The sequence below is a fragment of the Gossypium arboreum genome, chromosome 13, assembly GCF_025698485.1.
Source record: "Gossypium arboreum isolate Shixiya-1 chromosome 13, ASM2569848v2, whole genome shotgun sequence".
Taxonomy (NCBI): Eukaryota; Viridiplantae; Streptophyta; class Magnoliopsida; order Malvales; family Malvaceae; genus Gossypium; species Gossypium arboreum.
In genome coordinates this window covers 116,680,994-116,753,082 of record NC_069082.1, presented here as the reverse complement: position 1 = coordinate 116,753,082, position 72,089 = coordinate 116,680,994, and the positions used below count along the sequence as shown (strand labels likewise).

Sequence of the window (72,089 nt, the reverse complement as noted above, 5' to 3'; positions counted from 1 at the left end):
GTTGTACATCAAGTACACATGGACAGCTACACCTTTGCCAAGGCTAACCTAGATATCTATTTATACTAAATATAAAAGTTATAGCTTGGGATCATAACCTAATCAAACATTAATTTATTTATTGAAATTATTAAAAAGTTTACATATTAATATATTTTAACAACAATTTCAATTTAAAAGCTGTAGCGACGTAAAAAAAAATTTTGATAAGTCAGTCGCTAATTGTGGCGATTTATTGAAAACTTGAAAACCGAAGTTTGATTTTGAAATAAAGAGGGGAGTTGCCACCGATCTTTTTTCGAGGTGGGATCGGACACCTAATAAATCGTCCTTTTTTGAAAAGAAAATTGATTCTTGAACAAAAAACAAGGCCGGGTTTAGGTCTACGTCAAAATTCAGAGAAAATGGGGGTCCGGGAGTCGGTTACGCACGAGGAAGGTATTAGCACCCTCGTGACGCCCAAAATTGGTATCTTATTAAACAAGTGTTGTCTTAATTTTCAAAATTGCAAGTTCAAAGTAACATTGAATTGTGATCTAATCAAAATACAAGAAATTTCAAGTTTCGTTTTCTTTTGAGAAGGACATACCGTTTTAACACGAGTCAATTGATATTCACCCAACATAGCGATGAAATCGATGACTTAATGTTAAATTGGCATGTTGCCTTATTTATTGAAATTAAAAATTATGAGTAAAACATTATTTAAAATAAGAATTTGTAAATAATACAAAACAACGATGCAATTAATAATGAAATATTAAAACCGAGAATATTAAAACAACAATATTAATATTTACAAAAATAGAAATGATGTACTACCAATATAATAAGAAAAATAATATATTCATAATGACAATAAAAATAACAATATATACATAAAATATACATATACATATACATATATATATATACATGACATATAAAATGAACATATACAACATATATTAGAAATATTAATAATGAGAAAATATTATATATATATATATATATATACTAACGACACTACATGAATATGTACTTGTATGTATTAAAATATCTACATATATAATGGACATGTACTAATAATGATAATAAGAGTAATAATAAAAGACATATATACCAAATAATACATAATAATATTAAAACAAAATAGTAAGTAACAATAGAGAAAATGATAAATATAATAATAAATATAACGATATATGAAAATAATACTATATAATATATATATATATACTCCTATAAAATATGTGTACTAATATTAATAATAAATATAATAGGGATAAAATAAATATAATAATATATACATGGAATAGTGAAAGAAATACATAACAAATAACCTTAAAATATATGTAATATTTGTGAAATATATACATAATATAGTATTAAAATATTCACATGATATATGCATAAAATAACAATAACATAAAAAACAACTATTAACAATACTTCATGAATATATATGTACTAAAATGCACATAATAATAATATATGTATATATAATAGTAAAATATGATATATAAAGTTAACATAATATAGAAATACATAAAACAATAACGATAGTAATAAAACATGGAAGCTAATAAAACAATAACGATAGTAATAAAACATGGAAGCTAATAATATATATATATATATATATATATATATATATATATAATAAAAGGTTAAACAAAGATAACTTAATACTATACCAAAACATATATATATATATATATGAATGTTAATTAAAATAAATACTAGGGCTAATAATAGTGATGACATTAATAATTGATACTAAAATAATAATACTAAAATAATTAGCTCAAATGGTAAAATAACTAAAAGGATTAAATTGAGCTAAAAAGAAAATATTTGGGGCAAAATTAAAATAAATGTAAAGAAAAAGGACTATTTTGAACACGCGTTAAACAGTGGGGGCCAAAAATGTAATTTTCCTAACTATTTTAAAACCCACAACAGTAAAGGGACTAAATCGAATCAAGAAACAACTTTCAGGGCCAAATTAAAATAAATTAAAACTTAATTGTAAATTAATAAAAAAGCGGAAGGGCTAAATGCGCAATTAGCCCTTCCGTTCAAAAACACGCGGACCCTATGCCGGACTGGTCGGGTCGGATCGGGTAAGGGCTTAAACGACGTCATTTTGGGGCTTAAGTACAGCCCCCAAAACGACGCCGTTTCGGAGGGCTATAAATAGGCCCATTTTCAGAAAAAAAATCATTTGTGAAGGGAGAAAAGAAAAAAAAAAGGGAGAATAAGGGAGAGGAAAAGAGAGGAGGGAGAGGGGAAGGAAATCCGGCCGGGGGCCATCGTCGATCATGAGGCCGTCATTGGCCGTGGCGCCCACCGTACACCTGGTGAAAAGGTAAAATTCTTCTTTTTTTTTACTTTTATTTTTTAAATATATATTTATTAAATATGTGTTTATAAATTAAAAATAGGCTAAAAAATGAGAAATAAATAAAAAGAAATCACCTTAGTTCTTCGGTTTATGTCTTGAGTATTTGATTCTCCGATTTGTGATTGTCTTTCTGTTTTTTGATCTCTTGAATCACTGCTTACATATATGTTTTAATCTATTCTTTGTATTGATGGTAAAAAGTCAAAACGTTCTCCGTTTTGCCAATTTCATTCGGGTTTTATAACCCTTTACATCCATTATTATATCATTTATGTCTTTTCCTATTTATTGCTTGCAGGCACCATTTGAGGCGCGAGGGCGGTGGGGCGGTGCTGAGCAGTGGCCGGTGCTGCAGGCTTTGGTGATAGTGTCGGCACAAGTGGGTGATTAGGGTTTCAGCTTTTTTGAAACCCTAACTTTGGCTAGTTGGGTCATTTGGGCTCCGGGTAATTTGGGGTGGTGGGCTGATGGGTAAGTTTTGTAAGGTTTGTAGGTAAGGATTGTAATTGGGTTTTGGGTTAGCTTGGTAGGTTGTTTTGGGATTAATGGGTTAATGTTGTAAATGTAAGTGGGTTTGATATAAGTGGGTAATGGTTAGTGGGCTTCAGGTATCTTGAAAAGGGCCCAAAATTGGCCTGTAACAGCTGCCCCTCTTTGCTCATTGTCGTGTAACAGAAATAGAGCAAAGACATAATGAAAGGCCAATTTTGCCCCATCTTGCCAAGTCTTGACTTCATTGGTGTTCTTCTTGTTCAGATAGTCTCCTTCCAGTCCACTGTATCTTGTAGCTTTGGTTCAATCCACTGCATCTTCTGACATATGCCTCGTAGCTTCAATCCACTCCAATATGAATTCGAGGATATGAAATTTGTGGCTTCGATCTGCTTCACCGTAACTTCAGAAGGATAAGATCTACAGCTTCAATCTTCTCTTCTATTACTTCAGTGAGATAAGGTTTAGGTCTTCTCTTCTGCAACTTTAGAAAGGCAAGATTTGATATCCTCGATCAGCTCTGCTGCAACTTCAGGGAGACAACATCTGCTACTTTGACCTGCTCTACTGCAATTTTAGGGAGGGCAAATCTGGTGTCTTCCATCAGCTCCAATCTTTATTCTTTATTTGGTATGTGATCCTGAGCTCAACTCATTTCTCGCAATATGAGTTGACTCTTTTAAAAACGGATATTTAAATTGAAAATAGCTCGGCACGCGAGCCAAGGCTCAACTCACCCCTCCCAATACGAGTTGGTTTATTTGGAAAACAGGAATTAAAAGGCTTAACTCCTCTCGCAATATGAGTTGATCTTTTTGAAAAATAGAATTTAAACACAGAGATTGAAAAAGCTCAACTCACTTCTCGCAATATGAGTTGATTTTTGGAAAACAAGAATTGCAAACAGAAATTGAAAATACCTCATCATGACCTGAGGCTCAACTCACCTCTCGCAATATGAGTTGATTTTGAAAAACGGAAATTAAAAAACAGAAATTGAAAAAGCTCAACTCACCTCTCGCAATATGAATTGATTTTTGAAAAATAAAATTGAAAACAGAAATTGAAAATACCTCACCGTGTCCTGAGGCTCAACTCACCTCTCACAATATAAGTTGATTTTGAAAAACAGAAATTAAAAAACAGAAATTGAAAAAGCTCAACTCACCTCTCGCAATATGAGTTGATTTTTGAAAAACGGAAATTAAAAAACAGAAATTGGAAAAGCTCAACTCACCTCTCGCAATATGAGTTGATTTTTGAAAAACAGAATTGAAAACAGAAATTGAAAATACCTCATCGTGTCCTGAGGCTCAACTCACCTCTCGCAATATGAGTTGATTTTTGGAAAACAGAATTGAAAACAGAAATTGAAAATACCTCATCGTGTCCTGAGGCTCAACTCACCTCTCGCAATATGAGTTGATTTTGAAAAACGGAAATTAAAAAACAGAAATTGAAAAAGCTCAGAGTACCAAAACATACCATCTGGTGGAACTCAGGTGTCTTTTCCTTAATGTTTTGTTTCGGTACAGTTGTCATTGAAACCACTTGTTCTGTCAAAATTTCTGCATATGTCATGCATGGTGTTATTATGATGTGCATAGGTTGGTCCTAGATGTTTTTATGCCTACATGATCATGCTATGCGCCCTAGGCATGTTTGTCATATGTTCCTTTTCGTCACAATTTTTGAAGATTTGTGCTCGTTATTTCGACTTTTGGTTCTCTTCAGGCTTTGTACCCATCCTTAAACTTTTACGAGTACTCTGTGTTTCTTAAATATCACTCTTTTACCCCTGGTTGAACTTTTATCATTGCTCTGAGGCTCTTGTACTTGTAAAATTTTCATCCAAGTGATGCTCAACATTTCTTTTGTTCAAAGCATGTCATTTCGCCATTTATAATTTAAATAAACCACACAATGAGATGCATGAAAAATGGTCAGGTAGGGGCAAAATGAATACTTCACTTTTATCTATTTCAAAGATAGCAAACAGGGGAAGTTAGTCAATGATAGCACAAAGAAATGTCATAATGAGAAAGGGGATGGCATTCAACAGATACAAATGCTCTAGATATTCAACACATGAACTCTTCCACGTTTCTTAATCGAGAATCTTTCTGAACATGGCTTCTTGCGTAAAAGATTTCGAACTTTCAAAAATGCTTCAAATACTGTAGCCCTGTTGTTTGACTTTCTGTTCAAATCATCTTGCTCCCCTGAGTTTGAATCTACTTCATTAGGATGCCCTTTCGGGTTTTCATCCTAATTTCCTTTTATTTACCAAGACACCCTTTTCAGGTTTTCGTCTTGATCCCTTTTTTTTTCTTTTAGGCATAATACTTCTTCACAACATCAGAGTTTATTAGATGCGATAGCTCTTTCCCATCCATCTCGGTGAGAATCAAAGCTCCTCCTGAGAAAGCCTTCTTTACAACATATGGTCCTTCCCAATTTGGTGCCCATTTTCCTCAAAAGTCTTTCTGTATTGGGAGAATCTTTCTCAGCAAGAGTTCCCCTTCGTGGAATTCCCTTGGTCGTACTTTCTTGTCATGGGCTGAGATCATCCTCTTTTGGTACATCTGACCATGGCAGATTGCCTTCAAGCGTTTTTCCTCGATAAGATTAAGCTGGTCATATCGAGTCCGAATCCATTCTGCTTCCTCTAGTTTTGACTCCATTAAGACTCGTAAGGAGGGAATCTTTACTTCGATTGGTAGCACAGCTTCCATTCCATAGACTAGAGAGAAAGGAGTCGCTCTTGTAGACGTTCGCACAGATGTACGATATGCATACAAGGCGAATGGTAGCTTCTCATGCCAGTCTTTATAAGTCTCATTCATTTTCCTGATAATCTTCTTGATATTCTTGTTGGCCGCTTCAACAACCCCGTTCATTTTCGGGCGATAAGGTGAGGAATTATGATGCTTTATTTGAAATTGTTCACATACTTCTTTCATCATCTTATTGTTCAAATTCAAGGCATTATCTGAAATGATCCTCTCAGGCAAACCATATCGGCAAATAATTTCCCTTTTCAAGAACCTACAAACTACGGTCTTCGTCACATTAGCAAATGAGGCAGCTTCTATCCATTTCGTGAAGTAGTCTATAACCACAAAAATGAATCGATGACCGTTAGAAGCTTTTGGGGAAATTAGCCCTATAACATCCATGCCCCACATAGAAAAAGGCCACGGAGAAGCCATGACATGAAAAGGCAAAGGGGCTGCATGAATCTTATCACCATAAATTTGACACTTGTGGCACTTCCTTGCGTAGCTAATGCAATCGCTTTCCATCATCGACCAGTAATAGCCAAGTTTCATGATCTTTCTGGCCATAGTGAAACCATTGGAATGGGTGCCACAAATTCCTTCATGGACCTCGTCAAGTATTTTCTTGGCTTTTACGGTATCCACGCATCTTAAAAGCACTTAATCTTTACCTCTTTTGTAAAAGATATCCCCATTAAGAACAAACCCCACTGACATTCTTCTGATTGTTCTTTTATCATTCTCATTTGCTTGTTCGGGATACTTTTGATTCTTGATATATTCTAAGATGTCATAGTCCCATGGTCGTCTGTCTGCCTCTTTCTCAATGCTACAACAGTGTGCAGGGACCTCGTATATGCTCATTTTGAGGGGCATTATTTCTGCTTCTCTACTTGCTTTGAACATTGAAGCCAATGTGGCTAGGGCATCAGCCAATTGGTTTTTTTCTCGTGGGAAGTAGTTAAAGGTTATTTCCTTGAATTCTTTAATCAATTCAGCCACTAGATAGCTGTATTTAATCAACTTCAGATCCCTTACTTCCCAATCACCGCGGGTCTGGTAAATTACTAGGGCCGAGTCCCCATATACCTCCAGAATCTCTATGTTTCATTCAATGGCTACGCGAAGTCCCATGATACAAGCCTCATATTCCGCTATGTTATTGGTGCAGAAGAAGTTCAATCTGGCAGTGAACGGATAATGGCTCCCTTCTGAGGATATCAAGACTGCTCCGATCCCGCGCCCCAATGCATTCGATACACCATCAAAGCATATCTTCCATGACTTTGCTTTTGATGACTCACATTTCCATGACTTTGCTTTTGATGACTCACATTCTTATTTGGTAATGCACATCAAGTCTTCATCCGGGAAGTCAAATCTCAATGGCTCGTATTCTTCCGTTGTTCGAGCTGTTAAGAAGTCAGCTATTGCACTCCCTTTTATCGACTTTTGGTTCACATAGACAATGTCGTATTCCGATAATAGGATCTGCCACCGTGCCATTCTTCCTGAGAGTGCAGGCGATTCTATCATGTACTTTATTGGGTCCAGCTTTGAAATTAACCATGTCGTATGATACAACATATATTGTCTGAGTCTTCGAGCTACTCAAACTAAAGCACAACATAACTTTTCAATTGACGAATACCTTGACTCACATTCTGTGAATTTCTTGCTAAGGTAGTAAATCGCCTTTTCTCTTTTACCAGACTCATCATGTTGCCCCAGTACGCAACCCATCGATCTTTCGGACACAATCAGATACAATATTAACGGCTTTCCTGGAGTTGGTGGCACTAACATTGGAGGACTGGACAAATACTGTTTTATTTTGTCAAAATCCTCTTGGCACTCCTCGTTCCATTCTCCCGGGTTATATTTTCGAAGAAGTCGAAAAATTGGGTCACACTGGTTGGTAAGTTGAGCAATGAATCTGGCGATGTAGTTTAACCTTCCCAAAAATCCTCTGACTTCTTTTTGTGTGTGCGGGGGCGGCAGCTCTTGTATGGCTTTTATCTTATCTGGATCAACTTCAATGCCTCTTTTGCTGACAATGAAGCCCAGCAATTTTCCTGAAGTAGCCCCAAATGTAAACTTAGCTGGATTAAGCTTCAGCTGGAACTTTCTTACTCTTTCGAACAATTTTTTGAGATTCTCAATATGTTCACTTTCCCCTCGGGATTTAGCAATCATATCATCAACATATACTTCTATTTCTTTATGCATCATGTCATGAAACAATGTCACTATGGCCCTCTGATATGTTGCCCCGGCATTCTTTAATCTGAATGGCATCACTTTGTAGTAGAAAGTCCCCCACATTGTTACAAAAGTGGTCTTTTCCATATCCTCAAGGGCCATCTTGATCTGATTATACCCTGAGAATCCATCCATGAAGGAAAATAATGAATGTTTCGCCGTGTTATCCACTAACGTATCAATGTGCGGTAGGGGAAAATTATCTTTAGGACTTGCTCGATTCAAGTCCCGATAATCCACACATATTCGTACTTTGCCGTCTTTCTTTGGTACCGGGACTATGTTGGCCACCCATTCTGGATATTTGGAGGCCTGTAGGAATCCAGCATCGAATTGCCTCTTGACTTCTTCTTTTATTTTCAACAACATTTCAGGTCTCATTCGTCTTAGTTTTTACTGAATGGGTTTGCATTCTGGCTTTAATGGGAGCTTATGGACCACTACATCTTCATCCAATCCTGGCATATCCTGATATGACCATACGAATACACCTTTGTACTCATGGAGCAGAGCAATCAAATCACGCCTAGTCTCATCTGAAATAGAGGTCCCAATCTTCACTTCTTGTTTCCTTTCTCCAGTTCCCAAATTTATTGTTTCAACAGGTTCTTGATGAGGCAAAATATGTTTATCCTCTTGTTCCACCATTCTTAACAATTCAGGAGGCGAGACACAGTCTTCAGCATTTTTTTCGGCTTCAAATTCTCCTAAACAAACAGCCTTTTCGAAATCGATTTCAAGACTCGTAACGGGTTTGTTCATGTTATTGGTACCTGAGCACCTGAAAGTTGAATGGAAAAGGAAACTATAAAGGGGTATCTAAGTATTGGGACCGACAAACAAAATGTTATGACATGGTATGAGGCAAATGTAAAGATAGGCTGTAGAATGAGAAAATAAATATGGAGTTAGTGGAAAAGATTATGACAAAGTGCATCTTCATTGGTATTCATTTAAACGATAAAGAGCGAATAGACGCTCCTACAAAAGAAACCCCATTTTATTAGGGATGCAACAGAGGGTTAATATCCAGCATTACTCTGAAGAAGATTTATAAACTACAAGAAGGTCCTCGACAGTCCAATTATTCAACACGAAATCGGGAGGACAGGAGCGTATTATTGAAACATTTTTGCTTGCATCAGCTCCTTATTCAATAACGTTTATACTGATGTTCTGAAAACCCTTTTCGATCAATAACATCTTGCTTGGTGCCTTATCCTGCCCTGGGCATATCATTCCCACAGGCATAAATGTTTTTGACAAAGGAGGGTACTCAATGGGCTCTCATTCTGGTTCTCGGCCTAGGGTTCTTGCGATTCTTCTTTCCTGATCTTTCTTCCACTGTTTTCTTCTTTGAAGTGCGTCTGGCTGGAAACCTAAACCGTATCGAGCCTTATGATGCGCTGGCTTTAAGGCCCTGACTATTACTTGGTGATGTCTTCCTAAGCCTTTCCTTGCTCGGGCTCCTCTCCCCACGTCAGCTTGATACACATCCTTGTATTTCTCGATAGTTTTGGCACGGGAGTTCTGCCTCCCTCAGCGATGAAGGTGGCATTGAAAAATTCAAGGGATCGAAAGGAACATTCTATAGCATCCTTGCTTACTTCAATGTATGGTGCGTCGGTGGAAATAGATGCTACGTCTTCTTCTCCTTCGACAGTGACCAAGCAACAATCCATGATAAATTTCACCTTTTGATGGAGGGATGATGGGACCGCTCCAACGGAATGGATCCAGGGTCTTCCCAAAAGGCAGTTATATGAGGGTGTAATGTCCATGACTTGGAATTCAACATCATATATGTAGGGACCCACTTCTAAAGGGATCTCGATTTTTCCCATGACTTCTCGTCTCGTTCCATCAAATGCTCTCACTGTGGAATGGCAAGGCCTTAGATAGGACAAATCCATCGAAATCTTGGAAAGTGTGGCTAATGGTATAACGTTGAGTGCCGACCCATTGTCAATGAGCACGTTCCGTATTATGTAACCCTTGCAGTGGGTTGTGATATGCAACGCTTTCACAGAGCCTCTACCGTTGGGTGGTATTTCATCATCACTAAAACAAATGAAATTATCCGCATTTAGATTATTCACCCATCTGTCAAGCTTCTCAACGGATATATTGTTTGCTACGTAAGCTTGATTCAACACCTTTAACAAGGCGTTTCGGTGTGGCTCTGAGTTTAACAGTAGAGACAATACCGAGACTCGTACCGGCTGCTTGCTCAATTGTTCCACCATGTTATATTCACTGTGTTTGATGAACTTTAAGAATTCCTGCGCTTCTTCCTCATCCATAGGCTTGTTAGTTTTTTGTAGCTCGGGCGGAGTTCCATGCTCAGTTTCAGCTTCGTACATTGGTACCTTTCCTTTTTGTTTCAAATCATTACTCTTTTTTACTGGCTCGACCTCTTTAGAATAACATCTTCCACTACGAGTGAAATGACCTACTTCCCCAATGCTTCTAGTTGCAGCTTTGGATTCTTTGTCTTCAGGTGTGATGATATTGACGTCATACTTCCAAGGTACCGCTTTATCGTCCCTGTATGGGAAAGGAGACGGTACTTCAATTACAATTTTTGGTTTCACCGGTTCCTTCTTCGCATCATAATAAATTATCAATGGTCGGTCAACGCTATACGAGAAGCCTGATGGCTGGTTATTAGAGGCACATACTTCTTTCTCATTGGCGTCTCCCCCTCCATTAATGATCTCAATCTCCTTATTATTCATCCGGTCTTGAAGTAATCTTTTAAAATCCTTACACGATTGAATATCGTGCCCTACAATTCCATAAAAATCGCAAAAATCTTAACCCTCTTCCTCGAGAATTCTGTCGGAGCTACAAAGCAATCCTTTTTTAACCAGTACCTCCCAAATTTTCTGCAAAGGCGTCCTTATTTCTGAAACACATTTTCTAACTTTTTATTCTTCCTCTTTCCCCACTGCGTTCACATTCCCTTCGGTATGGTTAGGGAAAGGGTCTCCAGCCATATTACCGGTACCATCAAACCGCAGAATACCGGTATCAATGAGTCCTTGAACTCTCCTTTTGAAGGCTAGGCAATTCTCCGTAGAATGCCCCTGGTTCCCAGCATGGTATATGCAGAAAGCATTTGGATCATACCATTTTGGGTAAGAGGGCTTAAGGGGCGCCATGTAATGGGGTGATATTAATTGCTTCTCTAAGAGTTTTGGGTACAGTTCCCCATACGACACAGGAATGGGGGTGAATTGGAGTCTTTCAAAATTAGACATTACTGGCCTTTGTTCGTTTTTTGGTTGGCCTTGGACAGGGGTTGTGTTTTGTGGGAGTGTGGCGGGTGGTCTCGGGTTATTGGTGGCGTAAACGGGGTAAGAAGGGTAAGAAGGTGGTGTTTGATAGTAAGGGGTTTGGGGAGGATAATAGAAATTCGGAGGTGGGTAATTTCAAGGTCGAGGCTGATTTGGGTATGAATTGGGAGTATAACGGTTTTCAGTTCCCAGCATGTGGGCTTCTGGCTCTTTCTTCTTCATGGGTGCTGCCCTTCTTGAACTTTCTGAACCTTCCATTCTTCCATTTTTAATGGCGTTCTCAATGAGTTCTCCGAATATTACAATATCTGAGAAATCCTTCGTAGCACTTCCTACCAGCTTATCATAGAATGATGCTCTCAGAGTATTGATGAAAAGGACTATTATCTCCGTCTTAGTCAGTGGTGGTTCCACTTGAGCCGATATGTCTCTCCACCTTTGGGCATATTGTCTAAAGGTTTCTAATGGTTTCTTTTCCATCATTTGTAGAGTCATTCGATCGGGCACCATATCCGATACGTGCTTGTACTGCTCACAGAATGCTAATGCTAAGTCCTTCCAAGATCGGATCCTTTCCCTACTAAGCTGGTTGTACTACCGAAGAGTCGATCCTATTAGACTGTCCTGAAAACAGTGTATGAGTAGCTTATCTTCGTTCACATAACCGGTCATCTTCCGGCAAAACATGACAAGATGCGCTTTTAGACATCTTGTCCCATCGTACTTTTCAAAATCAGGTACTTTGAACTTCAGAGGCAAAATTAGATCGGGTACCAAACTGAGATCTTTAGCACTCAGTGTAGAGAAGACTTCAGTGCCTTCTATAGCTTTGAGCCTTTCCTCTAGGCTCCTATATTTCTCCTTTACATCGTGATCATCCAATTTCAGCCTGGCTATCTCTGCTGGATCGTCCAAATCTGGAACGAGTGGATCAGCAGGACTAGCCCCCGGATTTGGAATAAACATTCCTTGCCCTAGATTGGCAGGTGGCGCAGGTCGCTGCTCCAGGCCTATAGGTTCCCATTGGGCATTCCCTCTTTATGTTGTGTGGGCGTGCGGTGGAGTAAATCCTGGATGATGAGGCTGATCCTGATCAAGGTTAACCTGTAACTGCGGTTCCACAACGTCAGGGTTCATAGGCCCCTTTCCTTTTACCAGAGCTGATATCATTTCTATCATCCTGGCCATTTGGTCCCTTTGTTCAAGTGATTCTTCTCGAGACCTCACCATCAGATCTCTGGTTTCTTGTTGTGATTTTACCAACTATTCCTGTAATTCCCTTTGGACTCTTTCCATTCTTTCAATCCTTTCATTAAATTCAGCCTCCATTACTCTCGTTTGTCGGCGTGTCCTATACAAATAACGCGGTTCCAGTCTTGTGGTATTGCAACTGCGAATTGTATATTTTAACCTCAGCGAACGGTTATGGGATATGTAATGAATGAATGAATGAATGCATAAATGTCAAATGGATGTCAGTCATGAATGAGTATGCAAGGATTTAGTGTTGATTTCAAGACGGCCCCTATTTAGGCATTTCATTTATCAAAAGAGTTCATTACAAAACATCTTGCCATTTTGATTCAGTCATTACACAAACTTCCTAGCTATATTGCCATATTTCTTTTTTCGTTCTAAGAACTCCGATATATTCGATTTTCGGCTTGGGGGGACTGACAAATGAGAGTTTTAGCTTCTTCTGATAGTTGTACCATATGCATGGCTACCCCACGAATTTCATTGATCAAGTAGTTAAGTTGCATGTCTTTTTCTTGAAGACCCTCTTCGTAAATACGACTATCTCTATCATACTGATTATTCTTTTCTTACAATGTTTCTAAGAGAATACCTAGCTGTTGTTGACGAGCTCGTAGTATATCTTCTAATTCCCACATTCTCTCTTTTAACTCTCGGTGTTCAGATTGACTAGTTATTACCTCGGCAGACACAGTTTCATATTCGGTGTTCTTCCTTCCTAGCTCTATCATAGCCCGTGCAGCCTTTTCTTCTTCTTTCTTCGCTTTGCCTTTCCAAAATTCCATCCCGCCTTTGAGGTTACTTACTTCTTCTTTCCATTCTGCCGATGACTTGCCCAGCCCACTATTCTTTATTGTGCCCCTTAATTTCTTATTTTCCAGAAGGAGGTCCCTCAAGCCACTCCTTACGACCTCAGCTTCTTTTTGCACTTTCTCGGGTCTGGATCTTTCAATCTGAATGTTGATCTTCAGTTGATAGTTTTCTTCTCGAAGAGCACTAAGGTCTCGGAACGTCTTGGCCTTTTCTTGTTCAAATTCTTGTCTTGCCATTTCTAACTCAGATGACATTTCCTCCGAGAACGGATTCTGGACAGTGTAGTTTGTTGACGAGATTTGCTGACTATTCACCCATTGCTTCTTCCAGATGTCGTAATCTTGGGTGAGGGTATCAGCATATAGAGCCAATTCCATCAGATGAATTTTCTTCCAAGACTTATTAGTGTCTCGGACCCTCTTCATATACCCTTCACCCGCGAAAACGAACTCGGACTGTGCTAATCCTCCAGTGGAGGGTATGAATTATCGCGAAGAAAATTACCTTTGGACTAATAGCGGGGTATATCCAACTCCTCCTCATAGCCCGAGTAGTGGTACCCAATCTTGATTTCCAACCTTGTATAACAGAACCGAATGGCGGATCCATGGTACTCTCCAGGTTACATCTTCAGCTCGAAGGTTCTAAAAAACTGAAACCCAATGTTCTTCAGTGATATCCTTTGGCCATTCTCTCTCAATATAGGCTTCCAACGGGGCGAAAGTTTTTGAAAACATGTGGTACGATGTACGCTCTACTTTCCAGAAGTGGCTCAAAATCCAAACATTGAGTAGCTACGCACACCCGATAAAATGACCTTCACCTTTCCTCCTACAACTGCTTAGTGATCGGAAGGTTTCGGCCAAAATAGTTGGGACCGGATTGATTCCTTGTTTTAACCTTTCAAGGAAATCTACTACTGCAACTTCTATGTGTCCGAGAACTTTCGGGAAGATAACCAAATCGTAAATAGCTAGAGAGAACAAATTTACCCTCTTCAACATGTCGAGGTGGTTTAGAACCAAATCTCGTAGGGAAAACCATGGAATACAGCTATTTTCATTCTTCTTCTTTATCTGTTTTTCAGCCCACGCATCGGTCATGTCTGTCAATCTCATAAGCTTTTTCTTAAAGGTCATCAGCTTGGGTTCTTTCACATATATCTTGTAGAATTGCGCATTATCAATATGAAATAAAGCAATGTATTCTTCTATAGTCGGGGTCATGTCTTCCTGATTAAAGGTGAAACACTGATATGCTGGATCTCAAAATCTGACCATGGCTTGAATCAACCGTTCGTCAACATTGATGGCAATCAGGTTGGCTATATCCCCGTATCTTTCAGCAAAGATTCCTCTAGTGTCCGAGTCCCGCTGATTCCAAATTTGAACCAGGTCTTCTAGGTTGTTCTGACGAACATTCACAGTTACGTGCTCGGGTAGATTGGAAGCACATCCTCCCACTAGACTATCCCCTTTTTCTGTCTGGGTTTTCAGAGACCAATCCCAAACTGCGGCATTTTTCTCGGTTGTTTGTATAATCAACTCTTCTATTAGAAACCTGTTTTTTTGGCAACCGATCTTTAGTCAACACTTTTCTTAGTATAATGTCTATAATGCATGATGAAAAATGAAGCAAAAACAAACAACACTGGTTAGTAGTCAAATGTTAGCAAAAAAAAAAATCACGAAAAATTTAACAAATTAAGCTACCCAATCCAGTTTATTAAACCAACCCGATCCCCTTGCATAAAAGCGAAAATGCAAAAAGTAAGAGGCATTTCTCCCGTGTACTTATTTTGGTAACTACTAAACGAGCGGAGGTTCGGCATGGCTCTAGTTAAAGGGTTCGTACGGTTCACTATATGCGGTTTTGGTTCTAGGTGGGTACTCGAATTGTCTGTACTGTCATCTATTAAGATTAGTACAGAGCCTCGGTCATGGCCCATCATAGGCTTACGAGATCAATTCGAGGGATTACATTTACTTATGCCTATGCGGAGAGACAAGTTAACTCACGAAAGCATAAGTCATATGTAACCCGAAAGTATTCACTAGCCTGTGCGGAGGAACGAGTTAACTCACGAAGGCGTAGCGTTTACTTTCACTTAACAAGGACGGAGCCCGAGTATAGAGCTCATGTTATGCAACAATACACGTGCACGGTGTGTGGGGAGAAACTCACAAGCCTTTCATTTTATTTAAAAACTAAACCAAAACTAAAACCATAAAAATTTAAAGATGAAAAACAACCAGATAAAAAAAGTTAGAAGAATATATACAACACGATGCAAATGCATGATTTTTTTTGAAAACAAAAATTTGAGGATCACGACTAAATGTTAATTTGAACAAAGAACTTTGAAAATTTTGACAACGCGAGTTTAATTCTAGACACGACTCTCAAAAAGGGGTCCCCAGTGGAGTCGCCAGCTATAGCGACGTAAAATTTTTTTTTGATATCTCGGTCGCTAATTGTGGCGATTTATTGAAAACTTGAAAATCGAAGTTTAATTTTGATATAAAGAGGGGAGTCGCCATCGATCTTTTTTCTAGGTGGGATCGGACACCTAATAAATCGTCCTTTTTTGAAAAGAAAATTGATTCTTGAACAAAAAAGAAGGCCGGGTTTAGGTTTACGTCAAAATTCAGAGAAAATGGGGGTACGGGAGTCGGTTACGCATGAGGAAGGTATTAGCACCCTCGTGACGCCCAAAATTGGTATCTTATTAAACAAGTGTTGTCTTAATTTTCAAAATTGCAAGTTCAAAGTAACATTGAATCGTGATCCGATCAAAACAACAGAAATTTCAAGTTTCGTTTTCTTTTGAGAAGGACATACCGTTTTAACACGAGTCAATTGATATTCACCCAACATAGCGATGAAATCGATGACTTAATGTTAAATCGACATGTTGCCTTATTTATTTAAATCAAAATTATGAGTAAAACATTATTTAAAATAAGAATTTGTAAATAATACAAAACAACGATGCAATTAATAATGAAATATTAAAACGAGAATATTAAAACAACAATATTAATATTTACAAAAATAGAAATGATGTACTACCAATATAATAAGAAAAATAATATATTCATAATGACAATAAAAATAACAATATATACATAAAATATACATATACATATATATATATATATATATATATATATATATATACATGACATATAAAATGAACATATACAACATATATTAGAAATATTAATAACAGAAAAATATTATATATATATATACTAACGACACTACATGAATATGTACTTGTATGTATTAAAATATCTACATATATAATGGACATGTACTAATAATGATAATAAGAGTAATAATAAAAGACACATATATACCAAATAATACATAATAATATTAAAACAAAATAGTAAGTAACAATAGAGAAAATGATAAATATAATAATAAATATAACGATATATGAAAATAATACTATATAATATATATATATACTCCTATAAAATATGTGTACTAATATTAATAATAAATATAATAGGGATAAAATAAATATAATAATATATACATGGAATAGTGAAAGAAATACATAACAAATAACCTTAAAATATATGTAATGTTTGTGAAATATATACATGATATAGTATTGAAATATTCACATGATATATGCATAAAATAACAATAACATAAAAAACAACTATTAACAATACTTCATGAATATATATGTACTAAAATGCACATAATAATAATATATGTATATATAATAGTAAAATATGATATATAAAGTTAACATAATATAGAAATACATAAAACAATAACGATAGTAATAAAACATGGAAGCTAATAATATATATATATATATATATATAATAAAAGGTTAAACAAAGATAACTTAATACTATACCAAAACATATATATATATATATATATATATATATATATGAATGTTAATTAAAATAAATACTAGGGCTAATAATAGTGATGACATAATAATTGATACTAAAATAATAATACTAAAATAATTAGCTCAAATGGTAAAATAAATAAAAAGGATTAAATTGAGCTAAAAACAAAATATTTGGGGCGAAATTGAAATAAATGTAAAGAAAAAGGACTATTTTGAACACGCGTGAAACAATGGGGGGCCAAAAATGTAATTTTTCGAACTATTTTAAAACGCACAACAGCAAAGGGACTAAATCGAATCACGAAACAACTTTCAGGGCCAAATTAAAATAAATTAAAACTTGATTGTAAATTAATAAAAAAGCGGAAGGGCTAAATGTGCAATTAGCCCTTCCGTTCAAAAACACGCGGACCCTAGGCCGGACGGGTCGGGTCATGTCGGATCGGGTAAGGGCTTAAACGACGTCGTTTTGGGGCTTAAATACAGCCCCCAAAACGACGCCATTCCGGAGGACTATAAATAGGCCCATTTTCAGAAAAAAATCATTTGTTAAGGGAGAAAAGAAAAAAAAAAGAGAGAAGAAGGGAGAGGAGGAAAGAGGAAGGAGAGGGGAAGGAAATCCGACCAGGGGAGTCACCGGCCGATCGCCGGGCCGTCGCTGGCGCCGACGCCGGCCACCGTACACGGTGGCTGGAAAAGGTAAAATTCTTCTTCTTCTTCTTTTTTACTTTTATTTTTTAAATATATATTTATTAAATATGTGTTTATAGATTAAAAATAGGCTAAAAAATGAGAAATAAATAAAAATAAATCACCTTAGTTCTTCGGTTTATGTCTTGAGTATTTGATTCTCCGATTTGTGATTGTCTTTCTGTTTTTTGATCTCTTGAATCACTGCTTACATATATGTTTTAATCTATTCTTTGTATTGATGGTAAAAAGTCGAAACGTTCTCCGTTTTTCCAATTTCATTCGGGTTTTATAACCCTTTACATCCATTATTATATCATTTCTATCTTTTCCTATTTATTGCTTGCAGGCACCACTTGAGGCTCGAGTGCGGTGGGGCAGTGCTGAGTAATGGCCCGTGCTGCAGGCTTTGGTGACAATGTCGGCACAAGTGGGTGATTAGGGTTTCAGCTTTTTTAAAACCCTAACTTTGGCTAGTTGGGTCATTTGGGCTCCGGGTAATTTGGGGTGGAGGGCTGATGGGTAAGTTTTGAAAGGTTAGTAGGTAAGGGTTGTAATTGGGTTTTGGGTTAGCTTGGTAGGTTGTTTTGGGATTAATGGGTTAATGTTGTAAATGTAAGTGGGTTTGGTGGAAGTGGGTAATGGTTAGTGGGCTTCGGGTATCTTGAAAAGGGCCTAAAATTGGCCTGTAACAAAAACTTTTCAATGTTAAGAAATTACATTCATTCATTTAAAAACTACACACTATCACTAGTATAATATATAGCTCCCCTCCTCTCTTTTTTCCACCTTTTTACTTATTTGTTTTTCAACCCACAGCATGGATACTGTTTCCTTTATTAACTAAGGCTTTTGCTCTTTTTTTTTACACATTATTTCATTAAAAAACAAATGCAAGTTACTATATATAAATACATATACTGAAAACAATGTATAGCAGTGTTTGTAATACCATGCTTAACATCGCGTTCCTCAATATCAGAATGCGACGGCATCATCTCAGGCGAGGCGCTTCTTCTCATCTATTTCAATTGTCAACTAATTTATATAATAATTTTTTTAAAAAAGTAATTCAAATTAAATATAAGACTCCGTTTATTTCACTGAAAATAATTTATTTTCTAGAAAAATAATATTTTCTAGTGTTTAGATGAACTGTGTAAAATATTTTTATTATTTGATAGATTTCTAAAAATATTTCATAAAAGTTGTTTTCAATTAAATAAACATACATTTGAGATTTTCTTATTTTTTATTGTTTAATTAAATTTTTTTATCTATAATTTTATATTTTACATTATTTTTGCATATATTAAAAATGTTATATTAAATTCAGATTCATTACAATGTCATTTTTAATTACATGACTACTAAGTGGTATTTTTATTTAAAATGTGACATCAACAAAATTGACAAAAAAATTAATGATGTCAACAATTGAACTTGATTTTCAAATTTAAAAAGTAAATGGACTAAATTCTTGAAAATAAAAGTACAAAGACTAAATTACAAATCATGAAGTGTACATAGACTTATGACATATTTTAACCTTTATACTACAAAACATTTATTATTAATATATTTATAATTGTAATAAATATTTATTATTAAAATATTAATATTGAATATTTTCACTAATATGTGAATAATATTATTTAAAATCATTATTTTTAAATTTATTATTAAAATAAAATTGAAATATTAAATAATTTATTAAAATAATAAATTATCTATAAATAAGCTCTTTTCCGAAAAATGACTTACGCTTTTGAAAAGGATAAGTCATTTTACAAACAAACAAAAAAAAAAGCTTATTTTACCTTGACTTGTAAATTATTTTCCATTGACTAAACTATTTTCTGTAAAACAAACACAAAAAAATATAGAAAATACTTTCTGTAAAACATTTTACATGTAAACAAATTGACCCTAAATTTTTAACTTTCAAGCAAAAAATCAAATTAACCCAAATAAGTCTAAATGGTCTTTAATTTTTTCGATTTGTTGTCAACAAATTTCAAAATTATAAATTTTTTATAAAATTAACCATAATCCCACTCTAATCATTAAATAAGTAAAAAACATGCTTTAATTTGAACTTACGTCTTTCTACATTGAGAACAATATCAATATAAACTAAACTATGATTCAATCAAGAAAATATAAAATTCAGTTTTTAAAAAATTAAATAGAAATAATTTTTATAAACACAATTCCATACACATAAGATTACAACGAGAAAGAAAAACAAAATTAAAATTAGAAAAATAATTTTCATATTTTGAAAGCTAAAGTACATTTTTTAATATTGATTAACTTATAATTTTATTATTTTTAAAGAGATTAAATTAAAATTTATTTTAAATTTAGATAAGGCTGAGACCACTGTTAATTCCTGCATCACTTTAACGCCAAAGTAATTCAAAAACAAAATTAAAATAAAAATGCTTTTCAAATTCTAACCGAAACTTTGTTATTCAAGTAATTAAATAAAAACAAAACTCATTAAATAGAATGACCCCAGATGCACTAAATAACCAAACCAATTTAATGTTATTTGGTCACCAAGAAAATACTGATAACTACTATACTACAGGTGGATACTATATTTGGTATTATTTTTATTTTAATATATAATTTTGGAACTATTTTTTTATTTTAACAAAATGTCCCACATTTTTTATGATTTTTCCAAAAATCAAGATGTACCACTCAAGGAGATTTTAGATTATTTGAAGATAAAATATATCAAAAAAATTTGTTTTAGGAGAGCAAAGAATGATTATTATGGACCTACGGCAAATAGCCAAAACAAACTTTATTACCTTTTTACCCTTACCAAAAACTAATAAAAAACTCAAAACAAAAATGGACGAAGGAAATACGAGAGAGTTGATTGACACCAAAAATAGTTCACTGAAAAATTTTAAAAAAAAAAATACAACTTGAAAAAATCAACATATTCCTCAAGACACAAGCATGCAAACATCTCAAAATAAGAAAGGAAGAGAGATCCTGCAATTTTTAGTTAAAAAGAATTTTTTGATGATTTACATTTTTATTTTTATTTTTACGAAAATGATAATCAAATGGAAAGGAAAAGCATACAAAATCATCGTACCTTATAGAGAGGCAAAAGGTTGAGACTTGAGAGAGAGATAAGCAACTGAGATTGTGGTGTTAATAAGATGAACAAAGATGATAAAATAATAATAAAATAAAAAAGAGAGAAAGTTGGGGTGGTGAATGATGTGAGAATAAAAATTAATGAAATATCAATTTGTAAAATTTAAATGGTTTTATATTATTTTATAATTTTTATATGAGTAACATTTTAAAATTTTAATTATTATATTTGTCAAAACTATTTTTTTAGATTTAAAAAAAGGAATCAACTTTTTGAAAACAAAACGTGGAGTCACCACTAATCTTTTGTTTAGGTGTGATTGGCTCACCTGATAAAATATTTTATTCCATTTAAATCAATTTTGGCCTACATAAATTTGAGAAAACGGGTTCAGGTGTCGGTTACGTATGAGAAAGAATTAGCACCCTCACTACGCCCAAAATTGGTACCAAATTGATTAAGTACTGTCCTTATGTCCGAGATTTGAAACTATTTTTAAAATATGGTTCCTTTGAAAACATTTGAATAGCTCAAGTTGATCGTCAAAATTCTCTTGTTTTAAAGGAATGCAGCATCATATCCAACACGATAGGACACGATCCTTTATTCCCTCGAGAACACGATAAATTTTTGACTTTCAAAAATTTATACATTGAAAATTACAACAGGATGCCCAATTATTTAGTCCAACGAAAGACTGAAACCCAGCATGGTAGGGTACGATTCCTCGAACTTTCAAACATTGAACATTGCATTGTTTTAGAATTTAAAGAATACGAATGAAATTCTAAAGGAATATTTGATTATTTTGAACAAACGAGAAATCGAAACCCAGCACGATAGGGCACGGTTCCCCAAATTTCCAAGCATCAAACATTGCCTTGTTTTAGAATTTAGAAAAACACGAGTGAATTTCTAAAGGAAAGTTCGATTATTTTGAACAAACGGGAAATCAAAACCCAGCACGGTAGGGCACGATTTCCCGAATTTCCAAACATCAAACATTGCCTTCGTTTTAAGGAATTTTTAAACGAGTAATTATAAAACCAGCTTGAAATGCATTAATTTGACTTGAAATAAATATGGAATAATTAGTTTTAAAGAGTTGGGAACTATAAAGTGATATTTGTAAACCAAAAGGAAAAATAAAAACATAAGATAATATGCATGTATGAAGTACTATGATGGATGAATGAATATAATTCATTTAATCAACTAACAAAATAAACAATTAAATTCAACCAATCTAAGAAAAATATTATCAATTTTCTAAGCATGAATAAAGAATAATCCATATAATAGTAATACAAAACGGAAAGAATACACAACAATAATATACATAGCCTAATACAACACAATTAAATGCCAAATATGCAAAACAAAATGAAAATTAAAAATGTATGAGACAAATTTAAAAGGATGAACACATAATATATTATAAATGAATTGTTGAATTTGAAAATATTTGTAAAAACAAACTAAAGATATATATGCATTCATTAAAATATGCGTTATAGAATGAAAACTTTTAAATCAAATAATATATGCATGTAAAAATGTTTATTAAAATACACTCAATAAAGAAAAATTTGATAATATATAGAATATGAAAGTATAGCAAGAATACATAATAAGATATAATTTTAAGAAATATACATAATAGGTTCACAAAACACATATATATGTAAATAGATTCGGAAATTATTAGTTGTAAAAATTTGCATGAAATTAATGATGTATATAAGACTAAATAATTTTTCATAAGTCATATATGTAACAGATTTTAAAAAAACATAATAATGTATATAATAAAAACTATATGTATAAACGCATCAATTTAGTGATGTATAGATCGAACATAAATACCAATATATATATATATATATATATATATATATATATATATACGTATAATAATAATGTAAAAAAACATAAGACATGTGAGATTTTCCTTTAAATAACATCAATACATACTATGTAAATAAATTTAAAAGAAATTACATATGCAAAATAAAATGAGATTAATAATATAAAAAGAATATAAAAGGCGAGTAAAAAATATAATAAAATATGAGATTAGGAAATACTTATACATATAATAGATTTAAAAACATATATATATATATATACATAAATATATTTAGAAAAATATATATGCGAGAATAACATGGAATTAAATATGTATATAGGATTAAACTAGTTTTACTATAAATCATACATGTACAAATATAAAAACGTTTGAATGAAATATTACATAAAATGTTAATATAACATAAAAAGAACTTAAAATGGCGATTTTATAAAAATAAAGTAAAGTTATCAAAATAGCTCAACACATGTATAAAATATTAAGAACTTTAAAATAATAAGTATTTTAAAGGAAAGTTCAATTAAAATAGCATATATGTACAAATATATATACAAAAATATTTAAATGGAATATTATACAAAATATTAAGATAATATAACATGAAAATTTTAAAACAATGATTTTTCAACAAAACAAAATTAATAAAGCAATCCCGGCAAAAAGAAAAAATTAAATGAATTCTTTTAAAAATAAGTATTGTATAGGTAATAAACTTAATTAAAATAAATTTAAAATAAAATGGATAATCTAAAAATAAAGAAACCTACATGGGGACCAGCGTGCAATGTGCACAAATACACAAGGACTAAAACTGGAATTATCCCATACCCTTGTTGTGGCGGATCCAATTGAAAACAAACATAACTTACCAAACTAAATTAAAAAAAGAAACAAAGCAAATAAGGCGCAATCGAACGTACATGCAAAAGGGGAGAACCTATCGTGTAAATATCCTCTCACCGCAGAAACACGCGGATCCTAGGGGGCCAAGAATCGAATCGGGTTGGGTATGGGTTATGTCTTGCAAATGACGTCATTTTTTAAACCACTAAAATTGGTTTAAACGTCGCCGTTTCTTCCATTTTATAAAGGCTAAGCAATGCCTTCATTCTGCCAAACAAAAACCCTAGCCCCCCACTTCATTTCCTTCAGCCGAACCCTAATCTTTCCTCTACAATGTCAATCCGCCGCAATGAACGGCAGTCAACCTGTTCGAGTCTCAAGGTGGTTCTCTTTCGGTCTTTAACTCCCCCCATACCTCGATTTCAATGAAGCAGAAGGGATCTCATGGCACATTTACAAGGTAAAATCTCGTTTCCCTTTTCTTTTCTGTTTTTAATCGTGAATGAAAGACCAAAAGAAAAATAAAACCGAAAGAAAACTCCAAAACAACTTGAGAAAACTTAAGTTAGAAATCACCTTTTATTTTTTTGACTGTTTTTTTGTTATATTACAATCTCCGTGTCTGTGTAAAAAAAAAAATATTATTTTGTTCTCTTGGCTATATAGCCAATATAGCCAAATACATATTTCTTGGTCTCTGTTGCCTTTGCGTGTTGCGTTGTTTTTGTTCCTTTTTTGGTCTGCTTGCAGGTTAGGAGGAAGGTCAACGAAAGGGGCTTCTGTTTTGGTGCAAAGGACGGGCAGAGCTGGTCCTCAAGCGCTGAATGCGCTGCTGAAGCACGTGGGCAGTGGAAGGGAGGCGCGGCGCTGATGCTAGCTAGGGTTTCGGCTAGCTGAGACCCGGTTTGGGTGTTGGGCCTATCGGGCCAATGGGTTTAGGAATTGGGTTAGGGGTTTGGGCCTGCTGGTTTTTTTGTAATTGGGTAATTTGGACTTTGGACTATTTGTTATTAGGCTTTTTTTTATATTTTTTGTTTGGGCTGGTTAATGGCTTTGGGCCCGGATAAATTTGGACACTTACAATATTTATCATGTATATAAATTTTTAATTAATTTAATACCCATACTATTATTGAATTTGCTTTTAAATTTATTTCTATACCAATAAATGATAAATCATGGATAAAACCAAGTCAAACGAATCATGAATCATGCAACTACATAGTAATGCATTAAACAAATTTATCATTCATTTGACTTTTGATTTTTATTTTATTAATTTGTGTTACTAAATTTATTAATTATTAATTTGTTTTATTTAACCTGCCAACCTGACTTCTTAATATAGTAATATAACACAGTCAGAGAGTTTAAAAAACACATAAATGTTTTTATTTTTAAATATCTATTAATAGTCAAATAATAAGTCGATAATAAAATTAATTAAAATATATATTAAAACTTCCATCAAAGTTTTAGCCAAAGTTTACTTCGTGTAGGACTTTTGATGACAACTTACAAATCATTATGTCAGTCTTGGTCCGTCATGTTCCCTGCACGAAATTAGCCACCTACTTGTTGACTTACAATTAGGATATTTTACCTATCTAATTAAAGAAAATTAATATTTATAAAAATAATTCTTATTCAAAATCATTCACCCAAATAATTTAAAATAAACAGTAAATTTAGATTATGAGAATTTAATAGCCGACACCCTCTTAAAATTTGACTCAATGATTACATGATGATTGTGTCAAGTTTTAAAAAATTATTATTTTTTATTTTGGGAATTCAATGGCCGGCATCAAGGTATTTTTTGTTGACACTGTATCATATTGGTATACGTTTATACTAGTATTTAAAAAAAATTGGATTTTGGCCATATAATGGCTAGCAAGATGACCAACACCAACTTTTTCGGGACCCGAAATTTTTTTTGAGGTTTTGGGACACTAATGGCCAGCACCAACTTTATCAGATTTAAAAATTTTATTTTATTTTTTGTTTTGGGACACTGATGGCCGGTACCAAGTATTAAAAATTTATTTCTCTTAATTTTGGGAATCATATGGCCAGAACCCAATTACTACATATATAGGCAGTGGTTTGGGTTTTGATATTGTCATTGGATGAGAAAAAAATTGTTGAGAGTACCATTAAGATGAGAGTGTTTTGTAGTGTATCATTAAATGAGTTTTTTGTAGTGAATTGCGGATGAGAGTGTTTTGTAGTGTACAACCGAATTTCGGGGTTGAATTATATACTATCATGTTTTAACGAAGTTGAATTATTTACTATCATGTGAACCTAAATGTTATGCCATCAAAGGTTGGATGACTTTCTACACCGTAGATGGCTAACTGAGATGTCCAATGCAGATGGACATTATATATGCTGGAAGAGCGTTTATTCCGCAACTTATAGGTGGGGTGACCTGATTCAAGCAGAAGATGACTAATTGTGGAGAAACTACTATTCAAGATTTTTGTATTATTTTTGTATCTGTAAATCAAATTTAGTCTGTATTATTTGTTGTTCGAATTTTATACTTTCGTGTATTAATTTTTTAGAACGTTTGTGTCGAAACCATTTTTGACGAGGGTTTGTAAAAACGGGGTTCGACTTAAAAATGAAAATGGGAGTCGCCACCAACCTTTTTAGGTGCTATTGGAGCACCTTATAAAAATATTTTGGTCTACAAAAATTTTAGAAAACAGGTTCGGGAGTCGGTTACGTGTGAGGAAGGGTTAGCACCCTCACAAAGCCCAAAATTGGTACCGAATTAAATTGCTTTCTGTCTTTAATGCTAAAATTTGAGAATATCTGAAAATATGATCTCTTTTGAAATTAGAACAGTTCAAGTTTAAAACCGAGATTCCTTTGTTCAAAAGAATATGAATATGACATCCAGCATGATTGGACACGATATTCTAAAACTTTTGTAACTAAAATCATCTCGTAATTTATAAAATCGTTTAGAAGGGTATTTTAGACATTTAGACAAACGGGGAATCGTAACCCAGCATGTTAGAGCACTATTTCCCGAGTTCCTAAATACGAAAAAAAAAAACATTGCCTCATTCTTTAAAACACACTTTTTATATTATATTTTAAAACGATGATGCAAACAAGATGTCATATTTCAAGATATCGAAATTAAGCCATTATAATACATGCTTTAATACAAATATAACGTAAAAGATAACATAACATATGTCTACCTTTCATGTGAATAAACATAAATAACATAAATTTACATACATGAATATTTTGTGCAAAATACTACGTAGAAAACAATGCATATAATATAAAATATAATAATGTTTCATGCAAATGTAATAACAACATAAATAATTTATTTTCATGCAAATATGTAACAACTAATAATAAAAAGATATTTAACAATTCATGAGATGAAATTAACATGCTAAATAATATTAAGTAAATGCAAAATAAATTATGAACGTACATATAAATCTAAATGAAGATAATAAATAGATACAAATAAAAGTGAGGTATAAAAGAGTATTTAAAATAACATATAAATAATAAAGGAGAAATAAAAACTTAGTATAATCAATTAATAAAATTTACTATATAATTATAACATATATTTATAAACATAATATTATATTTAATAGAAACAAAATTTTGTAATAAATTTAGAATATAATATGCATACTAATTATTTAATAAAACATGATATTTAATTTATAATTTACAAATTTACAAATTATACATAATAATATAAATTATAAATATATATGTATTAAAATATAAAATAATAGAATATATGATATAAAAGTATAAGGTACTAATATAGATAATAAAATGAAGTTTAAATATTTAAGTAATAACATATAAAGTCATAACATTTAAGAATAATTTATAAATTTTAAAATTGTATATAATATAATAAAATATAAATAAAATATAAAATAATAATATAATAATTAATATAGTAAAATATAGTAATAAATAATATATAAAATTATAAATAATATATAATATATAATATAATAAATTATGTATAAAATATAAAATATAAAATATATAAGAATTTTATACTTATATAAATATTATATAATAAACATATTCGAAATAAATAAATTATATATATAAAAAATAAAAAAATGGAAAAAGGATTAAAATAAGAATTAAACAAATCTTTTGGGCTAATTAAAAATAACAAAAAAGGTTTTGGACTAATTTGAGCGTGCATTGACAATGAGGACTCCAGGAAAATTTCCTATTCCTAAAAGCGGCACCGTTTCAAGAAGTCCGTTTAAGTGGCCTTGGGACCAAATTGAAATGTAAACTAAATCAATGGGCCAAATTAGAAATAAAACGAATCTAATTAAAATTAAAAAAATATGGAAGGACTAAAGGAAAATATCCCAATAGTTAAAAACACGCGAATCCTAAGGCGGTATGGGTCGGATTGAATTGGCTTCGGGTTATACACCTAAACGATGCCGTTTACACTTATTATTTTAAGCCAAAACGACGTCGTTTTGGTAATGTTATAAAACCGATTTTTAACCCCAAAATCATTTGTAACCTCAATTTAAAAAAAACTCAAAAATTCTCTCAACCTCTCCTCTCCTAGCCCGAAATCCGCCACCAGCCCCAACGACGGACCACCGTCGCGCCTCCTTGTACACACCGAACACGGTGCCCAGAGGCCAAAATCTCTGTTTTGCACTCAAAAGGTAGATCTCTTTCCCTCCTTATTTTAGTCATCTCTTTTCCTTTAAAAAAGTTCTTTTGTGTGTATATATATATATATATATATAAAAAAAAAACAAAAAAAATATAAAGAATATTACCTTCAAAAATATCTTTTATTGCTTTTCTCTCTGTTTTTTTTTTTTTTTGCGTCCCCACCCGTTTACAGGTTTAAAAATAAGGTTTTATAACCCTTGTAATCTGTACAATTTTAGAAAAAAAATATTTCTTTCTATATTTGCTTCATTCTTTCTTTGTGATTTCTTTCCTTTTGTTTGTAGGTAACCTCAAGATTTTGCTCGAGCCACGATGTTCGCGCATTGATGGAGCCAGTGTTGATGACTCTTGGCGTGATTCATGCGCCGATGGTGGCGTACTGTCTGATGGCGTTGGGAAGTCACGGCGCGCTTGGTGGCGACGACCGGGCCATTGAATCTGAAAGGTCGCGTTGCTTAGAGTGCCCGAAGTTTCCAGAACCTTATTGCTGTAACACCCCTAGCCCGTGTCCGATCGTCGGTATAGGCTATGAGGTATTACCAAGCTAAACATTTAATTTCAATCACATAATCTACCAACACAAGTATAAATCGAACTGAATACATACAGATTTATAATTCATAAGTGCCATTTTCATACGGTCAAGATATTTACAATTTCAAAACATATTTTTTGTCAACAGTCCAACCTATACATGCCATATCGAGTCCAAAATATAACTGTACCAAAAAGATCGGTAGTATGAAGAACTGCTGACGATCCTCTAGTCGATAGCCAAAATCAACAATCTATAAAACAAAGAAATAAGAAACAGAGTAAGCTTTCGAGGCTTAGTAAGTTTTAAGCAATTCATACTATTAAGGCTTATCATTAAAATTGAACATTGAGTATCACAAAACTTGTATTCTAATTGTAATTCACTTGACCAAATATACACCAGTACATTAGTTACAAAACCCTTTGGCCGAATATGTATGTATGTATACACAAGACTTCTTGCACATTTTTCATTATTTACATAGATTATACTAATACCGTTAATCACATTCTTTCATATGGTGACTTACATTAACCAATTATATTATTGTCTTATCCTCAAATACCTAATTTATTCACACACATATATATATAATTCGTGCCTTGATGCTATTAAATCTGTAACACCCCAAACCCGGCCCAGACGTTATGACCGGATCTGACATGCCACATCGAAGCGTTCAAAACATTTTATATTGTTGATCCAGAAAAACTTACTTAGTGTTTTAAAAGATAATTTCATTATAGGTTAAAGTGAATGGAAGTCAGCACCGGTAGGAAACCTAAAAGAGGTGGTGAGTCTATCGGACTGCTTAAATACCAAGCTCCCTTCGGATCCAATCCTAGACATGCATACCACCATTGTCACACCTTAACGTCATGGATATTTCTAGGAAACCGATTTGATTAAGTCATTTTTAGGAAAAGTGATTAATTTTGGAAAATACTTTCATTCGGAAGCTTTGCTTGTTGTCGTGTTATTTTGAAATCAATTGTTGTTTTTGAAAACGCGCCTAAAGCTATCCAATTTCAACAGTTAAAATAAGTAATACCTATCTTAGTAATACATATTAAAACCATAAAAAATAATTAAGCGGCCTTATTACATTTAAAACCCAAAACTTCAAACGTAAATAAAAGGATGTCCAGTTCACGGAAGAAAATCAAACTTTCGAGCGGGTGGCCACTCAAATTCCTCACGACTCCAAGCCCATTATGGTTGGGGATTACTGCGTGGATGAAAATAAAAGGGTGAGTTTGGGAAACTCAATGTGTAAATTAACCCAACCATAGCCTATATCACTCAAACTACGTAAATAGAATAAGTTAGCCTTAGCCTGAGCGAATTGAGAATAAAGCCCATAGGCCCATAATGTAAGCGAGCAGATATTACATGTTTATCGAAACCCAACCATATCCAACTCAGATACACCCTGTACCAACCTTACACCGTGTGGGGAGACAACTCGACCCACCCAACTACTACACACCACGTAATTTGCAGCATGGTCGCTGAGCGAATAATGTGACAGAGTCACGGATCGGATAATTGTGGCAGAGCCACCAGAACAGATATATGTGGCAGAGCCACCAGATCAGATAATTGTGACATAGCCACCAGGACGCTTCCTCCATAATATAACCCATGTCCCCATGCTACAGATATATAATCATGGCATACATCATACAGAATCATATCGTCATGCTTTTCAGTCAAAATTAACCCTAGGGGTATAATGGTAATTTTGCATACATAAGGGTATTCAAGTAATTTAACTATTCTTAAGGTTTTCATACATAACATAGCCATTTACGTACGATCAGAAACACTTACCGCGTTTTCTTACCAATTTGGGCCCGTTGGCCCATTATCCCATTTTTGGCCCATTAAGCCCAAAAATATCGAAATGCACAGAATCGCGCACTCTGCAGTCTTATCACTTTAATTTACCATATACATCAAACTATTAATCTCATGAGCATTCACATCTCAAAATATCGGCTTTTTGGCATTTCGGCTTTTTGGCTTGTGCCGATCTAGTCTATAAGAGGGTGTTAGTTACACACCTGTTTGCGACGATATGCTGACGAGATCCACACACCAACCGCCTACAATTGGATTACTAACACGTTAATCTAACTATTCAAATACGAGCTACGTATTAACCCCTTACAATATTCGGCCATCCACACCTACAGATCAGAGTAAGCTTATAAGAAATCAATAAGCAACTCATTAACAAATTTTTGTCAGTGTTTACCACATAATCATAATTTCACTGCAAGCTGTCTTCCTGAGAAACTTTATAACTGGAGCTACAAAACTCCAAATCAAGTTCCGTTAATTTTCCCTAAAAATAGACTCATATATCTTCTATCCATAAAATTTTCAGAATTTTTGGTATGGCCAATCAATACCAGATTTTTCTTAAAGTTTCCCATGTTTCACTGTTTGACTAATCTGACCACTCTTTATTACGAATCAAATTTCTCATTGTATAGAATTCAAAATATGTTCTTGTTTATTTCATTTGAAACTAGGCTCAATAAGCTTTAATTACATAATTTATTCAGCTTCTAATTCATCTCCCACAATTTATGGTGATTTTCCAAAGTCACGTTACTGCTGCTTTCCCAAGCAGATTTATTACCAAATCACTCTTTCACACCTAACTTGCATGCTTGTTATTTAAACATGTATATCACCAATAAATCATCACATATCTATGATTTTACTTAAGTATAATCTCCATTTCATCATTTTAAAGCACAACATGTTAGCCGATTTTTCCCTTTAGCATCTAAGGCAAATGCATGCTCATTTGTTTGGCTCAACTTCACCTATCTTCCATTTTTCATCAAAAGAACATGAAACAACAACCATTTCCTTCATTTTAATTCAGGACTAAATGCTCACAACACAACTAAAAATCAAAATATACTTCAAGAGTTAAGGTAGAATCAAGAAGAACTCATGAACCTCAAAATAGAAGCAAGGTACCAAGAACTTACCTTCAATTTTCCTCCTCCTAATGACCGAATACTCAAGAGCTTTCTCCTCTCCTTTCTCTTCTCTAACTTTCAGCTATGATGAACAAAGATGGACAAAACTTTGTTCTTTTCACCCCTTTTTCTTTTAATAAAACTTCATATTTCATCCATTTAATTCTTTAATACAAAAGACATGAAATTCTTATCATGAAACATTTACCTAACCCATTATCATGAAACATTTACCTAACCCATTATCATGGAACATTTACCTAACTTATTATCATGTAACATTTACCTAACCTATTATCAATTTGTACCATAAATTATGGATATCAAGTGTACATTTTGTCTACAACAACATGATGGCTGGCCACTTCATGTAAAATGGGAGGTTTGTCATGCAAATCCTCCTATTTTGCACTCCTATGTATTTGGCCACTTCAATTTATAGCATTTTCAAACATTTTTACATAGGTCCTATTTCATAATTTCACTCCCTTTTTCTTATGGAACAAAAATTAACTAAAATTACCGGGTTCTATCTTAAGTTTGGGCTTTCTAGAGGCCCACTAACATAATTAAACCTATGCCAACATTCACAGGATTCCCGAAAATTGGGGCGTTACAAAATCACTTAAAAAAATCAATTCAAATATAAGCACATGACACGAACCTTAACATGTAAAACATATAATACTTACGCAACGATGTTTACCACTGATATTCGAAGTCAAAATCTTATTTAACTTACTGGCATCGGTTCTGTCAAATCTTAGAGCTCGGAATACATTACTAGCGTAAGCCTGCGGGTCTTTAACCCGGATATTTTTCCAGCACGTAGCCTGCGGACCTCAAGTCCGGATATATTTCTAGCATATAGCCTGCGGATCTCATGTCCGGATATTTTTCCAGCATATAGCCTGCGGATCTCATGTCCGGATATTTTTCCAGCATCTCATGTCCGGATATTTTTCCAGCATATAGCCTGCGGACCTCATGTCCGGATATTTTCAATCTCATACACATTTGATCATAACACATGACAGTCACCTTATCACTTAATAGACGCATATTACATTCGAATATAAACTCGATACGCACATCATCATTCACATTTCAGCTTAATGATTATATCTCATATCACTCATTCTATTCATCATTTAATCTTAAATTCAAAGTGGCCATCAAACTATAAGTCATATACATGCATTATCTATTATACATCTTAATTCAAGTGCAAGCCAAAGATCACAATTTACCTACTATACTCTTATAGTGGCATCGTCAATTATATACTAAAGGAAACTACTGAAAACTTACCTCGGATATATTTGAACGGTTGCGAAATGGCTACTCGGTTACTTTCTCTTTTACCTTATTCGAAATTGCCCCCTATGTTCTTGAGCTTTAATTCAACAAATTTTAAACTAATCATTAATCGACTATTCAAATATTATTTTCAGAATATAATACATATATATTCGACTTTCACACATACAGATTATAGTAAGCTTATAAGAAATCAATAAACAATTCATTAGCAATTTTTTATCAATGTTTACAATATAATCACAATTTCACTATAAGCTGACTTCCTGCGCAACAGTAACTAAATTATTTATAACTAGAGATACGAAACTCCAAATCAATTTCCGTAAATTTTCCTTGAAAATAGACTCATTTATATTTTATCCATAAAATTTTCATAATTTTTAGTTTAGCCAATCAATACCAGATTTTTCCTAAAGTTTCTCTTGTTTCACTGTTTGACTAATCTGACCACTCTTCACTACGAAATAAATTTTTCATTGTACAGAATTCAAAACATGTCCTTGTTTATTTCATTTGAAACTAGACTCATTAAGGAGTCTAAGCATATAAATTTCATCATTTTACTATTTTTATACGTTTTATAGTGATTTTATAAAAACAGAATAGGGGATCTAGAAGTCATTTTGACTCAGTCCCACATTACTTAAATTATCTCATTATCAGCAATTCTTTTGCTTTTATAGTTTCTTTTATAAGAAACTAGACTCATCAAGCTTTAATCACATAATTTATTCAGCTTCTAACTCAACTCCCACAATTTATAGTGATTTTCCAAAATCACTTTACTGCTGCTGTCCCAAAGAGATTATTGCCAATTCACTCTTTCACACATTCTTTGTATGCATATTATTTAATTATTTATCACCCTAGATATTATTAGCTAAATAGATCAATTGTACATATATACCACCAAGACCGTACCTAATAATTTTACTTATACATAACATTATTCAAATTCTTCGAAATCATACTAACAAAAATATCATGTACTATGCCGAACCTTTAGGAAATCAAGCACCTAATTTATCCATTTCAAAACACCTAATCGGCATTTGTTCAAGACATTAAGCAAAGTCTATGTTCGGCTATTACACATATGAGTATTAGAAATTATAGTTTTTAACAAGATCAACTTCTTTCATCAACAATTTCTTCATCAAAACTTAAAGATAAAAATCAAATTCCTTCCTTATCTACCATAACCGAATGTTCAATTCAACCATCCAAATTCAAAGTTTTGGCATGGGCTAAGTAAGTAGCATGATGAGTAACCTAAAACAAACTAGAATTTCAAAAATCTAACTTGATTTACTAACCTTCCTTAGGTTTCAAATGGCCGAATGTTTGCTCCCCTTTTTCTCCCTTTTGGTTCGGCTAAGAAGAACAAAGTTAAGACTTTGCTTTCTTCACCATTCTTTCTATTATTATTTTCATTTTATTCATCTATATTATAAAATATAAAGCCATTAACTAATAATTAATACATATTTTTATATATCACTTCATCATGGCCGGCCACTACTTGTCAAAAATGGATATTTGACATGCAAACCCATCCTTTTTCTAACATGCATTATTGCACCACTTTGAGATTAACCTATCATCTTTCACATTTATTTCACATGAGTCCTATTTAATATATTTCACATACAAATGATAGAATTAAAGCATGAAACTTTCACACATGCCTTTTCACATACAATAAGCACAAAATTTAATGGTTAATATTTTTTTACGACTCGATTTTGTGGTCTCGAAACCACTTTCCGAATAAGGTCAAATTAGGGCTGTCACAATTGCGGCGCTGATGTCCTCAGGAAACCCGAGGGTTTCCTAAGTCTGCTGGCTGATTGGGCCTTTCGGGTTAGGCTGCTGTTTGGGCAGGATTAAAATGTGGGCTTCTGGTGTAGTTGGGTCTAGGGTCTGCTGAGTACGGGTTTGATTAGTAGGCTATGGTAAATGGGTGTAATTGGGCTCCGGGTGTTGGTTTAAATTTTGGGCCTGGACTGTTTAAAATATGGACATTTTATTTATTGATTTTATTTTTATGGCCCGGGCAAAATATGGGTTCTACAGCTGCCCCTCTTTGCTCATTGCTGTGTAACAGGAATAGAGCAAAGACCTAATTTTGCCCGGGCTCGCCGATTCTTGAGTTCTTCCTTTATCTTTTTCTTGACGGCTTCAATGTGCTTCATTGGAACTCAGAAAGTCAAGATCTGCTTTCTTCAATCTGCTCCTTGCAAACTCAAGGACGTCATGCTGAAATCTTCAATCTGCTCTCCGTTAAACACAGAGAGTCTCCAAATTTGCTTCTTCGATTTGTTCTCTGACAATACAGAGATGCCAAATCATCTTAGATTTGCTTCATCGTAAACACGTGAAAACCAAATCAGCTATGTCTTCGATTTGCTCCTTGTAAGCACAAGGATGCTAAATCATCTTGGATCTGCTTCAGTAAAAACATCTGAAGGTGAGATCTGCTATGTATCTACTCCTCATTGAAGTGGAGATGCCAGACTTCGATTTGCTCTTTGACAATACAGAGATGCCAAATCAACTTAGATTTACTTCATCGTAAACACGTGAAAGCCAAATCAGCTATATCTTTGATCTGCTCCCTGTTGAATACAGAAGGATAAGATCTGTCATCTTGGATCTACTCCCCGTCCATTACAGAGAGATAAGATCCGTCATCTTGGATCTGCCCTGATGAAGGTCAGATCTGCTACGTCTTCGATCTGCTCCCTGTCGAATACAGAAAGATAAGATCTGTCATCTTGGATCTACTCCCCGTCCATTATAGAGAGATAAGATCCGCCATCTTCGATCTACCCTGATGAAGGTCAGATCAGCTATATCTTTGATCTGCTCCCTGTTGAATACAGAAGGATAAGATCTGTCATCTTGGATCTACTCCCCATCCATTACAGAGAGATAAGATCCGCCATCTTGGATCTGCCCTGATGAAGGTCAGATCTGCTACGTCTTCGATCTGCTCCCTGTCGAATACAGAAAGATAAGATCTGTCATCTTGGATCTACTCCCCGTCCATTACAGAAAGATAAGATCCGTCATCTTGGATCTACCCTGATGAAGGTCAGATCTGCTATGTCTTCGATCTGCTCCCTGTCGAATACAGAAAGACAAGATCTATCATCTTGGATCTACTCCCCATCCATTATAGAGAGATAAGATCCGCCATCTTGGATCTGCCCCGATGAAGGTCAGATCTGCTATGTCTTTGATCTGCTCCCCGTTGAATACAGAGAGATAAGATCTGTCATCTTGGATCTACTCCCCGTCCATTACAGAGAGGTAAGATCCGTCATCTTGGATCTGCCCTGATGAAGGTCAGATCTGCTACGTCTTCGATTTGCTCCCTGTCGAATACAGAAAGATAAGATCTGTCATCTTGGATCTACTCCCGTCCATTACAGAGAGATAAGATCCGCCATCTTGGATCTGCCCTGATGAAGGTTAGATCTGCTACGTTTTCGATCTGCTCCCTGTCGAATACAGAAAGACAAGATCTGTCATCTTGGATCTACTCCCCATCCATTATAGAGAGATAAGATCCGCCATCTTGGATCTTCCCTGATGAAGGTCAGATCTGCTACGTCTTCAATCTGCTCCCTGTCGAATACAGAAAGACAAGATCTGTCATCTTGGATCTACTCCCTATCCATTATAGAGAGATAAGATCCGCCATCTTAGATCTGCCCCGATGAAGGTCAGATCTGCTATGTCTTTGATCTGCTCCCCGTCGAATACAGAGAGATAAGATCTGTCATCTTGGATCTGCCCCGATGAAGGTTAGATCTGCTATGTTCTTGATCTACATCGTCCCTTAAAGGACATAACCTGTAGAATGTATATGCGCTCATGCCTGATAATTAGGATGCTATGATCAAAATAAGTCAAATGCTACTAATTAGAAATATTTATGATGCAAAATGTTATGAAAAATGACTCTTATTTCAGACGTCATCACTCATTCCCTCGTCGAAGTTTTACTTCTCTCAAAGTGTCATCCATACTCAGCCTGTAGGCTTAAATCAACTTGGTCCTATTGTACCATTCTCTGAATGTTATGACCCGTTGGAGATGCTTATGAAATGGTCTTCTCTTAGGATTGAATAATTTGAATTATTCAATCATCATTTAGACTGAAAAAAAAAATTCAGTTTCCTTGAGTACCTCCGATCCTCACATATGGGAATTCCTTAAACAATTATCCTGTTTCAGTTTCTTGTATTATCTAGAGATCTCCAGAGTAATATGCAAAACTTCGTTTGTAAAGATATTTAGTTCATCAATCATTATTTTAATCATGCTTTATGAATAATGGGAGACAAATAACTTAATCCTGAGGATAATTAGATTTGAACGAATTATCGAAAGAAATACAGAAGATATTAATCTAGGGACATATCCTTAAGAAGAAAGAGAATCCAAGGATAGTAAACAGGACAAAAATCAGATGCCTTAGATATCGCCGCTTGGGCTTCTATATACAAACTCTATGAAGACCATTTTGAGTTTAACATTTGTTTAGAAGACTCGGAGTACTTTGTTGATGCCCCGGTATGTAACACATTTTACTTCTTATCAAATCAGGTATAACAAGGTCACTGCACACATTTCAAAATTTGAGCTGCCCTTTCAAGTTTTCAACTCAAAACCCCTTTGGTCTCAAGGTGCCTTTTGCGGGTTTTCACCTTCGCCTCTCCATTTTTCATTTTTCATTTTTCTTTCTTTCTTTCTTTCTTTTTTTTTTGGATAAAATATAAGTCTCAAAGCACCCTTTGTAGGTTTTCACTTTGGCTTCCCTTCACTTTCATACAAAATACTCCTTCACTTTTATACCACTGGAGGAAGCCTTCTTCACAACATATGGTGTCCATTTTCCTTTGAAGTCCTTTGCATGGGAAGAATCTCTTATAGCACAAGTTCCCTCTTATGAAATTTTTTTGCCCCAGCAAAAGTCTTAGCTGTCATTTGTCAAGCATATAGAACGTATGGTAGCTAAAATCCCTAAAAGCTCTATACAAAAAGGATAATTCACTGATTCTTTGTACATGAGAATGGAGCTGCTGACATTATTCTTCATCCTGGAAAACTGAGGTACAGAAATCGCTCATGAAGTAGTCACTCCATCATGGCTCGATGGTGTCTCTGAAACATCTTCAAACTTCATAAATTGCCCCAACTGTGACGCTGCCAAATGAGCGTAGGAAATAAGGGGCCACAACGGATATGGCTATGGTGTTCCTTTAATAGAGCATGTACTAGTTCCTGTGAATCATTAGTCGAACACCCAATCTGATCTAAGAGAACATGGTAAAGAGTATGCCTCGTGCTTCCAATCATTCCAGCATTGGCATAAATATAGAAATCATTGACCTTAGGATGATAGATTTTATAGTCAACGATGGTATTATGTAGTACATCATCGGAAGATCTCTGCTAGAAAAACTTGGTGTGATAGTTTTTCCTGTACCACAATAGCCACAAACTAAGGGCTCCAATTCTCGTCAAGAAACTGGCACGCCTCAATAACTTGATCAAGTCATTTGTACATCATTTGACTGAACTGAGACTCGCTATCTTTATCCTTGGAAATAATGATCTGATGAGGCTTTCTCTTCCCAGAACTTGTATAGAAGTCTAAGAGAGCTTCTTTCATGTTACCTCATCCACTGGTTTGAAAAGAGAATCTATCATTTCAAGCTTTGGAAACTGTGTACGGACCGATGTCCTATAGCAAGAAATTAAAAGTCCACACTGCGATTGATGGAATATCAAACTGCTCAAGAGAGCCATAAGACACATCCATACCAAGGATGATAGTTGGAACCTTTGAAACAACTGGAATTGAAGGCGTTTGCTCCAGCATAGAGAGTAAGTAGTAGTTTCTTATGCCAATCTTTACCAGTCTCGGTCATCTTCTGTAATTTATTTTTTCTTTTTCTTTTTTCTTTTGGCAACCTTTATTGTACTGTGATAGGGTGCCTAATCTTTGAACGGACTGCAAATCTTTGGTATTGTGCAGTTGAAAATGATCTTTTCTGGACCTTTTTTTTCTTGTTTGTTTTTCATTTGTTTTTTCTTTGTTTTCTTTTCTTCTTCTTCTTCTTTTTTTGTTTTTGTTTTTGTTTTTTTTTTGAATCGATGACTATTAACTTTGAAATATTGGCATATAAAGCTACTCTCTCTCTCTTAATGGATCAGTCAACAACCACAAAGATGATCCATTGTCAGTTTGAAACTTTTGAGGATCACAGGCCCATAACATACATGCCCCATAAATCTTGACTCCTTTAAATTTGGCATTCATTGTACAATTGATGTGATCCCTTTCCATGGTGGACCAACAGTGCCCCAAAATCTCATGTTTATCCTAGCAAATGCAAATCCTCCTGCGTGCTCCTTTGGACCCCATTTTGAATTCTCATAATAGTCTCAACAAGGTCTTGTTTTCAATTTCGCAATCTTTCCTTCCTCTAAGGCTATATTCTACCACCTCTTCATGAGGTAAAATTTGCTGCACTTTTTGCTTTATCATTTCCAACAAATCAGTAGATAGGTTACAATTTCTGTCATCTTCAAAGTACTGAGATTCCTCTAAACACATGTCGCGCTCAAAAGGAACTCTGAATCTGTAGTATCGTTGCCCCAGTTATTGATATCTAGGGATCTATGATAGGCACAAAAAAATGTACAAGAATAAAGGAATTCAAAAATGATTATTCACATGTTATGAATGACGAAATCAGATGGAAATTAGAAAATCAAAGGATAAAGAATGAGAATAATTGCTCAAAGATATGTTTTATTAAAGCAATGATATCCGAACATGAGCCTATTTCACAAATGAAACCTTACTGTTTCTAGGCTTTAAAACAATAGGTGTGTTCTAAACATTACTCTAGATTAATCTTTAAATACAAGGATCACTTTCACAATCTCGTTGTTCAAAACATCCCCAATTGTGCAAGGGCTCAACAATTTTTATTTCTTGGTTCCTTCTTCAGATACGTCATTCAGATTCCCTAACATCAAGTCCTGCTCAAAAGCCCTGAACCTTAGCGTATTCTTGGATCCCATGCCCCTTTCCATCATGGAATTCACCTCCCTATCTAAATGATTAGGTAATAAATTCTCTGCCCCAGAGGGATGATCAAAGCTTACAACACCTATTTTGATGAATTTTTCGATCATCTTTTTAAAGGCAATGCAATTCTCAATTGAGTGTCCTGTGCATCCCGCATGATATTCGCATTGAGTGCTCGAATCTTACCATTTGGGGTATGGGGGCTGCAACGATTTTAATGAAAAGGGGCTAATACGTGTGCATCAAATAAACTTCGATATAGCTCCTTATACGACATCGGGATTGGCGTAAATGGAGGCTTTTCAGAACTCGATTTTAGACTGGTTTCTTGCTTTTAAGGAATCTGATGGCTAGTAGTTATTGGCTGGCTTATGATAATCGTTTTCATCTCATTTTCCTTTTTCTTCATTGCCTTCACAGTATTACCTTTGGAGTTCCACTCTCGCCTTTTAAAAACTTCGTGTTGTTTTGGAAGCTCCACACCGGCCTTCTTTATTTTCTCAATAGCAATAAGATTGGCTGGATTGCCCCATGGATTAGGACCTGAGCCTTCTGGGTAGTTTATTGGTGCTGACATACCAGCCTGATGTTGTTGGAGTCTGATAGTAACAGGTACCTCGTCTGGTTGAGTTTGGATATTTATCGGAGTAAAACTTGGGGAATAAACGATGTCCTCAATATCATCCTCAGTGTTGACCACTGGGCTTTTCCTTTTCTCAAGTCCTTCGGCTAGTAATTGTCCCAGCTGGCCAATCACATTTCTTTGGAATTCATGCATATCTAATTGAATCTTGGTCAATTGCTCTTGCATCTATATTTGCCTTTTCTCCAATCTCTCTAACTTTTGTTCCATAATCCCGGTTATTTCTCTGAAATAATTTTTTGCCTAATTAGGGTCTTTTTATAATTTTGAATGCAAATGATGCAATGAAATGCTATAAAATGCAAATGCATGAATGCAAAAGGATATCGATTCTGATTTAGTTTCATTTTAGAAAACGTTATTTAAGGAACAAAAATCTTTTCATAAAATGAATTACAAATACGCTTTCGCCCGTAGGCCCAGAGTCTTAACCCTATCTAAAACTAAATCTCAACCTTTAGCTCACATTTTATACTTAATACATCGGCTTGCATTTCCAGTTCTTGTAGATGATCAACAACCTCTCGAATTTGAACTATGGCTTCTATAGTCATGGACACCACCTCCAATGCCTGTGAAATTGTTCTGATTATCTTGAAAGAAAGATTGACAGACACGTAGGCATTCCTGCTTCACAACATGCTGCCTTCAAATGATATCCAACATCCTCAATACTTGTTGAGAATTTTCACACAGAACATTTTGCATTGCTTACATGGGTATCTTCTCAGCATAGCTAATCTCCGCTTTAGAGGTCTTTGAATGATATGGTCTTCTTTACTCTCCTTCTTTTATGTCCATTTGAGCTGTCCAAGCCATCAAAACTTGCATCTCTATTGTTTTGTCATAGTAAACTCCAGCTTGTTGTTTGGTAGCGGTCCTATAGTAAATAACCTTTTTACCATCATAGGCAAAATTCTTTCCATCCAATTTGCAGGTCTTATGCATTCTGTCAATCACCTTTCCTCCAATACCTTACTATCCACGGGGCGACCATTTTCATATGAAAGGGAAATGCTATAATGGCAGAAGTGTCCATCAATACTTCCATGCTTCACTTTGAATTATCCATCTATCTTTCCGTCAAGCAAATACTGCAAGTCCTTAAAGTGAACAATCGCTTGGCTTTATTATCCCATTAATCTCATATTTCCTTTAACTCTTGGAAGTTATTTTGCATCACACTAATGAGAGTGTAGTACTATAATTCTGATGTGTATCCTTTGATGACACTATTTCCTTTTTCTATCTGGGTTTTCTCTGACCACGCACAGACGAAAGAGTTGTCCCCCACTTTATTAAGATATTCGTTCCCCATTATAAAACTTTCTAACTCAGAAATCGAACCTCGAATCGATACCTTTTAATGATGAATGATATGCAATGACAACAAAAATAAGAACAAGTCAGTGCCAAATATAATAAACAAATACTTTAAAAGGGTAGGTACTAAAAGTTATCACCCTACTACCTAAGGCAAGCACTTAAAGCTCACTACATGAAGTTCAGTTCTAAAGTAAAGGGTACCCAAACCAGCAGATTCCTTGATCCTCACCTATTATAGGCTCATATGGACCAAGTTTGGTTTAGGGGGATTCATTTCCCTACGACCATACGGAGATGAAAATCTCACGAAGTCTATAGGTACAGATGTTTCCCGGAAGCAATCCACAAACTCATACGAAGGTGAAAACCTCACGAAAGCTTAGTTTCTTACTCCCACTTAAAGATGTGACCAACGGTCATGCAAATGCAATGTGTGCGAATAAAATAACCAACATATGCAACAAACACATGAATAGGGATTTTTATTTTTACATCTTTTTAAATTTTAGCATCAAGACAGAAAGTAATCAATTTTCGGCTTGACTCTCTTATTTGTCCCCAGCGGAGTCGCCAAGCTGTCGAAACCATTTTTGACGAGGTTTGTAAAAATGGGGTTCGACTTAAAAATGAAAATAGGAGTCGCCACCAACCTTTTTAGGTGCGATTGGAGCACCTTATAAAAACATTTTGGTCTACGAAAATTTGAGAAAACAGGTTCGGGAGTCGGTTACGTGTGAGGAAGGGTTAGCACCCTCACAACGCCCAAAATTGGTACCAAATTAAATTGCTTTCTATCTTTAATGCTAAAATTTGAAAATACCTGAAAATATGATCTCTTTTGAAATTAGAACAGTTCAAGTTTAAAACCGAGATTCCTTTGTTCAAAAGAATATGAATATCACATCCAGCATGATTGGACACGATATTCTAAAACTTTTGTAACTAAAATCATCTCGTAATTTATAAAATCGTTTAGAAGGGTATTTTAGACATTTAGACAAACGGGGAATCGTAACCCAGCATGTTAGAGCACTATTTCTCGAGTTCCTAAATACGAAAAAAAAAACATTGCCTCATTCTTTGAAACACGCTTTTTATATTATATTTTAAAGCGATGATGCAAACAAGATGTCATATTTCAAGATATCGAAATTAAGGCATTACAATACATGCTTTAATACAAATATAACGTAAAAGATAACATAACATATGTCTACCTTTCATGTGAATAAACATAAATAACATACATTTACATACATGAATATTTTGTGCAAAATACTACGTAGAAAACAATGCATATAATATAAAATATAATAATGTTTCATGCAAATGTAATAACAACGAAAATAATTTATTTTCATGCAAATATGTAAAACAACTAATAATAAAAAGATATTTAACAATTCATGAGATGAAATTAACATGCTAAATAATATTAAGTAAATGCAAAATAAATTATGAACGTACATATAAATCTAAATGAAGATAATAAATAGATACAAATAAAAGTGAGGTATAAAAGAGTATTTAAAATAACATATAAATAATAAAGGAGAAATAAAAACTTAGTATAATCAATTAATAAAATTTACTATATAATTATAACATATATTTATAAACATAATATTATATTTAATAGAAACAAAATTTTGTAATAAATTTAGAATATAATATGCATACTAAATATTTAATAAAACATGATATTTAATTTATAATTTACAAATTTACAAATTATACATAATAATATAAATTATAAATATATATGTATTAAAATGTAAAATAATAGAATATATGATATAAAAGTATAAGGTACTAATATAGATAAAACAATGAAGTTTAAATATTTAAGTAATAACATATAAAGTCATAACATTTAAGAATAATTTATAAATTTTAAAATTGTATATAATATAATAAAATATAAATAAAATAAAATAAAATAAAATAATATATAGCATTTAATAATACAAAATAATATATGTTAAAATATAATATAATATACAACAAAATAATATAACCAATAATATTATAAAATAATAATATAATAATTAATATAGTAAAATATAGTAATAAATAATATATAAAATTATAAATAATATATAATATATATAATATAATAAATTATGTATAAAATATAAAATATAAAATAAATAAGAATTTTATACTTATATAAATTTTATATAATAAACATATTCGAAATAAATAAATTATATATATAAAAAATAATAAAATGGAAAAAGGATTAAAATAAGAATTAAACAAATCTTTTGGGCTAATTAGAAAATAACAAAAAAAAGTTTTGGACTAATTTGAGCGTGCATTGACAGTCGAGGGACTCCCTGGGAAAATTTCCCTATTCGCTAAAATGGCACCGTTTCAAGAAGTCCGTTTAAGTGGCCTTGGGATCAAATTGAAATGTAAACTAAATCAATGGGCCAAATTAGAAATAAAAACGAATCTAATTAAAAATTAAAAAAAATATGGAAGGACTAAAGGGAAAATATCCCAATAGTTAAAAACACGCGAATCCTAAGGCGGGTATGGGTCGGATTTCGGGTCGGCTTCTGGGTTATACACCTAAACGATGCCGTTTACACTTATTATTTTAAGCCAAAACGACGTCGTTTTGGTAATGTTATATAAACTGATTTTTGACCCCAAAATCATTTGTAACCCTGAATTTTAAAAAAAAACTCTGAAAATTCTCTCAACCTCTCCTCTCCTAGCCCGAAATCCGGCCACCAGCCCGTCGACGGACCACCGTACGCGCCTCCACACGCGCTGCTGTACACGGTGCCCAGAGGCCAAAAACCTCTGTTTTTGCACTCAAAAGGTAGATCTCTTTCCCCTCATTATTTTAGTCATCTCTTTTCCTTTAAAAAAAGTTGTTCTGTGTATATATATATATATATATAAACAGAAACGAAAAATATAAAGAATATTACCTTCAAAAATATCTTTTATTGCTTTTCTCTCTTTTTTTTTTTTGCGTCCCCCCCACCCGTTTACAGGTTTAAAAATAAGGTTTTATAGCCCTTGTAATTTGTACAATTTTAGAAAGAAATCTTTCTTTCTATATTTGCTTCATTCTTTGCTGTGATTTCTTTCCTTTTGTTTGCAGGTAACCCCGAAGATTTTGCTCGAGCCCTGATCTTCGCGCACTGATGGAGCCAGTGTTGACGACTCTTGGCGTGATTCATGCGCCGATGGTGGCGCACTGTCTGATGGCAGCGTTGGGAAGTCACGGCGCGCTTGGTGGCGACGATCGGGCCATTGAATCTGAAAGGTCATGTTGCTTAGAGTGCCCGAAGTTTCCAGAACCTTATTGCGGCACTGATGACCTCAGGAAACCCTAGGGTTTCCTAAGTCTGCTGGCTAATTGGGCCTTTCGGGTTAGGCTACTATTTGGGCAGGATTAAAATGTGGGCTTCTGGTGTAGTTGGGTCTAGGGTTTGCTGAGTACGGGTTTGGTTAGTAGGCTATGGTAAATGGATGTAATTGGGCTCCGGGTGTTGGTTTAAATTTTGGGCCTGGACTGTTTAAAATATGGACATTTTATTGATTGATTTTATTTTTATGGCCCGGGCAAAATATGGGTTCTTCAGTTTGTATTTTCTTGTGATGTAAATTTAATTTAGTCCATATTATTTGTTGTTCGAATTTTATATTTTTGTGTATTAGTATTCTAGAATGTTTGTATTTTCTTGTATCTATAAATTTAATTTGTTGCATATTATTTTTTTGAATTATATATTTGTTTTATTAAATATTTTGAAGTATTTATCCAAACAAATAATTATTTTAGAAAAATTAATTTTCTTTTGAAAACAAAATAATTACAAACTAAAGTAAATATCTATAGAAAAAATTTGTCGTGATCCTAGCGACGTCCTCGGTGCTGAAGTGTAACGGTCTGGTTGCCTCCGTCGGCAAAGTCATGCACCTTGCTGAGGCATTTCATAGTTGCTCGGTCTGGCCTCTGGTGTACTTAGGAAAGTTGTATAATTGTATACAAAATCATCGGGAGTTAAGGGGTATTGCGTGACCGGAGGTGCCGATGGAAAAATATCCTCAATAGTAGGTGTACGGGCTTGCCAATGAAGCTCCAAGTGGTATGAGGATGATCCAGAGTGTGTCAAATGTTGAAGCTTGGGGTCGTCACCAAATATATCCTTGAACGATGGAGGAAATTGAGGCTCGAGCTCTGGGTGGTATGATGACGAGCTAGATGCTTTATATTGGGGCTCGAGATTAGGTTTAGAGGCAAAATCAGTATTAGTGTTCCCAATGGTAGAACTTGGTTACGGCACGGTCGTGTGTTCGTCCGTCGCCATCAGTTAGATTTTGGTCTTCTGAGAGCAGCATAAAACGACCTTGGAATATGAAGGGCTTCCCGTTTGCCATATACCATTCTACGTGTAATGACCCAAATTTTACAATTATTAGAAAAGTGCATTTTCGGGTCTCCGTTTCTGAAAAATGGATTCATAAATATTTATTAAAAATATTTACGAACTTAATTTAGTAGTTAATTAAAGTTTAATGAAGTGAATTGGCTTAAATTAAGGATAATTGGATAAAATGATTAACTTGAATATAGTGTGAAAGTTTAATTATAGAATAAAGAAAATTGAAGGGACTAAATAAGTAAATAAGCCAAAGTGAATGCTAAGTGTGTGATAAAAATAAAATACATGTGTAATAAATATTATACATACATTTGTAATACATGTATGTATTTACTTATTATTTAAGTAAATATTATTATATAAATATTATTTTATATTGATTAAATAAATAAATAAAATTATGACAAGTGTATAGTGATAAATGAATACATATATATTAATAAATATACACATGTATAAATAATAAATATTATAATAGTTTAATAAGAAAAGAAATAAAGAAAGAAAAGAACATGAAACGAAACAGAGAAGAATAGGGGAGAAAGAAAGGAAAGAAAGAAAGAAAGGGCGAAAAAGGAAAATTGGAATTTTGAAGCTTTAAACTTTAATAGGTAAGTCAATCAAGCCCTTTTTACTTAATTTTGATGTTTTAGAAGCTTTGGAATAAGGTTTTGATGAAATTAAGTTGATGTTTTGAAAGTTATTAAATTTCTAGATATTGGTCATGTTGAATAAATTGGAGAATTAGGGGTTAAATTGATAGAATTTCAAGTTAGAAGTGAAATAAGGATTGAATGGTAAAGTAAATCATAAGTTTTGAATAGTAGGGACTAAATTGAAAGAATTTTGAAATTTTGGTTTTATAGTGGAATTAGAGAGTTGAAATAAGTCTAAAGTGGAAATTGAATGAAAATATTGGGTTAAATGTGAAGAATAAAAGTTAGTCTCGGTTTAGGGACTAAATTGGAATTTAGACGAAAGTTGAATAAAAATTGAAATATTCAATATGAAAATTGAATGGTAATGTATTGATATTATTTAATTAATTTTCGTAGCTAGCATTGTGCCAAAAAATCTCGGCTAGGCAAGGAAAAGACAAAGCCGGCAAGGGATAGCTCGGAAATTACGGTTTGTATTTCTACAATCCGAACTTAATATTTAATTATTGAATTTATTACTTAATATGTATAGAAAGTGCTTTAAGATCAATTTTTGAATTAGAATAGATATCGGTTAGAATTGAAAAGTGAAATTATTTATTTATTGTTGAATTTTGATTGAATATTATTATTGAAAATTTAATAGTGAACAAGAAGTATAAGTGAGACATATGAATTAAAAACCCTATTAACAGTATCGGACTAAGTCGGATATAGTTGGCATGCCATAGGATTGGAAGTGTTCAGAGATATTTTGACTTTGTGTCGATGAGACACTATAACTGTGCCTTCTTCATTCGCTCGAATCGTTCAAGAGGTACTCCGTACCTTCTTTATTCTTGTTTGGATTTGTTTTGATGAGGTACTCTGTGTACCGCTACTATTACTATTACTGTTATCGTTACGGTGTATTCCGGCTCCGGCCGATGAAACATTGTATGCTATCCTAGTGTGTGGCTTGGATCCGTGTATCCGTCCAGCTCCTAGTCATGTTAATAGGGGAAAATAAAGGTACTAAATAATTGATCTCTTGAATATTTGATTCTTCAATTCTCGATTATTACTAATGACTGGCTGATACTGAATAATAAAGATCAATTGATTGCTATTGAATGATAATGATAAATTGATTGACATTAAAATGTACTAGCTGTTACTGAAATGGATAAGTACAGAATACTAATTGAAATGTGATAGTTGAATGTTATTTCATGTTATTGAATAGTGAACTGAATAATGATTGAAACATATGAATTAAGTATCCCTGAATTAGATATGAATGGGAAATATTATTGTTCAAGTAATAAATGAATTTATTTGGAAAGCCAATCGAAATAATAGATGATAAGAATTGAATGAGTTATAAAGAATTTACCTATGAAATGAATAATTGAATATTTATGATCAATATATGTTTTAAGTGTATGTTATATTATTAAGTGTTTGGATTATAGAAATACCACTGAGTTCATATTTAGCATACGATTTGTTTCCGTGCGCAGGTTAGGTTAAGGTTAGACCGTTGAATCAGCATCTTAGGTCGATCCTGAACTAAAAAAGGTAAAGCATGTTAATTGTTGATAATGACATGTACCTAGGATGTCTTAAGTGTGTTATTTTGCATTGTGATTGTAATAGTGAAATACATAAATTGATTATTGATAATGATACATGATAAGTGTTTTAAGTCAAGTATTGGATAATATATAAAATGTGTTTGGATTGGTTTAGTATTGGTATTTGCATTGGTTAGGGTTTGAAATTTGCAGGGTTTGCATTGGTTTAGTATTGGTATTTGCATTGGTTAAGGTTTGAAATTTGCAGGGTTAGCTAGTAAAGTGTGAAAGGCTTATTATTGAGTCCACACAGCCTGGCACACGGGCGTGTGACTAGACCGTGTGAGACACATGGCTTGCACACGGGCATGTTGTTAGGCCGTGTGTCCCCTGCACCTAAAATGCTACAAAACAGATTGCCACACGGGCTGGGCACACAGGCGTGTATCTTGGCCGTGTGAAATTAGTTTGTTCATGAGAAATAAGTTAGTATTGTACACAGGTAAAAGACACGGGCGTGTCCGGGCCGTGTAAGCCACACGGTGTGGCCACACAGGCGTGTCACATAAGCCACACGAGCGTGTCCAATAAGCCACACGGGCGTGTGGTACTGTTCATTAAAGGAAAATTTTAAGAATTTTATGAAAAATTTTATAAGCTTCCGATTGAGTCCCGATTTGGTTCTAACATACATTTTAAGTCTCAAAAGCCCATTAAAGAAACATTAAGATATATTTTATGAATTGAATTGTATTTTCTTTCTTTATTAATCATAATCGAACTGTAATGACCAGTAATACTCCGTAATCTTGTTCAGACTACGGGATAGGGTTAAGGGGTGTTGCACTACGTACTCGCGCGTAAGAAAGAACCTTCCCAGGGAAGGCGCCTCGAATGTCGATTATTCCACAGAAATATGTACGGTTCATGTTTTTCTACCCAATTTATTGTGTTCCAACCCAAACCCTTTTTGTCCATTCCGTGGACTTCTTTGATGTTTATCCATTTTATCACTTTGGTCCTTGTTTTTTTTTGGATCACTTTGTCCATCAATCTTCAAAATTTAATCAAGTTACCTTTTGTTGGACAAAAAAACTTATTGAACTATTAAAATTTTAATCACATTAACTTAACTCCCTCCATGAAGTCTATGTGTATTTTATTGTTGATGTGGGTAGTTTTTTTTTAAAAGCAATTTATTAATAATTTTTAAATTTGTTGATTTTTAAATATTATATATATTTTTTGAAATTTTTATGAAGTAGAAGTGTATTACTATGCAAGATCTTGCCGTTGAAATTTTAACAATTCAATAACAATTCAATCAACTTTTCCATCCAACACAAAGCAATTTGACTAAATTTTAAAATTTGAGGGCTAAACAGGGCAAAACTAGAATTTTTTTTGAAGGATTAAAACCAAATTATAAAATTTTTGAGAGATCAAAATGTAATTTTAAAATTTTGAGAGATCAAAATGTAATTTTATCTTATATTAGTTTATAATTACATCAATTTTTAAAAGATGAAATACAAGTTTTTCATATTTTGGAAGGCTAAAATACAATTTTACTAATGATTAACTTATCATAATATTATTATTTCCAAATAAACTAAATTAAAAGAAAAATCACTTTTAAGGAAGGCGAAGAGTGTCACTCTCGATGTCACATCGAAAGCCAGAATACAAACATCCAAACATCTCAAAAATAAGAGAAGAGTAGAGCTTTAGTTAAAAGAATTTTTTGATGATGTGGATCTTCAATTTTTCTCGAAAAAGAGGGGAAAAGCATACTAAACCATCATACCCTTTAGAGAGGCAAAAGATTGAGAGATGAACTACTGGGTTTGTGATGTTTTCTAGAACAAGATGAAGATTGAAGAACAAGATGAACATATAAACAATGATAGAAAATGAATGAGAGAGAAAATGAACATATAAACAATGATTGAAAATGAACATATAAAATTTTTATTTGTTACTATTGAATTTTTTTTATAACTAATTAAAATTAGATTTCATCATGGGTCGGGTCGGGTCGGATTCAAGTCAAATCCCAACAGAATTTTAAGTTTGTCTTTTAGATTTGTGCTCGGCCTGACTTGAAAAATGAGACTAAAATTTTGCCCTAACTTTTACCCAGGTTATTGATACTAAACTCAAACCCAATCCACATTAAAATTTTCATGTTTAGAAGCCATTTTCATCACCACACAAAATAAGGATGAGCAAAACTAATTTCGATTCAAAAAAATCGAAAAAATCGAATTTTGAGTTAATTGAATCGAGTTATTCGAGTCAAATCAAACAAGTAATTCAAGTTTTGAGTTTAAATCGAGTTGAATTTACAATTTGGATAATTCAAATACTTTGAATAATTAGAATAGAAATTTGGTGCAAATACTCATTTGGTCCCTGTCAATTTTGAAAATGAGCAAATTAATTTTCTCAACAAAATTATAGAAAAAATTCAAAATAATTTTAAAATTCAAAATATTTATAAAATTTCAAAATTTATCTTTTAAAAAGTTATAATATGTTAAAATTCTAAAGAATATATAAAAAATTTAAAATTTTAAAATTTTTCTAAAATAATAATTTTGGAATTTAAATAAGTTAATTAATGATTCAAATTTATCATACTAAAGGTTTTCAAATATATATATTTTCAATTTATGTGGTTCAACATGGAATTAGTTATACAATAACATGATTTAATTTAACATCTTTAATTTTTAATTCTACTCAAATAATTTTACTCGATTCGATTTAAATTTTTTTTAAATCGAATTAGAATTATAAAATTATACTTGTCAATTCAATTAACTCAATAACTTTTCACCAAATTTAATTTAATTCGATTCAATACTCAACACGAACCCCAAAATAAACCAACAAAACATGGAACATATTCATGTGTAGAATCTACTTCTCTTGACTTTAAACAATCGATAAATGGGCTACATTTTTCCCAACAATTGATTGGAAAAGTTAACAACTCTACCAGGATTAATTTATGGGTTGTTGTTCTGAAACATTTTAACTCGAAAAGAGGGTGAAAATTAGGGAATGAAGAAATATTCAACTCTGCAACTTTCAATATAGGAAGTCAGTAGGAAAGAGAGTTTTCCCAATCCACAAAATGACGAAAATAAAAAGAAAAAAGCTCGAATTTCTTACCAGATGCTAAATGTGAGATATCCTGATAAAAATAAAAATAAAAGCCCCCATTAAATCTGCAGAATTTATGTTGTATTGCTATCTATAGCTTTCAGTGTCCCCAAGTAAAAATTCCTTACGGATAAATGCTAATTTTGGTGAAGAATATCAGTGAGTGATGGAGAATCAATTCAAGTTTGCCACCAACCTATGTCTATCAGTTAAGAATCTTCTCAGCAACTATTGTTTCTTCAAGAATTTGACTACACTGTTCTAACATTGATTTTCGTATTTAATAGGTCGAGAAGTTGCTTTGCTTTGGGCTCAAGCTCTTCTTTGTAAGCAGGGTCAAGAGCATATCTGTTTTCCGATGAGTTGGTGGTCGGTGGAGGCAGGGAAGCCACACTGGGTGTGTGCCCAGTGGTGGCAATTTGATTTATTTTTTGCCTATACTTATTTTTCAGGTGTATATATTTCGCCAAACCTTCTTACTTTTCGAGTGAGCTTTTAGGTTTAGGCGAGTAGCTCGATTTATGATTAGGTCTACTTGAAATGAATAGTTAATTTTTAAAAAAAGATTATGACAGTTGAATTATTAAATTATAACTTGTATAAAGAAAATATGAAATGGTGATTGTAATAATGTAAAACCCGAACAGCCAACAGAACTTGAACCCAAACCACATCTAGGGTGATGAACACCCTTAACCATCAGATCATAATATAAGATTAAAAATAACCGCTTAAATTTTACATTAGATACATTCTTTAAAAATAACCACTTAAAAAATGGTGACACAAGGATGCTGCTGCCTACTGAAAGTGGGTTACATATATATTTTAAGGGATAATTGCTTCATAAAAACTTCCTAACTTATTATTATTTTAAGGTAGTTCTATTTTTTAAAATAATCATCTTAAAATATTTTTTATATGAATAAGTGCTGACCAACCAAACGTGCAATGGGTGGTGTGTGACTGTGACTACCTTAAAAAAGCTTTTCTCATTTGTATGTCTTTAAAATATTTACACTTTTCTGAGGTTTTTTAAAATAAATTTATTAATTTATTCAATAAAACGTAATTATACAATTTAGTAAAAATAAAATAAACATTGGTCGTTAATTGAGTTTGTAAATAATTTTAGTAAATATTTATAAAGTTATTATATAAGTGAATTGAATTTTGATATGTAATTTTATGGAATTAGTGATTAACTACGGTACAAGGATTAAATCGTAAAAAGTAATTGCTATTGTTTTTTATTAACTAAAATGCTTAAATAATAATGTTTCAAAGTTTAAAGTGGCAATTAGCCATCTTTGTTATAACAGTGGACGGTTAGGGCATATTTTTAATTGATAAATATGTGAAATAATGTTAAATTGTTTCTATTTAATTTGCTTAAATACCTCTAAAATATAAGGTTTCTTTGACAAAACCCAAAATACTAAAAGATATGTTTTCATGACATTGTCCTAACTTGTAATAATGGTAACTGGCAATGGTTACTGATTTGTTCATTTACCTTGGGATGGCTTTTCTAGTTTAACTGAAAGCCTTGCAAAAGTTCTGATGCTGTTGATACCAAGTTCTCGGATGTGTTGTGAACTCTATTAGTTTTCTGTTGATCTCTGTATATTTGAAGAATTCTCACACAAAAAATTACCTTAGATGAGTTCTTGAAAACTCAAATCTCTAGATTTTATATTCTTTTGGTTAGGACATATGAGAGAGAACACTATTGTGGAATCTGGGAAAGAGATTATTTCTTTTTTCGCACTGGTGACCAGTCCAAGGATATAGTCCTCGCTCTTGCTACAAACTGTCCAGGTGATCTTGATTCTGCTATGGCCGATCGTATTGATGAAGTATTGGAATTCCCTTTGCCTGGGGAAGATGAACGTTTCAAACTGCAAAATCTGTACATAGACAAGTACAGAGCTGAGGCTGGCTCGAGAAAACCTGGTGTGCTGCAGAATAATTTCAAAAAGCAGCAGCAGCAGCTTGAAATCAAGGGACTGAGTAATGATATCTTAAGAGAAGCTGTTTCTAAAACTGAATGATTTTCAGGAACGGAAATAGCCAAACTAATGGCTAGTGTACAAGCAGCCGTTTATGGGAGTGAGAATTGTGTGCTTGAGCAGATTCTATTTCGTAAAGTGGTGGATTAAAAGGTTGTAGAACATCAACAGAGAAGAAAACTGGCTATTGGCGATGGAGGTCGGGTATGAATTTTTTTTTTTAAAAAATTTGTTCACTGAATTTTGCACTCAAGTGGCAAATTTTGGCAATGATCGGTAGTTTAGCTAATTGATTAAAAAGAACAATTTTTTTAAAATCGATATTGTAATTAATTAGTTTCAAACTATATATTTTATTATTTATTGTGTAGAGGCCTAAATTTGCCCAGCCCAATAAATTAAAATCAAACCTAAATTCTACCTAATTCACAAATTCAATTACAAAATAAAACCCAAAACTAAGCCCAAATAATAAAAACCCTAGCCCAATATAACTTAAGTTTATTTTTTTTTAAAAAAAAAAAGACAAAACCTTAGCCACCTTAACTCCCACTTGCACCTCTTCCACCACCTTGTCTCCCACTTGCACTTACTCCACTACCTTGCCTCCCACTTACACCTACTCCACCACCTTATCTCCCACTTGTACCTACACTATCAAATGGAGAAGAGACATAAAATTATAAAAAGAATGTATGTAAAATGGCTATAAAAGCCAAACCAAGAAGGGAGAGGAAACAATTGTATTTTTGAAAGAAAAAATTTTGGATACAAAAAAAAACATTGTATTTTCACATAGAGATCAAAAATCCAAAGCAAAAAAAAAAAAGTTGATTTGAATTTCTTGTATTCCCTTTGTTCATTTTTCATTTTGTTATTTCATTTTATTTTATTTATTATATATATATATATATATAATTTAATTGAATTACTTATTTGAATTCCCTTGCAAACATGTTTATATTTTTCCTTTAAATCTATTTATGTATACCATTTGTTTCCCAATTTTAAATCATACTTTGTTTATTTCAAACACTTGCCTATATTACTTTTTTATATATACAATGTTTATATTAAGTTTTATGCTTTATGTATCTTGTTAATTGTTGGTAAGTAAATCTCGTTTCAAATTATTTTGTATAATTATTGATTTATATTATATAGTATGTCATTCGTATATTCTTTTGTATATTCTTACATGGTTGCATTTATATAATTCATTTATGTTACAACTTGCTAATATGTACATTATTCGTTTTAAAATTTTATATAGGTACACATTACTATTGCTATGCACATAATATATATATATACATACATTTTTTGAATCTTGGTTTTAAATTATTTTGCATAACACTAACTTTAAATTTTCTCTTATAATACGTATTTTGAAGCTCATTTATATGTTAAACTTTATATACTTTATGTATTATTTATTTTATTTTTTATTTATTTTACGATCTATTGTAATTTTTTACATGTATTATCTATTTATGTATATATATAAAATTTAGCTACTTTTAAATTGATCATTTCAAGTTTATTTGTTTTAATATTTTTATTACCTTTTAAAATATTTTTCTTAAAATAGATTTTATTTAACCATTAGTTAGAAACGTTAAATAGTGTATGTGGTAAGATTATTATCTTTGGGCATGTTTTGATTTTCGTGTTTGTACTTTTCAAAAATTCGTATAATATATTATTGATATATGTTATCCATATTTGTTACTTTGTTTTGCATCCTCATGTATTATATTATGATTGAGATTGCCAACCTATTTGCCTGAAATTATTCATTTCATTTTCTTTGCTTCAAATGAATCAAATAAATACGTTGCAAGTCTGTTTCCATAATCACTTCCCTTTACAAAAAATTAAAAAAAAAAATTTCAAAGCGAGGTAATATTTCGTGTTTGGTAATTCGAGAATCATGCCCTATCATATTGGGTTGTGATTTCTCGTTTATTCAAAACAACCGAATATTCCTTTAGGTTTTCACTCGTGTTTATTAAAAACCTTCCAAAACGAAGACAATACTCGGTGTTTGATAATTTGGGAATCGTGCCCTAATGTGTTGGGTTGTGATTTCTCGTTTTTTTAAACAATCGAAGATTCCTTCGAAGTTTCACTGATGTTTTCTAAAAACCCTTTAAAAACAAAGGCGATATTCGACGTTTGACGATTCGGGAAATAGTACCCTATCGTGCTGGGCTGCAATTTCCCACTTGCTCAAAACAATCGAATATCTCTCCGGGATTTCACTTGTATCTTCCAAGGTGAGGCAATGGTCAATGTTTGGAAATTCGAGGAATCGTGCCCTACTGTGCTGGGTATCGATTTTTCGTTGGACCAAATAGTTGGGCATCCTTTTGTTATTTTCGAATTACAAATTTTCGAACATCAAAATAAGAAGATTTTTGGCAATGGACTCGGGTTATTCAAATGTTATTACCAAGAACCACATTTCAAAAACATTTTTAATTTTAGACAAAAGGACAGTATTTAATCGATTTGGTACCAATTTTGGGTGTAATGAGGGTACTAATCCTTCCTCATACGAAACCGACTCCCGAGCCTATTTTTTTCATATTTTCGTAGACCAAAATCATTGTTTTAGTAAACCAATATGTTTTATTAAAACAACCCAAATTTCTAGGTGATCAGATCACACCTAAATAAGAAAAGATTGGTGGCGACTCCGTTTTCGCTTTTCAATAAAAGTCGATCCATCATTTTTAAATTTTTTTTAAAAAAATGATTTCGACACATTGTATATTATCTCTAATTATTATCAATTTATTTGGAATTCGTACTATTATCGGGAAGATTCAAATTAACTGACATGAAAAGAGAAATTCGTAGTGGCACTACTATGTGCACTCATCAGTCCAGAAATTACATTAGAAACAAGATGACACATTTAAAGCATAGTCACCAAGTGCTGCTTGAAATTCAAAAACTCCCATATAGCGGAAGTCGATCCCCTGATCAACAATCGAAAGGACTAGAAAAAGGAGAGGATGATCTGTGAAATATACATAGAGTTGGGCTAAAACTAATATACGTTGAGTGTTGACTCGGTTATCTTCTTAGAATTGCAAATTGCTACGACATTTGAGTTGGTAATTTGACCATCGTTTTGGGTCGGTAACCTTCACTCATTTATTTCTCGTTTCTCATCTTGCACCTGCAAATCCACCAAAACACGGGCCTACCAAAAACAATTAAAAGTACATAATATTTAAACACAGTCTAAGTTCTTAATGCAATGATAAAAATACTAATGAAATATCCTAAAATGCAACTAAATGTACCTAAATAGAAACAATTAGCTAGGTTTAGGTTATATAGTGGAGGAAAGTAGTACAAAAGAGACCCAAGACATAACTAATAAGTAAAACTCTAGAAAAGATTCAAGTACCTGAAATTGTAGATTAAAATAGTGAAAATAAGAGATCTCGTTAGGTTATGTCAAATCGAGAAAATATGAAACTGAATAATAAAAGTGGTCGACAATAATTTTGCATACAATATTATTATTAAAATAATGAAATAAAAGGAGGATCTTAAATAAATCTATTGAGAAATATAGATATGGAATAGATTGGTCAAAATAGAAAGACACAACTCAAATTTGTGGAGTTTTTAGACCAGCAGTTCAAGTATCTAAATGTATAAAGCCAGTGAGAGTACAAATAAAATAGTTTTGCAAAACAAAATAAAAATATTTTTTTAATATATATTTTTGTTAAGTCATGGCATTGATTATGAAAAGATATAACATTTCTTTGTGGTGGATGCAATAACCTTTAGATATATTATTAAACTGACAGCTCATAAAATATTTAACTTGCATCTAGTGGTTGTTGTTACAACCTTTTATGAATCATTATATTATAAAATTTATATTGAAATCCTTGAAAGATGTAGAATGAAAAAAAGTATATTGAAATTATTGAGAAATTGCTCATTTATATGTGTTATAGCCCAATTTTGCCCCATAACCCATTTACATCAAAACCCAACAGTAGCCTAAACACCAAAACCCAAAATAAGAAACAAACAAAAAACCCTAAATCTAACCCTAGCCACCTCCCCACTTACCTCTGCCACCACCCACCGCCACTCCCCTGTCAGTCACCTGCTCCATCACTTGCACCTGTAAAATTAGAAGAGAAGCGATAGCAAACAAGTAGCAAAATCGGGCTATAAAAGCCCCAAAATTGTAAACTAAAAGGACCTTTGTTTTGAACCTTTTCTCGAATATATAAAAAGAGAACAAAAAAGAAAGATTCAAGAACAGATCCAACACCAAGAACAGAGAAAAAAAAACATCAACAATCGCAAGAAGTAAAAGAAACCCCAAAGAAGAAATCAAAATCGAAAATCGAAAGGTGCTTTTTTTAAAAAAAATTTCGAATCTTTTTTTCTTTTCTTTTATTTTCTTTTCTACATACATATACATATATTATATTATTTAACTAAAAAAACAAGTTTTACCTTTTCCGGCCACCGTGGACGGTGGTCGGAGACGGTGGAGACGCCGTGGTGGACGGCGGTGGGTTACCGGAGTTGCTGACCGGACCATTGAACCTGCAGAGAAAAAAAAAAGAAGGGAATGGAGGTTTTTTTAAAAAAGGCAAAGGAAAGAATGAATTTTTTAAAAAAAAATCTGACTTATCTTGTAGCACCCCAAACCCGGCCCAGAAGTTATGGCCGGATCCGGCATGCCAAACGTAAAAAAAATTCCATTCTAAGTCCAGAAAATCGTACTTGATGTTCAAAAGATTAATTCATTAAAGGTTAAAGTGAATGGAAGTCATGCACCGGTAGGAAACCGGAAAAGAGGTGGTGAGTCCATCGGATCGCTTAAGTACCAAGCTCCTTCGGATCCAATCCTAGACATGCATACCGCCATTGCCACACTTTAACGTCATGGATATTTCTAGGAAACCGATTTGATTAAGTCATTTTAGGAAAAGTGATTAATTCGGAAAATACTTTCATTGCGGAAGCTTTGCTTGTTGTCATGTTATTTTGAAATCAACTGTTGTTTTTGAAAACGCCCCTAAAGCTATCCAATTTCAACAGTTAAAATAAGTATTACCTATCTTAGTAATACATATTAAAACCATCAAAATAAATAAGCGGCCTTATTACATTTAAAAGCCCAAAACCTCAAACGTAATTAAAATGATTTCAGTTCACCGAAGAAAATCAAACTTTCGAGCGGTGGCCACTCCGAATTCCTCACGGCTCCAAGCCCACTATGGTTGGGGATTACTGCGTGGATGAAAATAAAATGGGTGAGTTTGGGAAACTCGATGTGTAAAATAACCCAACCATAGCCTATATCAGCTCAACCCACGAAACATAATAAGTTGGCCTTAGCCGAGCAATTGAATAAAGCCCATAGGCCCATAATGAGTAAGCAGATATTACATGTTTATGCAGAAACCCAACCATATCCAACCGTATACACCCCCGTACCAACCTTACACTGTGTGGGGAGACAACTCGACCCACCCATCCGCTACACACCACAGAATTTGCAGCATGGCTGCCAGAACAGATAATGTGACAGAGTCACCAGATACAGATAATCGTGGCAGAGCCACCAGAACAGATATATGTGGCAGAGCCACCAGATCATATATTTGTGGCATAGCCACCAGAACGCTTCCTCCATAATATAACCCATGTCCCCATGCAACAAATATATAATCATGGCATCCATCATACAGAATCAGATCGCTATGCTTTTCAGTCAAAATTAACCCTACGGGTATAACGATAATTTTCCACCTAGGGATATAATAGTAATTTTCCATACATAGGGGTATTATAGTAATGTAGCTACTTTCAGGGTTTTCATGCATATCCTAACTATTTACGTACTATCAGAACACTTACCGCGCATACTTACCGAATTGGGCCCGTTGGCCCATGAACCCGATCTTTGGCCCATTAAGCCCAAATTATCAAAATGTACGAAATCGCGCGTACTGCAGTTTATTACTTTAGGTTACCAAATATACAAACCCAACTATTTTACGAGCATTCGCACACTCGCAAATTCCCAAAATACCGACTTTTCGGCATTTCGGCTTTTCGACTTTTGCCAATCTAGTCTACGAGAGGGTGTCAGTTACACACCTGTTTGCGACGATATGCTGACGAGATCCACACACGAACTGCCTACAATTGGATTACTAACTCGTTAATCTAACTATTCAAATACAAACTACGTATTAACCTCTTACAATATTCGGCCAACCACACCTACAGATCATAGTAAGCTTATAAGAAAACAATAAGCAACTCATTAACAAATTTTTGTCAATGTTTACCACATAATCATAATTTCACTGCAAGCTGTCTTCCTGAGCAATAGTCACTAAATTATTTATAACTAGAGCTACGAAACTCCAAATCAAGTGCCGTTAATTTTCCCTGAAAATAGACTCATACATCTTCTATCCATAAAATTTTCAGAATTTTTGGTTTAGCCAATCAATACCAGATTTTTCTCAAAGTTTCCCATGTTTCACTGTTTGACTAATCTGACCACTCTTCATTACGAATCAAATTTCTCATTGTACAGAATTCAAAATATGTTCTTGTTTATTTCATTAGAAACTAGACTCAATAAGATTTAATTACATAATTTATTCAGCTTCCAATTCATCTCCCACAATTTATGGTGATTTTCCAAAGTCACGTTACTGCTGCTGTCCCAAGCAGATTTATTACCAAATCACTCTTTCACACATACCTTGCATGCATGTTATTTAAACATGTATATCACCAATCAATCATCACATATCTATGATTTTACTTAAGAATAATCTCCATTTCATCATTTAAAAGCACAACATGTTAGCTGATTTTTCCCTTTAACATCTAAGGCACATGCATGCTCATTTGTTTGGCTCAACTTCACCTATCTTCCATTTTTCATCAAAAGAACATGAAACAACAACCATTTCCTTCATTTTAATTCATGACTAAATGCTCACAACACAACCAAAAACCAAAATATGCTTCAAGAGTTAAGGTAGAATCAAGAAGAACTCATGAACCTCAAAATAGAAACAATGTACCAAGAACTTACCTTCAATTTTCCTCCTCCTAATGACCGAATACTCAAGAGCTTTCTCCTCTCCTTTTTCTTATCTAACTTTTAGCTATGATGAACAAAGATGGACAAAACTTTGTTCTTTTCACCCCTTTTTCTTTTAATAAAACTTCATATTTCATCCATTTAATTCTTTAATACAAAAGACATGAAATTCTTATCATGAAACATTTACCTAACCCATTATCATGAAACATTTACCTAACCCATTATCATGGAACATTTACCTAACCTATTATCATGGAACATTTACCTAACCTATTATCAATTTGTATCAATTTGTACCATAAATTATGGATATCAAGTGCACATTTTGTCTACAACAATATGATGGCTGGCCACTTCATGTAAAATGGGAGGTTTGTCATGCAAATCCTCCTATTTTGCACTCCTATTTATTTGGCCACTTCAATTTAGCCTATAGCATTTTCAAACATTTTCACATAGGTCCTATTTCATAATTTCACTCCCTTTTTCTTATGGAACAAAAAAATTAACTAAAATTACCGGGTTCTATCTTAAGCTTGGGCCTTCTAGAGGCCCACTAACATAATTAAACCTATGCCAACATTCACAGGATTCCCGAAAATTGGGGCGTTACATATCTAGACCCCTAAAACGACGTCGTTTTGGGGTTGGCCTTAAACACCCAAAACGACGTCGTTTTGACTTAACCCGACCCGATCCGACCCGCTCCACTAAGGATCCGCGTGTTTTTTTGACAGAAGGGCTATTTGCGCATTTGGCCCTTCCTCATTTTTTTGCTTTTAAATTCCTTTTTTTTTACTTTTAATTTATGCCCAGAAATTTTATTTCTCTTCCAAGTTAGTCCCTTTGAAGCTGCGCATTTTGGGATAAGGGGTTATTACCCATTTTAGTCCTTCCTGGTTACTTGTGCATACGAATTAATCCCCTCCTATTTTATTTATTGTGGATTTGCCCCAAAATTTTGTTTTCAGATTCAATTATGTCCTTTTTATTACTTTTGGTTGTTTATTTACATTATTTATATTATTATATTTGCACTCATATTTAATTCTAATGCCATTATTATTATCACTTCTATTATTATTATTATTATTATTATTATTATTATTATTATTATTATTATTATATTTTACTATCATTATTATTTTTTCATATGAATATACATTATTGTTTATGTTATTACTATTATTGTTACTATATTTTTATTCCCTCTATTATGTGTTACTAATGTATTATTATTACTAGTTATTATTATTTCTAATATTATTATATATATAATATCGTGTATGTTTTATTATATATGTATGTATATATATATAGTATTATTTTAATTACTTTATTTTAATATTACTATTGTATTATATTTACGCTTTATATTTCATCATTATTTCTAGTATTATTATTATTATTAACATTAGTGCATATTGTATTATATGTATGTATATGTATATTTTTTGTATATGTTATGTACATATGTGTAGAAGCCCAAATTGCCCGGGCCCGATTATATCAAAACCCAACCAAACCTCTAAACCCACTAAAACCCTTAACCTATGACTCATTTACATCTACCCAAACCCATTACAAAACCCAAATATTAAACCCAATTCAAAAGCCCATTAAGCCCTCCCAAAAAAAACCTAACCAAAAAAAAAAAAAGAAGAAGAAAAAAGAAAAAACCTAACCCAAAAAAAAAAAAACTAAGAAACCCTAGCCACCTAGCCACTTTCCCACTTGCCCCATTTTTCCTCCCATTTTTGATATCCATTGTCTACCACCAGCACCTACAAAATAGAAAAAGAAATAATAGAAAATCATGTAAAAGATGGCTATAAAAAGCTATTCAAAATCATGTAAGGAGGGGGGATTTTTACAAAGATTGAAAAAGGAGACAAACACAAAAATCCCTTTAAATTTTGAACACAAAATAAACATCAATAAAAAGGTTGCATCTTTTTCTTTTTTCCTCTTCTTTCGAATCTTTTTTTTTCTTTTTTTTTTGTGTTGTTGTTTTTTCTTTCTTTATATATACATATATTGTAAAAAAAAATTTACCTTGTCCGGCCACCGTGGGCGGTGGCCGGCGGCGACCGACGATTGACCGGTGACCGCCCCCCCTTGGCCGGATTTCCTTTCCCCCCTCCCTTCTCTCTTCTTTCCCCCTTCTTTTTTTTAGGTATTTTATATATATTATGTATATATTTTTTAATGCCATTAGTTATATATTTCTTATGTATATATTCTTAAATACTATTATATATACATATATATATTTTAAATACCATATTGTGTATATATTATTATTACAAATTATTACTATTGCTAGTATTATTATAACTATTATTATATTAGTGTATATTTTATGTACATATGTATATATATATATATATATATATATATTTGTACATATCATTATTTTATATTATTGTTGTAAATTTTTATGTATATATTTTTATGTATGTTTCCTAATATTTTCTTTTATTGTAGATATTATTATTATTATTATTACATACTTTTATTATACGCATATATATATGTATTTTATGTACATATTATTATTTTATATTATTATTACCAAATATATCATTTTTCCTATTTTATTATTAGTACATGATTTATTTTTATTTTGTAAATATCATTATTATTATTATTCTAATATTCTAGTATTCCATGTTAATATTTTTCATTAATAATATCATTTTTTTTTGCATCCTTTATCTATTTTAATTTCTCACTTTAGGAATATTTTTCTCATGTTTTAATTAATTTCAAAAATAAGGCAATGTACCGATTTAATATTAAGCCATCGATTTCATCGCTATGTTGGGTAAAATTCGTCGGCTTGTGTTAAAAAACGGGACACCCTTTCTAAAAAAAAATCAAAAACTAAAATCTCTCTCGTCTTTTCAACTAGATCACGATTAAATATTATATTGAGCTCGTATTTTTGAAAATCAAGTCAACACATGTTTATGAGATACCAATTTTGGGCGTCGCGAGGGTGCTAATACCTTCCTCGCGTGTAACTGACTCCCGAACCCCAATTTTTCTCTGGACTTTCACGTAGACCTAAATTTGGCCTTCTTTTTGTTTTAAAATAATTTTATTAGGTGTCCGATCACACCTATAAAAAAGGATCGGTGGCGACTCCCTTTGTTAATAAAATCGAAAGTTGGTTTTCAAATGTTTAATAAATCGCCACAATTAGCGACCAAGCGAAACAAAAATTTTTTTTACGTCGCTACAGCTGGCGACTCCGCTGGGGACCCTTTTTGAGAGTCAAGTCGAATTAAACTCGCGTTGTCAAAATTTTCAAAGTTCCTTGTTCAAATTAACATTTAGTCGTGATCTTCAAATTTTTTGTTTTCAAAAAAATCATGCATTTGCATCGTGTTGTATATATTCTAACTTGTTTTATCCGGTTGTTTTTTAGCTTTAAATTTTTGTGATTTTAGTTTTGGTTTAGTTTTTTAAATAAAACGTAAAGGTTTGCAAGTTTTCCCCACACACTGTGCACGTGCATTTTTGTTGCATAACATGAGCTCTATACCCGGGCTTCGTCCCTGTTTAAGTGAAAGTAAACGCTACGCCTTCGTGAGTTAACTCGTCCCTCCGCACAGGCTAGTGAATACTTTCGGGTTACATATGACTTATGCTTTCGTGAGTTAACTTGTCCCTCCGCATAGGCATAAGTAAATGTAATCCCTCGAATTGAACTCGTGAGTCTGTGATGGGCTATGACCGAGGCTTCGTACTAATCTTAACAGATGACAGTACGGACAATTCGAGTACCTATCTAGAACCAAAACCGCATATAATAAACTATACGAGCCACCTAACTAGAGCCATACCGAACCTCCGCTCGTTTAGTAGTCACCGAAATAAGTACACGGGAAAAGCACATCTTACCTTCTATTTCTTTTACATTTTTGCTTTCTAAGCAAGGGAATTGAGTCCACTGAACCAAGTAGCTTAATTTGTTAGATTTTCCACAGTTTTTCTCTGTTTATATGTGTTGCGCTAACCAAGGTCGTTTGTCTGTATTTTTATTTTTCATCATGCATCAAAGGCATCTTGTTAGGAAGGTGTTGATTAGAGATTGGTTGCCAAAAATGGGTTTCTAATGGAGGAGTCAATTATACGAGTGACCAAAACGTTGTGTAATACTCATTTGATTAAGGAAATGCCTAAATAGGGGCTATCTTGAAATTAACACCAAATTTTTGCATATTCATTCATGACTGACATTCATTTGACATTCATGCATTCATTCATGCATTCATTCATACATTGCATATCCCATACTAGGTCGTTGAAGATAAAATATATAATTAGCAGTTGTAATACCACAAGATCGGAACCACGTCATCCAGTATAAAACGCAGCGACAAGCTAGAGTAATGGAGGTGAATTCAATGAGAGAATTGAAAGGATGGAAAGGGCTCAAAAGGAATTACAAGAGCAACGGCCAAATCGCAACAAGAAACGAGAGACCTAATGGTGAGATCTCGAGAGGAATCACTCGAGCAAAGAGATCGAGATGGCCAAAATGATGGAGATGATGACAACTTTGGTCAAAGGAAAAGGACCCGTCAGAACCCGATGTTATGGAACCTCAGTCAAGAATTCACCACGATCAGGATCTACTCTATCCCCTGGGATTCACTCCACCACCCGCATATACAACACAAAGAGGGTATACTCAAGGGGAACCCACAGTCTTGGAACAACGACCTATGCCACCTGCTCCACCCACTAATCTGGGGCAAGGAATATTCGTGTCGAACCCAGGGGCAAGCCCTGCTGATCCACTAGTTCCAGATCTGGACGACCCAACAGAGGTAGCCAAGTTGAAATTGGATAATCATGATGCAAAATATAGAAGTCTAGAGGAAAGACTCAAAGCAATAGAAGGCACTGAAGTCTTCTCCACACTAGGTGCCAAGGAACTCGGTCTGGTACCTGATCTAATTTTGCCTCCGAAGTTCAAGGTGCCTGATTTTGAGAAGTATGATGGGACAAGGTGCCCAAAAGCACATCTCATCATGTTCTGTCGAAAAATGACTGGTTACGTGAACGAGGATAAGCTACTTATACATTACTTTCAAGATAGTCTAACAGGGTCAGCTCTTCGGTGGTACAACCAACTCAGTAGAGAAAAGATTCGATCCTAGAAGGACTTGGCATCAGCATTTTGCGAGCAGTACAAGCATGTGTCGGATATGGTGCTAGACCGGATTACCTTGCAAATGATGGAGAAAAAGCCATCAGAAACCTTCAGACAGTATGCGCAGAGATGGAGAGACGTCTCGGCCCAAGTGGAACCCCCACTAACAAAAACAGAGATAACCGTTCTCTTTATCAACACCTTAAAGGCGCTTTTATGACAAATTAGTGGGAAGTGCCACGAAGAGTTTATGGATATTGTAATATCCGTGAGCTCATAGAGAATGCCGTCAAGAGCGGTAGAATGGAAGGCTCAGAAGGTTCAAAAAGGGCAGTACCTATGAAGAAGAAAGAACCAGAAGCCCACATGGTGGGAATGGGAAGCCGTTATGCCTCTAATCCATATCCCAACCAACCCTGACCTCGAAATTATCCACCTCCAAATTTCTATTATTCCCCTCAAAACCCTTACTACCAAGCACCACCTCCTTCCTATCCCGTTTACGCCACGAACAACCAAAGACCAATCACCTCATTCTCACAAAACACTATACCCGCTCAAAGCCAACCTAGAAATGAACCAAGACCAGCAAGGGCTAATCCTGAGAGACCGCAGTTTACTCCTATCCCTGTGTCGTATGGGGAATTGTACCCAAAACTTTTGGAGAAACAGTTAATATCCCCCCATTACATGGCACCCCTTAAACCTCCATACCCAAAATGGTATGATCCAAACGCTAGTTGTGCATACCATGCTGGGAATCAGGGGCATTCTACGGAGAATTGTCTTGCCTTCAAAAGGAGAGTTCAAGGACTCATTGATGCGGGCATTTTGCGATTTGATGGTACTGGCGGTACAATCGGGAATCCATTCCCAAACCACACCGAAGGGAATGTGAGCACAGTAGGAGAGGAAAACGAACGGCAAAGTAGAAGATGGGTTTCTGAAATAAGAACACCTCTGCAGAAAATCTGGGAGGTACTAGTTGAAAAAGAGTTGCTCTATCGTCTTGACGGAGTATTCAAAGGAAAAGATGCAAAAGGTCACAATTTTTGTGAGTTCCGTGGCGTTGAAGGGCACGACATTAAGTCCTGCGATGAGTTCAGAGGATTACTGCAAAGTATGATGGATAACAAGAAGATTGGGATCTTTTATAAAAGCGAGGAGGCCGATAGAGGAGAAATATGCGCTCGACAATCAATCATCGGGTTTCCCATATAAGCCGAATCGACCGTTAATAATTTATTATGACGCGAAGAAAGAGCCAGAAAGCCAAAATGATAATCAAGTACCATCTCCTTTCCTTATAAGAACAATAAAACAAGATCTGGTGGAGATACGATGTTAATATTTTCACACCGGAAGTTGGAAATTCCAAGGCCATAACTGAAGATGTGGGAGAGGTAGGTCATTTTACCCGAAGTGGACGGTGCTATTCTAAAGAAACTGAACCGGTAAAGAAAAGTAGTGACTCGAAGCAAAAAGGGAAAGCAGTGATGCACAAAGTCGAAGTCGAGCAAGAAATTCCATCCGTGCAAGAAACTAAAAAGCTTGTGAACGATGAAGAAGCTCAGGAATTCTTGAAATTTATCAAGCACAGTGAGTATAGTGTGGTGGAACAATTAAGCAAGCAACCAGCAAGAATCTCAGTTTTATTTCTACTCTTAAATTCAGAGCCACATCGGAACGCTTTGCTGAAAGTGTTAAATCAAGCTTACGTAGCTAACAACATGTCCGTTGAGAAGCTTGATAGGTGGGTAAACAATCTGAATGCGGACAATTTCATCTCTTTTAGTGATGATGAGATACTGCCAAATGGTAGAGGCTCGGTGAAAGCACTGCATATCATGACTCGCTACAAGGGCTACATAATACCGAACGTGCTCATCGATAATGGGTCAGCGTTAAATGTTATGCCATTGGCCACGCTTTCCAGAATACCGATGGATTTGTCCTACTTAAGGCCCTGTCATTCCACGGTAAGGGCATTCGACAGGACGAGGTGTGTGACAGCCCAAAATAGACCCTAGCCGGAATGTGGTTTCGGGACCACAAAACCGAGGCATAACAATAATTTAAAATTTATTTTGATGCCTATAATATGTGAGTATTCATGTATGACATTTTTTTTTGATGATTGATTTAGTGTTATAAAGGTGAATTTCATTAGAAAGGACTTGTGTGAGAAAATTTAGAATTTGAGATAGGCAAATGTGGAAGTGGCCTATTGATGCACACTAGGAAATGTTGTCCTTGCATGTCAAATTCCCCAAATTTGACTATAGTGGCCGGCCATGGTGATGAATATGGGCAAAAGAAAACATGTCTTAAACATGTTTTGCTAGTGGTGCATGTTTGAAATAATAAAATAAGAGTATGAAAAAAAGAAAAAAGAAAAAAAAAATGTTCATCCTTCTCCATAGGCTTGGCCGAATGTACTAAGGAAAGAAAAGAAAAAATTTGTTCATCCTTTCTCATCTTCTTGGCGAAATTACTAAGGGAAAAGGGGAGGATTTTTGCTTCATGCTTGGGTTGGAAGAGACCTAGAAGGAGATTTGGCTAAGTTTACATCAAGATTAAGGTATGTATGAGGTTGTGTTAGGAGTTTCATGCATGACTTGGTTACTAACTTGATGTGCATGTTAGCCATGGCTCAAATCTTTGTTATGCCATGGAAATGGTATTTGGGCAAAGTTGTTATGGTGATAAAGCCATTGCATGCTAAGTGTGAAGCTTGATGATGATGCATGCAATGATGGATTTTCTACTCATGAGTAAGATTTTGAGTTTTCTCTTTGTTTTATCATGATTGAAGTTGAAAAGGAGCATGATTGTCATATTCGCCATGATGCATTCTTGAGCATGATTCATGCTTCTTGCATGTTAGTTAAAATTTGTGTTTTGGATGGCTATGGACACCTTGAAAATTCGCCATGCTCATATATGCATATTTATGATTTCGCATTATGTTTTGGTTATGAACTAAGTGATGAATATATTGGTTTAAAGAAGAAGATGTGGAAGAATGCTTGTGAAATTTCAAGCACAATTCGCCTAGCACACATGTAGGTGCTTGATGCTATATTATAAGTTTTGGGCCACAATGTGCAAAGCATTAATTAGTAAATTGCATGCTGTTTTGTGAGGTATTAAGTGCAAAATTGACCTCAACATGTACATGAATATTCGCCTTGGGTAGCCTATTGAAGGCCTTAGCATTTCCTTGATGCTCAAATAAATTGTATTGAATTGCTTGATGTAGTATAAAATGTGCATGACCATTGTGTATTCAAGCTAAAGAGTGGCCATATGACCATTTAAAATCCTTGTCATATTCGGCCATAAGCAAGCACAATGAGGTTTTAATAAATTGAATTTGTTTGAATTAGCTCAAGAGCTAAGAGGGCCACAATTGGACAAGGGGAAGGAAAAGGTGATCGAATAGCCGAAAAAGCCGTTCGACAACATCCGAGGTAAGTCCTCAAGAAGTGACCTTACTTGAATTATGTGAGATGAAATATGGTTGTGTATGATTATTGATTATGTGTGTATGAGTATTTGAATTCCACCCGGGCTAAGTCCCGAAGGTGAATATGCTAATGATTATAATTGTGTTTGAGCCTTAGTAACGAAAATGAAATATGTATGTCCAATGATTATTGATGTATGTGTGCATGAGAAATTGAATGATATCCGGGCTAAGCCCGAAGACAATTATGCTGAAATTATATCCGGTTAAGACCAAGGCAATTGTGCTAGTGGCTATATCCGGCTAAGACCAAGGCATTCGTGCGGGTTATTCTATCCGGCTAAGACCAAGGCATTTGTGCACGTGATTATATCCGGTTATATTCCGAAGAATCTTGGGCTGGAGGTGAGTGTTGGTTGCTGAAATGAATTCAATTAGTACACTCGGAAAGCCCAAAGGATAAGGTACGTTATATGTGCATTGGAAAGTCGACGTGTTTGAGCAACATTCGCTCAATCGACTAATGAATTTCAGTTATTGAATTGATTGATGCTTTGCGAACTTATATAATGATGAAGTATGAAGTAAGAATGTGTATTAATGAAATGATGCATTTGGCTATGTGAATGTATTGCTGTAATTAGAGTTAATTATATTCCTTGAGACTTACTAAGCATAAAATGCTTACCCGTTGCTTTGGCTCTTAGTTTTCTAGATTTCGCTCAAGCAATCGGATTTGGGATCGTTGAAGTCGAAGTCATCCACACTATCAAGCCTCCATTTTGGTATAAATTTTTGGTTGAACTTGAGATGGCATGTATAGGACTACCCCTTGTTTGTTAAATATGTTGTAATGTAAGTATGTACGGCCATGCGAAAATGGCTCGAAAAGGGAAGCATGAACTTAGACTAATTGTGGGATTGTATGTATATATTTTGTGTCTTGATGTGGCTATGGCTTGAAATGGGAATGTTGGTCATATGATCAGCCATTGGCATGGTTAAAATGATCATATATGAACCTATGTATGGTAAGACTAGTTGAATCATGGAGACCACCAAATAGGTAAGTCCTATCTTAAAACAGATGCTGCCAGCTGCAGTGGCATGAATGTGAAAAATCACCAAAATTCATAGGAATGGAATTAAATAGTGAATAAGCTATGTAAATGAACCTTGATGAGTCTATTTTCATATGGAAGAAACGAAATGGTCATAGGAGTTACAGGTTAAGAGATATTAAAGCTATTGTAAGACAGGGCCAGAATGGTTTCTGGGTTCCCTGTCGCAACTTTAAAAATTCACTATAAATTATCCAAAAGAATTAGGAGATATACCTTATATGTACAGATTCCATTTTGAGTCTAGTTTCATTAGAAATAAACGACACCAGCATCAAAGCCCTGTACAGAGAGATATTCAAGTTATACCGCGCGAAGGTCAGAGCAGTCGATCCCTGTAACAGGGGTAACTTTAACTAATAAACTGTACCAATTGGCCCGACCAAAAATCCTAGAAATAAATCCATGGATGGATATATGAGTCTAAATTCAGGGAAAATTTACGAAACCAGTTTCTGAGTTTTGAAACTCGAGATATGATTTTTAAGGCGACAGTGACGCAGTTTTCCAGCCTGACTGGAAATGTCAAATTGGTGGGCAAAAACATGTGAACTTGGCTTGTTAACCCCTCGGGTCCGACACCGGCGATGGTCTCGGGTTTGGGGTGTTACAAGGTGCGAAGTCATGGGAAAGATCGAAATCCCTTTGGAAGTGGGCCCTTACATTTATGATGTCGAGTTCCAAGTCATGGACATTACACCCTCTTATAACTGCCTTTTGGGAAGACCCTGGATCCATTCTGCTAGAGCAGTCCCATCATCCTTCCATCAAAAGGTGAAATTTGTCATGGACGGTTGTTTGTTCACTGTCGAGGGAGAATAAGACATTGTCGCATCTGTCTCTGCCGATGCACCGTACTTGGAAGTGAACAAAGACGCATTGGAATGTTCCTTCCGATCCCTTGAATTTGTCAATGCCACTTTTGTTGTTGAGGGAAACAGAATTCCGGTGTCAAAACTGTCGAGAAATACTAGAATGGGTGTCAAATTGACCGTAGGAAGGGGAGATCGAGCGAGA

General features: G+C 33.9%; 2 long non-coding RNA genes and 1 pseudogene across 2 annotated transcripts; 1 reads left to right on the top strand and 2 right to left on the bottom strand.

The window, feature by feature from the left end:
* Positions 1-38,433: 38,433 nt before the first annotated feature.
* LOC108462767 (protein argonaute 4A-like) lies at positions 38,434-42,371 on the bottom strand (annotated as a pseudogene).
* Positions 42,372-45,045: 2,674 nt separating this feature from the next.
* On the top strand, positions 45,046-46,039 carry LOC108461541 (uncharacterized). The gene is made up of 2 exons (XR_001867782.2): positions 45,046-45,212; positions 45,501-46,039. It is a non-coding gene; the product is annotated as an uncharacterized LOC108461541 (long non-coding RNA).
* A 13,825-nt stretch (positions 46,040-59,864) lies between these two features.
* Positions 59,865-61,434, bottom strand: LOC128286428 (uncharacterized). Its single transcript, XR_008276986.1, has 2 exons — positions 61,304-61,434; positions 59,865-60,387 (listed from the first exon to the last, which is right to left on the bottom strand). It is a non-coding gene; the product is annotated as an uncharacterized LOC128286428 (long non-coding RNA).
* Between the last annotated feature and the right edge of the window lie 10,655 nt (positions 61,435-72,089).